Source organism: Malania oleifera, chromosome 13 (assembly GCF_029873635.1).
Source record: "Malania oleifera isolate guangnan ecotype guangnan chromosome 13, ASM2987363v1, whole genome shotgun sequence".
Taxonomy (NCBI): Eukaryota; Viridiplantae; Streptophyta; class Magnoliopsida; order Santalales; family Ximeniaceae; genus Malania; species Malania oleifera.
Genome location: NC_080429.1, coordinates 6,833,110 through 6,905,198, shown reverse-complemented (window position 1 = coordinate 6,905,198; position 72,089 = coordinate 6,833,110). Strand labels below are relative to the sequence as shown.

At 37.8% G+C, this 72,089-nt stretch overlaps 1 protein-coding gene across 6 annotated transcripts; it reads left to right on the top strand.

Annotated features, from left to right (window-relative positions):
- The first annotated feature begins 33,127 nt into the window (after positions 1-33,127).
- LOC131145971 (S-type anion channel SLAH2-like) lies at positions 33,128-54,292 on the top strand. Of its 6 annotated transcripts, none has more exons than XM_058095172.1 (7): positions 33,128-33,621; positions 33,706-33,771; positions 36,205-36,397; positions 38,192-38,701; positions 39,350-40,120; positions 53,515-53,546; positions 53,644-54,292. In XM_058095172.1, exons 3-7 carry the CDS (start codon positions 36,221-36,223, stop codon positions 54,017-54,019), a joined length of 1,866 nt encoding a protein of 621 aa, XP_057951155.1. In that variant the 5' UTR covers positions 33,128-33,621; positions 33,706-33,771; positions 36,205-36,220; the 3' UTR covers positions 54,020-54,292. The 6 variants fall into 6 exon arrangements, with proteins under 6 accessions (XP_057951155.1, XP_057951153.1, XP_057951152.1 ...); XM_058095171.1 differs by having other exon boundaries at positions 33,468-33,568; XM_058095170.1 differs by lacking the exon at positions 33,706-33,771 and having other exon boundaries at positions 33,146-33,568; positions 38,222-38,701.
- The last annotated feature ends 17,797 nt before the right edge of the window (positions 54,293-72,089 follow it).

Below are 72,089 nucleotides of genomic sequence, written 5' to 3'. Positions count from 1 at the left end.
TTTTAGTTTAGTTTGGTTGATTTTTGGGTCTTCTTATCCAACCCTACTTAGGTCCAATTAAGCAACTAAAGAGCCCAGATTGGCACTGGGCTTTATATAAATCATGGGCCAGGAGCTCCTACTGGGCTTCACACAAATCATGGCCTAGCAGGTGGTACTGGGCTGTGTGAAAAACCCATAGCCTAGCAGCTGGTACTGGGCTTTATAAAAATCACGGCCTAGCAGCTGGTACTGGGCTTTACATAAATCGTGGCCTAGCAACTGGTATTGGGCTTGACCTTGAATTAAGATACTTGGTTTGTTTATTATGTTTCTTTCTTTCTTTCTTTATTTATTCTTGTGGATATGCCATTTTCAACCTGACTAATCTAGTAATTTGGAAACTATAGGATAATAACAATGGACGCACGTTAAGGGAGTGTTTGGTTCACGACATTTTTCAAGATTTATGTAAACATGATGCCCATATATGGTTTCTCATTTCACTTTGTATAATTAGTTCTTAGGAATCAAATATTTTTGCAAACATGAATATTTTATTTTCATCTTTCCTTATAGGCAAGTTTCGTGTCAATCATATTCTCATGAAAATCTCTCTTTTTAGATCAAATAATCCTTCTATTTTGATGTGTTGGACAATAATACCTCTTTATAATTATCAATAAAATAAAAATAATTAATATTATTATTATGCTATACTAATATAGTTTAATTAGTAATATTTTGACAACATATTGTCCTAAAACGATTGAATTATTTAACAATTAATTTTTAAAATATATGACTCTTTAAGAATTTTGTGACATGGATAATTTTTGTGCTTTTTGAAATGCCTATTAAGATTTCATGTTCAACCAAATGTGGGTTTTTTTAAGCTCCTATTTCCTTTGGTGGGCTTTCATTTTAGTAATTGTTGAAGAGACTATATTTAAGAAGCTCCATTTGAGCATGTGAGCTTTATTGTTTTTTTTTTTCATAAAATAAAAATTATGAGACAAAGTGGAATCTCCATAGTATTTTTTAGAATAGCATATTAAAAATCGTAAGTATAATATTACTTAAATTTTGTTGTTTAGAATTTACAGGTCAGACATTTATTTTAAATTTGTGAATTTCAACCAATATAATATTTGAGTTTCATTTAAATTTACTCAAGTTTAAATTTAGTATTAGAAATCCATAATCTAAACATGACTTTTATTAATGAACTTAAAATTTTTAAACCTTGAATTTACAAAAAAGAATTAGGTCCTCCCGAAGAACCAACAGTCTTTGCGTCAATCTTTTTCATCAAATGAAACATACCAAATAATGAATGTCATGTGGTAGGACTTACACATGATTTGGTGAAACCTATGCTTAGTGTATTTTCATTAGACGAGAGGACTTGATGGCAAGATCACGTATGTTAGTTCTTCGAGAGGTCATAATTTTTTTTTTAATTCTGAATTCATAGTTTATGTGAAAAAAAATAATAAAAAAATAGTAGGCTTTCCTAAAATGGTCTTCGGAAAGCATCGAAACACATACAAATCTGCAATGCTTTCAAAAGACTAATTTTGAATAGGCTATCAAAATCTTTAATTATATACGTATATTTGGAAAAACTCAATATAAAATTTTTAAAAATATTTTATAAATTATAATAAAATATTTTATCTAAAACTATATAATCCAAATCTAAGATTTAGGGTAGTAAAAGCCAAAACACAATTTTAAGTGCAATTATATAATTTTATGATATAATTTATTAAAATTCATACAAATTTAAATCTTATTTGTGCATGCAGATGAACTCATGCCTAATTGCTAATCAAGTTGAGGGTGAGTGGTGGATGAATATTCATTGCCATGTGTCAATATCTACAGCTCTCTCTCTCTCATTTTTAACTCTTGCTAAAGCTCAATTCAAAATCCAAAGTCAAAACTCAAGAATTCCAATTTAATTAACAACTGTCAAATCACCGATCAAGCCCATTTAATTTGAATGGTCCATGCATTACATATGCCGGGCATGCAGAAGCTGCTGCTGTTCCTCTTTCGCCCACGGCGGACGGCGGCCCGCCACCCGTCCCATCACATCCCCACACGCACCGCACCCTCCACATACTGTGCATTAGGGTCCACCATCCTCCTCCTCCTCCGCCACTACACACACATCCATATCGAGTTTTTTCCCAAATTATCTTTTTTTTTTTAAATATATTAAATAATACCTCTTTCTGAGAAATATTTCCTAAAATGACACTGACGTAATCTCGCTACTCCAAGTAGCGAGATTTACTTTTGACGGAAGGGCTCGTGCTGACGTTTGGTAAATCTCGCTACTTAGAGTAATGAGATTTTCTTGAGATACTTATTGCTCTGTCAACCGCCTTTTGACGCGTGGTAAATCTCGCTACTCCAAGTAGCGAGATTTTTTTCGGATAATTAATGCTCTGCCAACCGCTTTTTGACGCGTGGTAAATCTCGCTACTCCAAGTAGCGAGATTTATTTTGGATTTGAAATGACCATCCACCCGACTATCGATGCGTGGCAAATTTCGCTACTTGGAGTAGCGAGATTTGCTTCAGAATAACCTCGCCCGTTCTTCCTCCTTTCTTGCGCGAACAAATAGTACCTTTGATGTAGAGCCAAGCGCAGGTTACCGTTGAAGGAGACTCCGGAGCACTCAGGTGACCGTTGCGGGCTTCAAATCGAGAGTTATATAAGAACGAGATGGGGTAAGTTATGTTTTCCATGTTCGGTGCATAGATTTTTAAATTATTTTTATTTCATCCAAAGCTTTGGTAAGCGGAGAGACAGAGATTGTAATTTGTGTTGAAAGATTCATGGATAAACACTTTTCTTAAGGTTTGTATTTCATTTTTTTGGTATTTGAATTTGATTTTTTGCCGAGAATATTTAATTTTTGCCATTCAAACTGTTGTTCAATATTTTTTTTTTGGATTGTTGTTTCATTGTAAAATGCATTATCTTTCCTGCCCTAAAATTTGTTGAAGTTTCCTCCACTCACTAAATTTGTTGAATTTCCTTTTACTCTTTTTAATATAATTGTGCAATTATAATTAGATCATATGATTTACCTTCAAAAGATCGATGGAAAATTTTGTTATTCAATCCTTGAATTTCCTTCTGCTGTTTTTAATATAATTGGGCACATCCACTAAAGTTTTTCAAAAACATGTAAATTGTATGGTTTTAATTGATGTTTTGAGTTAATGTGAGTGCACATTGTAATTATAAATTGTATTATCATTTGTCGTATTACGTTCATATAATTTTCTATGAGTTAATGAATTTTAGAATTTTAATATTCACTTATTTTATTTCCTATACAAACTTTAATAATTTTAGCTCATTTAAGAATGTAATGTCTATGATAGATTTCATAGATAACGCATAGAGTATATATATATACGTGCCTTTGATGTTTCCTCTATTTAATTTCAAACTTTAGTTTTTCATGAATTTTAATTTCAATTCCTAATGAATCAAGCTCATACCTTGAACCAACTATGTAATAAAGTTCAAGTTGAGCCGAATGTTTGAAATATTTGGAATAGATTAGAATAAAACTTTATAATTATAATATAAAGAGTCTCATTTGTGAAATTTTTATTCTCAAATAAGAGGTCCTAGTGACGTGATTAAGTCCCCTCTCCCTCTCTTATGATTACTAGAATACAATAATTAATAGGATAAAAGATATTCATTTTTTTTTAAGTTTGCTTAAAAGACAAATATCTTTCCTGAAATTTTAAAAATGTCACAAACATCTCCTAAAGTATCAAAAATGTTAAAAACCTCATTTGATGTTTGTCAAAAGAAAATGAACTTTCTCTTAAAAAAAAAAATTGTCTTTTTAAAGTGAGATTTATGTATTTTTAACAAATTTCAAGAGAGATCCTTGAAATTCTTGAAATGTCAGCGGACGTCCTACAAATTCTTAAAACCCTTGGGGAGATATTTAAAATTCTTGAAACCTTAGAAAATGTGATTGTCTTTTTATCAAATTTTTGGGAAGATTAGTGTCTTTGTCTAAATTAATATACTTTATTAAAATTACCTAATAATTTAGTTCACCAATCACACTAAAAAACTTAAACTTGCAAAAATTATATTTAAAATAAATAAAAATATTCAAAGGAAGTAAGAGCAGAAGGTGGGGAATTCATCATGAGACAAGCCCCATATGTATAAGATCCTAGGGTGGGGGGTGCCTAAGGAGGCCACAGTCCATAGAGCACCATTAAAGATCCAATGGTACGAGGGCGAAGCCAACCTCGACTAGTCACCGTCGATGACGCTGACTGGGAACACCATAGAGATGATAGCTAAAAGGTCACATTATTAGAGGAGAGTAGTAATGAGTTTTCTCCTCCCCGAATTTATGTATTTTTCACCAATATATCGATATAAATGTAGTGTTCATATTTTAAAGCACTTGCCATAAGACGATCCTATTCCCATTTCATGAATCGAGATGTTATGCGTCCTAAGTAACATTTTTCCAAAAGATCCCTTCAACTCCTTTGAGTATGGCTGTTTGGATCAGCAATGAATCCTCAAAAGGCTACTGAACAAAATTGAACTTCAAATTAAGTGACAACCCAACCCATAATGAGGCAGAGTACGAAGTACCATTTTGGAAAAATTACTCTTAAGAGCACCATTTTATAGTTCTTTGGATTCTAAGTTGAATTACCATTTTGGGAAAATCCGAAGTATATGTCATATAGGGAAAATTAATACATATTCATGTTTTAACAGTTTATTTTATTACACTTTTCAATTAATATATTTGCTTTGTTGGTGGAAATTGAACTTAGCTCCAAACTCTAGAGTTTTTTTATTCATATACGTTGAATTCATCTATTTATTTTATTGGTGGGAAAATTAGGTCCAAACTCTAAGTTCATTCATTCATTAGAATTTGTATACATCTATTTGGTTTATAATTATTAGTTATTTCGTCTCATTTACACATATCACTTATACATACAATTTTGTCTTGCGTAGGTTTTTTTTATTTCCCGATCGCCGATCTAAATGGCATGAAGCTCAAGCAGTGATCCGGTGACGGTATTTTATATATAGGGGGGAACATTATAGCCGCATTAGATGGTATTAGGTGTAGTAGTCGGCCAGTTCGACTTATTCGAATTGGCCGTAGGTGTAAATTAAGTAAATTATATACGAAGATATATAAATATTTGCATATTGATCCATATCAATATGCATTGCGGGTGACCGCAAGATACCCTACACGAGAGTTAAATAATACAGCCTTCTACGAGGCTGTTCCCATATTAGATGATTATGGGCTGCGTATTATATTGGACGCACACTGTGTCGGTGAGACATATTTAACCATACAATTGTATGTCGAGACCATTCCTCAAGTGGGTGTAATAGCGGTTAGGCAGCTAGACGCGCCTGCGGAGCAATTGGATGAAGTCGGTGAAGACACCGAACAAACACATCAGGTCAATGTTGGTCGGGAGGTTCGTGCTATGTCCACGGTCAATTTTAACGAATATCCGGGATCGTCATTCCAGCTGTCGAAGTACGAAGCACCTGTTCCTCACACGTTTTCGCTGGGAGGTTGCGAAGACGTCCTGAGTGCGAGACTAGCATCGTTGTTCGCCATTGCGAACGACGCATTGGACGAGGGCATGAACATTATGAACGATGTTCATATTGAAGACGAACACATGCATGAGCAGGAAATGGGTGAAGGGTTAAATGATGTCCCCGATGATGTGAACTTATCTCACCATGACACGGACGACGCAACGTTTGACGCACAATTCATGGGCGAGCTTCCGATGTACGGTCATATTGACCTAGCTGCTGCAGATTTAACTGCGGTCGATGAGCTTCCAATACACGTCACTCATTGGGAAGAATCCTCTGAGTTGAGTAAGGGGATGTTCTTCGGATCGATGGATCAGCTGATCGCCACAGTGCGAATATATCACGCTCGCACCCACCATGACTTCCACGTGGTGCGATCTACTCTTGAGTTGTGGGTTGCTAGGTGTAAGGACCACGATTGCGCGTGGAGATTGCGTGCCATGTATCGGATGATACACCATTTTTTCGAAATCACCCAATATGGTGGTCCGCATACGTGTCTGAATGAACTTATATCGCAAGACCATAACCAAATCACGTCGTCCCTCATTGCTGGGAAGATAGTGAATATGATCAGGGGAGATGCGTCGACGTCGATCGCTACATTGAAGGAGTTCATTGATCGTTGATTCGGGTATTCAATCTCTTATAAGAAGGTTTGGTTGGGCAAATAGAAGGCAATAGCCCAAGTCTTCGATGATTGGGAGAAATCGTATGAAACGTTACCAAAGTGGATGGAAGTGATCCGCGCGTACAATCCTGGGACTATAGTCAGGTGGAGGTCAACTCCTGTTCCAGGTAGCACTAACAGCGCAACCTTCGTATCTATATTTTGGTCATTTGCAGCATCTATTCAGGGTTTTCGTCACGGCTCTCCCGTTATTTATGTGGACGGGACACACTTGTACGGTAAGTATAAGGGCAAACTCCTTATTGCGACGTGCCTCGATGCAAATAGGCAAATATTTCCCCTTGCATTTGCTATTGTGCAAGAGGAAAGCCTCGACACATGGAATTGGTTTCTGTGTTTTATGCGTTTGATTACCGACAGGGACTACATTTGCCTCATATCAGATCGGCATCCAGGGATTATCGCTGCGGTGCAGCACAATCTTGATTGGCAACCACCACGTGCGCACCACCGATTCTGCCTTCGACATGTGGTGAGCAACTTTAATACGAAAGTGCGGAGTGTCAATATGAAGCGAATGGTTGAGCGAGCGGGAAGGGAGCATCAGGTGAGAAAATTTGACACGTGGATGGAGAGGATATTCGATGAGGGTGGAGAGCCAGCCAAGTCATTCTTCGATCAGATCCCTCCTCATATGTGGATTCAGTGCCACGACGGTGGAAAGAGGTATGAAAACATGACCACCAATTTGGTCGAATGTTTCAACGCCGTCCTAAAAGGCGCACGTAGCCTTCCCATAACGACTCTCGTGCAACTAACATTTTATCGCATTGCACATTACTTTAATAGTCGACGGGAGGCTGCTCGTAACGCAATATCTGGAGGAAGCTGAAGGCGACCGAACAACGAGTCACGACGTTCAACCAGTCTAGGGGTACTTTTAGCATCATGACCGCGCAGCGGGGACCCCATAAAGGAAACAATGTCCAAACTTTGAGCATTTAGAGGCGCGAATGCTCCTGTGGGAAGTGGCAATCTTTACACTATCCCTGCTCTCACCTTCTTGTAACCTGTGCCGAGACATAGTTAAATGCGAGCCAGTATGTTGAGCCATATTGGAGCACTGCCAAACACTATGCAACATATGCTACCGAATTTTATCCAATCATGCATGAGGCATATTGGCCAACTTGCTCATTGCCGAAATTGCAGGCAAATCCTGCATACGCTTGACATAAAGGTCGGCCTAGGAGCTCACGTATACAGAACGAGATGGATGCTCGGGAAGGTCGAAAACATACTACGTGTAGCATATGTCGTCAAGAAGGACATAACCGCACAAGATGTCCGAGAAGGACACAACTTGGGGATACAGCTGGACCTTCGCACTGACCTATAACTTATAGGTTAAGGCGATTTGCGTACTCGTACTCCTCGCATCACGACAAGTTTTCAGCTGCCATTCTACTCCCTCCTTCTGAACAAGGCGTAGTAAATAAGTTAGCCGCATCCATCTACGTGAAGATTCATGAACTTGGGCATGGGTCAAGAGAGCCTTTTTCCTATATTCCAAATGTAAGATCCTCAGGCCGCTTTTATTTTTCAGTGAACACGCGAATGCTCCATGCTTAATTTGGCTATGAGCAATTGAGTCACTGTGTTCATCAATCAAGAATAGTGCATCTTTAGATGAAAACTTGGTGAGATATTTTCATTTGTACACATATAGGATAAACCCTAAGATTTTTGTTCGGTTCCACCATACAAAGCACCCGTGACAGATACTCAATTATGATGATTTCTATGTTTATGCTTTCAATATGTTGGCTTGTTTGCAGGATCGATCTAGGGCCGTCCGATACTAGTGTAGTGAGTATGGGCGATCGGCACCAGTCTAGTCGGGCGTGGACCGATTCGCATGCTGACGTGTTATATTGCCGAGGGGGCAATCAGAGCGTATAGGATAGGATAGGTGCAGACCCTCGCATTATTGATTGGATACGTGACGCGGGTTTTTATGGGATATATCAGATTGGTCATATCCAGTTGGATTGACATCTTATAACCGCGTTAGTGGAGCGATGGAGACCAGAGACACACACTTTCCACTTGCCGCATAGGGAGGCGACTATCACATTACAGGATGTATAGTCGCGGTGTTGTTCAGGCTACCGATTGATGGGTTTCCCGTCACTGGTCGTACAGCTGGACCAGTACAGGATGGAGGCACCAGTCAGGGGGGAGGACTTCGCCGCATGTGCGAGAGATTGTTAGGAGTGGTGCCTCCAGATGGTGAGCTTGTTGGTGCCCGCATTCGCATGTGGTTTCTAGAGGGGGAGATGTTTCGCCAGCTTCCGGCTGATGTCGATGATCACACTATAGCGTGTCACGCACGTACCCACATGCTGCGATTGATATATGGGACGCTGTTCTGCGACCTATCGGGGAGTTACGCACACTTGATGTTCCTTCCACTGCTCGTGGAGTGAGCAGAGATACGCCGTTATAGTTGGGGCTCTGCGACGTTAGCCTAACTGTACCGGGAGATGTGCCGCGCCGCTGACGTTTCACACTCACAGATCGGAGGAGCACTCCGCTTATTACAGGTTTGGGCGTGGGAGAGATTCACGTCGTTAGCTCCTACGTGCCGCGGTCTCCGATGTCTTATTCAGAGGGACGAGGATGGACGGCCAATTGACCCAGCTCCACTTGCATGGAGGTTAGTAACTCCATTTACAATCATTTCCTTCAGTTGTACTACGTACTGGTGGTTACACCTTGTTAACTTACATTTCATTGTGTACAGGTGGAGGGATCAGTTGTTGGCGCCTAATGTTGCGCAACACACGCTGCCCTAGTACAGATTCGAGTTGGACATGCACCGGGAGCATGAGGTAATCTCGGTTATGTGTATTGACAGTATTTTTCAATATTTGCATATATTCCCGTCCCACCTCTTACATTTACTATATGTATATGCGCAGTTCGTATAGGCGCCCTACACTGATGACATTGTTGCTGACCTACCGACTGGCTATGCAGTTGGGTCGAACCTCTAGGTTGCCCGAGTGCCACTCATATGTTTTCATATTGTCGAGTGTCATCTCCCAGATCGAGTGATGCGTCAGTTTGGCTTTCGACAGGGCATCCCTAGTCGCTTCTGTACTTCGGGGGTTGATGTACATAGGGAGGACTTGCACGAGATTGATGGTCGCGGTCGGGGGAACACAGATTAGGCTGCGGAGCATGCGATGTACGTGAGTATGTGGGGAAATAGGCGGGAGTACATCGTGAAAGGAGTGCAGGCAGATGGCCCGATGCGTTTGGAGGATCCGTATTACACGTGGTACAGGTCAATCACACGTCACTTCGTAGATAGGACTGCGGTGGTCTACACGAGCCTCGTACGCTTACTCAAATGTATACCTAATTTGTTACCATTTACATTAGCAGTTCAATGTTGTAAGCACTATTTTCGTATACTGCAAGCTGACGTATTACACTAGGTCGACTCGCTATCATTAGACCCCGTTGTGAGCGATTTAGGGAGAGCTGGTTTGGATATTGTCTACGAGGACGGGCGACGGATCCCTACCCCACACCGGCCCCCGGCCCCATGAGATGGTCGAGTAGCTCCAGTACGAGGGGGTCGAGCAGCTACCTCCAGCCGTCCATCGAGTTCGGCCTTCTCACCGCCCATTGTACATAAGGAGTATGTGTTTGGGCCGTCTGCACCGTATGCCCCATCGACAGCTGCTGATTTTGCGGGACCCTCCAGTAGACCGGCGGATTATCGATCTGACTCTACTGCAACGCCGTCGATGTCGTACTTACTAGACGACCCTCTCGATGCGGAGGAGGTGGACGCACCCAAGTTGCCAGCTCGGACTCGTCCAGAGACTACATACGACATAGCTCCCCGTCTGCTTCACCTAGAGATAGATTATCCAGTACGTATAGGCAAAGACGACAGACATGTAGCCCCTCGACGTGACCGGACGCTAGACACGGACGAGCAGCCAGGTGAGGGCAGACGCAGATGGCAGCCACCCCGACACCGGAGACGACCTCCATGCGGTACCGAGTAGGCGATATATGTATTTGTTAATTAGTTCATACTTTCATTTGTACATCAGATATATGTTTACAACTTCATTTGTACATAATGTATTTATTCATTATTCATTTGGGCATAATGTATTTATTCATGACTTCATTTGTACAGCATCTATTTGTATAGAATATATCATTTGTACATAATGTATTTGTTTGGAGTATCATTTGTACATAATGTAATTGTTTGGAGTATCATTTGTACATAATGTAATTTTCTTAATTCTGAATCTATAAAGCAGCACTAGGTAAAGTGCCAAGCAGGTATCACTTAGTGTAGTAATTTGATATGTTGAATGTATACAAATCTTATGAATGTAAAGTTGTGAACATACTGGTATCAATTTTATTTGAAGAATGTTTTCTTTGCACAGGTGCGTGGATGGATATGGTCAATTTGTAAACAGGACTCTGCCGAAATTAGTATAGTATTTTGATAGGTTCAATGTATACAAATCTTGTGAATGTAACGTTGTGAACATACTGGTATCAATTGTATTTGAATAATGTTTTCTTTGCACAAATGCGTCGATGGATATGCTCAATTTGTAAACAAGACTCTGCCGAAATTAGTATAGTAATTTGATAGGTTGAATGTATACGAATCTCATGAATGTAACGTTGTAAACATACTGGTATCAATTGTATTTGAATAATGTTTTATTTGCACAGGTGCATGGATGGATATGGTCAATTTGTAAGCAGGACTCTGCTGAAATTAGTATAGTATTTTGATAGGTTCAATGTATACGAATCTCGTGTAACGTTATGAATATACTGATATCAATTGTATTTGAATAATGTTTTCTTTGCACAGGTACGTGGATGAATATGCTCAATTTGTAAACAGTACTCTGCCGAAATTAGTATAGTGTTTTGATAGGTTGAATGTATACGAATCTCATGAATGTAACGTTGTGAAATATAATTTAGTCTCTCTATTTATGCTTCTTAGGTTTTATTTCTACTTTTATTTTCACAATATAGAAAGTAACACCAAACGGGCCCCCGAGGAAAAGGGAAAGAATTCAATTAGGTGCAATTCAACTTGAATAGGGTTGAAATGTATACTCAATAAAAGAGCTGTGTGATATGATGATTTATCTTTAGAACTATCCAAAAAAAAATAAAATCCTAAAAAGTGTATACCGAGCCATTTGTATTTCTACAACATTTGGTTTGTGGCATCATTGTATCCTTCCACTTTCGGATGCTTCAGAATTGTGTTACTCAAGATACAAAATTTTCATGAACATAAGAATTTTAATGTTTTGACCACAAACATATTGCTAATAGATTCTTTGGCATGGAGCATTAATCTTTTGTTCATAATAAGATTGATATGGAAAGGAGGATATGTTTTATTTTTTTAAATATAAATTAAGATTTTTTGTTAATTAATACCAAGTTGCGAATTTAGATATGAATGAACAACTTCAATGAAAAATCTTTATTCTCAATAATGGAATTCGAACTAAACGAGGGAAAACATTGGAATACTTTGGAATCATTGAATGCACAAACCAAATGCCAAGCAAAGGCACAATAGAACCAATCATTAAATCAGAAATATAATGACAATCCAAAATGTAGAAAGCTAAACATGAGCCAGACGGAAATAATAACCTATGATCTGTAAAGGAGGAAGTTCTATTAACTCCTTTCAATAATGGATACATATATGATGAAGAAGTCAAAGTTAAAAAACATTAAATGCAGGACAGTGTTGTCCCAACTCTATATGCTAGAACATGTTAATAACATAGAAGAAGGAAATAATTTACAAATCTCTAAATTTTGTAGGATTCACGAAGGGTGAAACCATTTAACATTCGGAAATGTAAAGACAATGCAAAGGGGGATTGTCTTCTGAAGGAGAAGTAGAATCAGAATTCAACTTCTCTCAACTACTCGCTGCCTTCTCTTCATTACCACCTACCCTGCCGAACACTGAACTACTCTTCTTCTCTGGTGAAATCCATGGATTCTCTGCAGGCTTCAAAATGTCCATCAGCAACTTCTAGCCTACTAGCTGAGGTTGCTGCTTATTATCTTGTCCTCTTTTCTTTCATGCAGCTGTTGCTGCCGATTTGGCATTTGTTGCTGCTTGTTTTCTTCTACCTCCATTCTTTCCAAATTCTGGGCCAGCAGCTACCACATCCGCCTTAAAATCTTCATCGTTGAAATCATCGTTTTCATCTTCCCCATCAGAAATCTCTATAACAGTTAACGACTTTTCTGTGCTGCAGCCTTTGATACTTTCTTCCTCGCTGGTACTTGGGGAATTTCATGTTAATTCCCAACATCAAGAACAATAAGTTTTGAAATGAGCAGAAGACTCGATAAGTATAATTGTAGTAGTCATTGGAGGAGTAATGACTAGTCTATCTGATTTGAGATCATCAGGGTGTTCCCTTACTTGGACAAATGGTACGGTTTTGAGCAAATTGGCCAGGGTGATTGCTAATCAGAGATGGATTCTGGGGGATCTGAGGGCTAAGGTTGAATTCCTTTTCCCTAGGATTCTCTCTAATCACTCGTTGTGCCTAATTTCCCTATTTGAAGAGGGGTGTCTGGGAAGACGATCTTTAAAAATTTTCAACATGTGGACTCTAAACCATAACTTTCTCGACATTATCAGACAAGGTTGGGATGCGCAGGTCCAGGGCTTTGAGCAATTCAAATTAGTGAGGAGACTTCAGGGCCTAAAAAAACCTGTAAAGGCTCTTAATGCATCCCATTTCTCCCAACAAAAACTGCACGACAATCCCTCGGATGGTGACCTGCAACTACTACTGAATGAAAGGAGAGGGATTGTGAAATGATAGATGGGAAAGGAGAGGGAATGTGAAATGATAGGTGGTCTGGGTGTGCTGGATCTGAAAGCCTGGAATCTTTCCTTGCTCACAAAAACACTCTGGAATATCCACTCTAAAAAAGACTTTGTCTGGTCCAAATGCGTCAATCAAATCTACCTGAAAGGTTCAAGTCTGTGGGAGGCCAGGATAACAAATGATGAATTCTCACTATACAAAAACCTCATTGGAATTAAGAATCAGATTATGTGAAGATGTACGAACCACCTGGATGCATTGCTTCAGCTTTTTGAGGAATAGGATCTCGATCATTCTAGCTCTTTCATTTGCTATAACTTCTGGATAACTAAAGGAACTACGGTTCCTTGGTCCATGGTGGTTTAGAAGAGTGGAAGTACCCCTATACATGCTTTCACTCTTTTGCTGGGAATTATAAGGAAACTACCTACTTGTGATAGGCTTATTGGGTTTGAAGGAAACTTGTATTGTTCCTTTTGGTTGGTAAGAGAGTTGGTCTGGCCTCTACTGTTTATCTCATATGGAGTTGGTCTGGCCTCTACTATTTATCTCATATGGAATTCCAGAAATAGAAAAAGGTTTAAAGGAAAATTCATATCCCCAATGGAGTTGATTGTGACCATTCAGAAACATATATACACAGTACTAGGCCAAAAGGTCCCTAGATTTGCTCAGGTTCTCTTAAGATCCTGAGTGTTAACTTTATTACTTGTAATTTTGATGGGGCTCATTTCCCCCCCCCCTATATCTGCCCAGTGTTCTATGTAAATACTCATTTTGATCAATATATTTACTTTTCGATCAAAAAAATAGTATGATAAATTGATGGATCATCGACTCTCTTTGTGCTACAATAGCGGTAATAAATGGAAAATAACATTTAAATATTTCCTACTCAATAATAAAATATATAAATATTTTCCTATTCAATTAAATATAATTAATGTATATTTATAGTATATGATTGTTATATATTACATTTTAACTAAATCACAAAATTGTAAATTAAGCAAATCTCGCTACTCAAAGTAGCGATATTTAAAGGCGAGACCCTATTCTTGTGGAGATACGTGGCAACGAAATTTATAATTTGTAATTTACAATTCCCAGCCTTAATACACGTTGCAAAATCTCACTACTTGGAGTAGTGAGATTTGTTTAAATCTCGCTACTTGGAGTAGCAAGATTACATCAGAGTAATTTTAAAAAATATTTTCTAAAAAAAAGTATTATTTAATATATTTAAAAAAAAATAATCAGAGAACAAAACTCCATCTATATCACCATTTTCCTCTTTTTCACTAGTCAACCTTTTTATTCACTCTTTCATTTTATTTAGAAGTGCAAGTTGGGAGAGGTACTCTATAGTACGGAGTTGCACCAGAGAGCCAAAAAGAGAAGCATCCTTCCCCCACCACCACTCATTCATATAAGTAATTTAAAATAAATAAGAAAAGTAGAGTGAATTGGGACCGTTCATTATGCCTTTATTTTTCAAAAAAATTATTAATAGGCTACGGCAATGGAAGCTGACGCTTTGTGGCTGTGAATGCTCTGAGTGGATGGATATGGATAGTCGCTGGATGGTTAGGATTCATTCCTTTTTCCCCCCATGTGCAATTTAATTTATGTTGATATGAAATGAGAAGTATATATATATTTTTGATAATTCAAAGATTCCAACAACAATTGCGTCACTTTACATATTATGATATGGTATTAAGTTCTGAAATGAAAATCGTTCGTCCATTAATAAAATAAAAATATTATAATTTATCTATTAATGTATTTTTGATAATTCATTCGATAAATTATAAATAAAGAATCAAATTTGAGATTTAAGGTCCCTGTCAACACCCCAATTTTAATCAGACCTCTCCAAGAAGACCCGGTACAATAAAAGTTGACTTCGTGTTCCGAAAATTGGAGGACCCTTTTGAGAAACCCGACCGAGTCACGGTAGTTTTACTAAGTCCTAGTTTGTCTTTACCGAGTCCCGATGTCTATACCAAGTTCAGACTTATTTTCAGTGAGTCCCGGTTTATTTACCGAGTCCTGTTTTATCTTCAATGAGTCTCAGAGTTTCAATTGAGTCCCGGTGTCTGTACCGAGTTCCGATCTATTTTCATTGAGTCCCGTTGTTTTAAACCGAGTCCCGTTATTTTTAATCGAGTCATGGTGTTTTAAATCGAGTCCTAGTATTTTTAATTGAGTCCTAGTATTTTTATTTGAGTACCGATGTTTTTACTGAGTCTCGGTTTGTGTTAAATTGAGTCTCGATATTTTTAATTAAGTCCTGAGTTTTCAAACAGAGTCTTATTTTATTTTAAATTGGAGTCCTGTTTTAAGATCGAGTTCCGGTATTTTCAAAAATAAGTCTCTTTCGATTTTTAAAATTGAATCTTTCAATTTGAGCATTTTTAATTTTTAAATTGAGTTTTTCCAAATTTACAAATTTTTTGGAGTCAAGTCGATTAATTTTTAAAATGAACTTTTTTTTTGAACATTTTTATTGAGTCGTTTTTATTAACCGAGTCCGGGTCCTTCCAATTTTCGGAAATCAAGTGTTATTAAATTGGGTTTCTCGTTTTTGGAAAATAAAAGGGGGCAACAAAAAATAATAAAAATGAAAATAAATGACAAAAGGGTAGATTTAGGGTTGCATTTTTTTTGGGTAGGCGGCCCATAAAGGCTCGCTATAGGAGTGTGTCGCAGAGGTTTTGCAAGAGGAGAACTCCATTTTTTTTTTTTCTTCTCTCCAAATTTCGCCCACTCTCTGAGGGCCTTGATTCTTTTCACTGTTCACAGAACACACTCACCATCTCTCCATCCTCTCGCTCAACCTCACTCGAACCACCAGCCAACCTCACAATCCGTAAGAACCCGAACCGTGATATATGAGTAATTGTGTAAAAGAAGGGTAAGAAAATGGAATTTCACATATTTCGTCGATGAGGCCAAAATTCGTTGACGAAGGGTGAAGGTTTCTCGTCGACGAAATTCAGAAGCTCGTTGATGAGAAGATGCCGAGGGGTTCAGGAAAAAGTTGAAATATCTGGCTCGTCGATTAGGCTGCCGATTCGTCGACGAGGCTAGTGAAGAATTCGTCGACGAATCTACTCGAGTCAAAGGTGCTATAAAAGATATTTTGGGTTGCTTTGGGGCTAAGTTTCTCCAAACACACTCTCTCTGTCTAGAACTCTTCCTACACTCTCTCTCTCTCTAGTTTTGTTTGCCGATCGTTGGCCGGTTCGTAAATCCAACGATATTGTGAGGATCAGTGAAGGATTCTCTACGTTTCTAGTAGATCAAAATCTTGTTTCGGAGGATTTCAGATTTCAGGTTAAAATCGAGGTAAGGCTCGGTTTTCCTTTCTGATTCAGTATATGTGTAGTAGTACAGATTATAAGTATGTATTGTACTGTGGTTTGTAGGATTTGGAGTCTCAGGTCGTAGTTTTGAGGACCGTAGAGTTCGTAGTTGGAATTCGGGTTAAAGTAAGGGGATTCTGTTTATATCAATTCATTTTCAAAATCAGGATTGGTAAGCCTGTAGGCTACGATCGTATGTATGTTTTGGCTACTTATTTGGAAAAATCTATCGGGTAAAAATACGGGGTTTTCGGGTTACAGTTTTTGGGAAAATTTGGGATTTCGGGTATCATCTCTACTTTGTTTGGGAAATTGTTGGTTGTATTAAAACTGTATTATTGAGGTGACCGTAATCCATATTTTCATAAACTGTATACTTGAATTTGTAAACGATATGATTTGCCGTAAACCAAATAAGTGTGGTATGTATAGTTGTATGTATTTGTTCCAGGTATTTGTAAAACAGTTATGTGGTGGCTTATTACCGTACGCTGAAATGTATAGGAACGCGAGTTCCAAAATGATTCCAGGGATTTGTAAAATAGCTATGTATCAGTTAACTACCGTGGGCGAGAGTGGCCGACTCTATATCCGGAGTGTGAAATATCACCGGTATGTTCCGACTGGTCACCGAAGGGTGTGCTCTACACCGTATGTAGCAATGTAATCACTATTGGGCCTGAGCTGTCGCATTGTAGTTGGGTATATAGCAATGTAATCGATGTGAGACTAGGTGACCTTGTGTAGTTGCGTATGGAGCAATGTAATCACTGTGGGCCTGGATCGTCGCAGCGTAGTTGCGTGTGTAGCAATGTAATCACTGTGAGATGAGGTGACCTTGTGTAGTTGCGTACTAGTATGACGACACTGACTGTATGTATATATGTTTTGGGTATCATATGAATTGGAATGGTTTTTGTGAAAATACTGGAACTGTATGGAACTGTATGAAACTATACGAATTGTTTCAAACTGTATCGTATTTTATAGTGTTATGAAGTATGTAAAATAACACTGGTATGTTACATACTGATATAACCTGTTTTTTCCCTTACTGAGAGGTGTCTCACCCCGAATTTATATAAATGTTTTCAGGTCCTTCGGGTAGCCAAAACTAGCATCCTAGCGTCCGGAAGCGAGGGGTGTTGTTTAGCTACTATTAGTGCTTGATAGGTACGAGTTTGTTTGTAATCAGGTTGTCGTGATGGTTTTTGTAGACGCCCGTAGTATGTATGGTATTCATAGGGATGTATATCCTTGTATGGTATAGACTCTGGTATGGTACAATTTATGTATAGAAAGACCGTATTTCGCTGCGTATTTTAGATGAGTATGGAAGGTTGTGTGTATGTATGTGGGCATCCATTCACCCCACGGGGTCAAACCCTCCATTTGTATTGTATCATGTATGTTTTAAATTGATACAGAGATAGGTTTGGTTACGAAATTCACACCTGGGACCAACCTGCGGGTTCGGGGCGTGACACCATCTCTCTATCCTCTCCCTCAACCTCACATGACCACCATCCTCCCTCATCCTTCCGAACCACCTGCAAGCATCACCGCCCCTCCAAAACACCCACTGTTCGCACACTAACAACCCAACTCCCAACCTAGCCATTCTCCTATCTTCTCTTCAATCATCATCCTCCTTTCTTCCCTGCAAAAAGCCATCTCACCATCTCACGACCATCATCCACAGCTCTCCATCCTCCACTTGCAGCTTCCATCACCTCCCCCTCTCAGTTCTGCTCTAGATCCTTGCTCAACATTTCCATGTCCGGCAGCGACGCACCATCCTCCTAATCTCATCCTCCCCTGTTTTTCTTCTTTTTTCATCTCAACCAGCGTCCTCACCGTCGCAGCATCTCCATTTACACCACCTCACTTCCCCACCAGCTCTTCACGGCCACCTTACCCCCACAGTAGTTGTGATACCCATAGATGAAAGACTTAAAAGATTAGATGTTACTACCCATATCAACAATGTGCACCTTTCTTTTCAGGAGCTTTCACATAAGAACTCCATAGTTAAGCGTGCTTGACTTGGAGCAATCTTGGGATGGGTGACCACTTGGGAAGTTTTCTTAAGAAGTGTGTGAATGAGGACAAAACACACTTAAAAGGACACATGTTGGTTTGTGGGGCCAGTCATTAGTCTGATAAAGCCTGCCCCTTATTGTCTGGTCCAGGTGGAGGAGGAGAGACGTAGTGCTCCCTGGCAGACCTAGGTTAGGGCGTTACAAAATGGTATCAGAGTCAACACCCAGCCGGAAGTGTGATGAGATTCACATCGCCTAGGTTTGGAAATGTGGGTTCGCAACGACGACGTTGCATTCTATAAGTGGGGGAGAATGTGATACCCCATGGATGAAAGACTTAAAAGATTAGATGTTACTAATCATATCAACAAGGTGCACCTTTCTTTTTGAGAGCTTTCCCATAAGAACTCCATAGTTAAGCATGCTTGGCTTGGAGCAATCTTAGGATGGGTGATCACCTGGGAAGTTTTCTCAGGAAGTGTGTGAGTGAGGATAAAACACACTTAAAAGGACACATGTTGGTTTGTGGGGCCAGTCATTAGTCTGATAAGGCCCGCCCCTTGTTGTCTGGTCCAAGTGAAGGAGGAGAGACGTAGTGCTCCCTGGCAGACCCAGGTTGGGGCGTTACAGTAGTCGTTCCGAGCTCCTAACCGCCATAACAACTTCCATAACCCCCTTTGGTCACCGCCTCCCTTGCAACATACTTACCATAAATCACTATCATCCTCCTGCTCCATCAACTCTCCATCATCCTCGCGACAACCACCAGACTCGAAGGTCTTTCCTTACACCACGTCCACGCCATCATCACCCTATACTCTCTCACAATCCTTCTCCGTCGAAGTCGTCTCTCTCTGTTTCATCGCCCGTTTTCTCCAGCTTATCTCACTTCGTCACCTCTCGCATCTCAGTCTTAGGCAGCAACAACGGTCATCAACTCTGGCAACTATAGCAGCCCTCCTCACCTCTCTCTGCAGACGCACTGCTGCAGAGAAGAAAGCCGCAGCAAAGATGTCGCCGCCACTATCAACACTGCCGTTGTCACCACTTCGGCAACCACCACCATCATCGTCAATGTCGTTGTCGTCGCCATCTTCTGAAACCATCCTCATAACCGCCGAAGAACCCACGCCCCTCTATCATCTTCGCCATTGGTGACCTCCACGGTCAGCTACCCCTTCACGGCCATGGTCCTCTCGCTCCCCCAGCAATGAGCTTCTCGGCCATCCACACACACACAGTATGTGCACCCAGTACACACACACAATATGCACATTGCACACACAACACTTTTAACATACATATGCACACACTTTAACACCCACACCAATACCACCATCACCGCAGCACCACCCTCACGGCGAGACCCTCAACCCCCACGCACTGGTTTTAGGACCACCCACTCTCAGTGCCAAGGCCTTGCCCACATCTTCAATTTTACTTCTTTTTGAAAATTCTCCAACTAGGTAAGCTCTGTTTTGTTGACATCGGAGCGAGAATTGACTCTCTGATTATTGAACTTATCATATCTGTGTTTTTGTGATACCCCATGGATGAAAAGACTTAAAAAGATTAGATGTTGCTACCCATATAAAAAAGGTGCACATTTCTTTTCGGGAGTTTTCCCATAAGAACTCCATAGTTAAGCGTGCTTGACTTGGAGCAATCTTGGGATGGGTGACCACCGGGGAAGTTTTCTCAAGAAGTGTGTGAGTGAGGACAAAACACATTGAAAATGACACTTATTGGTTTGTGGGGCCAGTCATTAGTCTGATAAGGTTCGCCCTCTATTGTCTGGTCCAGGTGGAGGAAGAGAGATGCAGTGCTCCCTGGCAAACCTAGGTTGGGGCGTTACAAATGGTATCGGAGCCAACACCCAGCCGGAAGTGTGATGAGATTCACATCGCCTGGGTTTGGAAATGTGGGTTCGCAATGAAGACGTTACGTTTTATAAGTGGGAGAGAATGTGATACCCCATGGATGAAAAAACTTAAAAAGATTAGATGTTACTACCCATATCAACAAGGTGCATCTTTCTTTTCGGGAGTTTTCCCATAAGAACTCCATAGTTAAGCGTGCTTGGCTTAGAGCCCCTGTTGTCTGGTCCAGGTGAAGGAGGAGAGATGCAGTGCTCCCTGACAGACCCAGGTTGGGGCGTTACAAATGGTATTAGAGCCAACACCTAACCCGAAGTGTGATGAGATTCACATCGCCTGGGTTTGGAAATGTAGGTTCGCAACGAGGACGTTGCATTTTATATGTGAGAGAGAATGTGATGCCCCATGGATGAAAATACTTAAAAAGATTAGATGTTACTACCCATATCAACAAGGTGCACATTTCTTTTCGGAAGTTTTCCCATAAGAACTCCATAGTTAAGCATGCTTGGCTTGGAACAATCTTGGGATGGGTAACCACCTGGGAAGTTTTCTTAGGAAGTGTGTGAGTGAGGATAAAACACATTGAAAAAGACATGTGTTGGTTTATGGGGCTAGTCATTAGTCTGATAAGGCCCGCCCCCTGTTGTCTGGTCTAGGTGGAGGAGGAGAGACGCAGTGTTCCCTGGCAGACCCAGGTTGAGGCGTTACAGTTTTGTTGAATTGGTGTGGATAATGGGTATCTATCGTGTGCTTAATTAATAGATGGTATTTCAAAATCTTAGTTTCTTCATACATGTGCTTCGATTATACATCCCTACCACATGTTTGATAAAATGCTCAAACCAGACTTGATTAATTTTGTTTCTTGGATTTCCATGGTGTTTGGCATTTTTGGTATTTGTCCTTGTTCGGGTTTGTTAGAATCGCTACATCAAGTTTTTCTTTTTTAATATGCAGGTTTTGATTGGTTTGGGGATGTGTAGAGTTCACAATGCCTTGTTAGCGCTTTCAAAAAAATGTGTTGATAATATGGGAATTCGTCCGATGCATGCAAACTGTTTGATGAAATGCCAACGAAAAATTTTGAGTTGTGGAGTTTGAGTTTGACACCACCCACACACACCCATGCACTCTAGTCTTTACACATATTCATGCATACATTAACACTCATAGCCATGCACACTTTGACATACCCACATGCATATATATATTCATGCATGCACACTTAGAACATCACCCATGACATTACCCATCCATGCATATGCATACCCTACCACACGTCATGCATGCGTGCATGCTCATTCTTGTCCATGCATACATACATTTATGCATTACCCATGACTTTGTTCGTTTATGCATACATGCACGTGCATGTCCATTCATATGTCATACATGCACGTGCATGTCCATTCATATGTTATACATGCACGCATGTCCATCCTTATCCATGCATACACATGGTCATGCATTTATGCTTATACATGCATCATGCATCATTCATGCACTCTAACATACAGCTGAACACACACAGCCCATGCGTAAAACAATGCGTGTTGACTAATGGTCTTGACCAATACCTTAAACTAGTTTTCCCCCCGAACCGGTCAGTGCTTAACCGGCTCTTTCCCCGAACTTACATCGGTTTTTTCCATTTCACTTGTTTATTATTATATCCAGAAAATTCACAGAAAATCCATAAAAATTCAAAAAAAAAAAAAAAAAAAAACTTAGAAAAATTTTGACTTACCTTCATGGTTTTTGTTTTAACTTTATTTGTGCTATTTTGAAGTTTGAGAAAATATTAAAAAATCACAAAAAAATGTTTTCACACTTAGAAAAATCACAAAAATATTTTTAGGCCTAGAAAATCATTTTTATCCCAAACAAATTCTAAAAAACCTCCCGGAATATTATTTTTCCTACTTAGAAAAATCCTATGAGATTTCAAAATCTAGGAAAGTATTTGGTACCTTATTTTCTCGATTTTCCATCCCGATGATTGCAACAAAGGGAATGGACTCTTCAGAGTATAGGATTGCCCCGGTTATGAGAGGATCCCTATATAGTATTTTCATTCTTTCGATTTTTGAAAGAGAGTAATTTTGAAAGACTTATTAGATTACTTTTGGGATAATTTTTTATTAATCTGGTACCGTTCGTAAGAACGGGGGCGTAGGGGGTGCTAATACCTTCCCCTTACGTAACCGTACTCCCGAACTCAACTCTAGTGACACAGACCGATTCTACCCCTAATGAGGTAGCAATTAAGTGTTCTAATCACACTCCAAAAGGTTAGTGACGACTCAATCACAAATTATTTTTTCACGAAAAATATTTTTCAAAATCACACATTCATTTTTTCCAGTTCACAACCTCACTCATTTGCCAGAGTGGTCTCTGGCCTGGTCTGGGACGTTGCAATAGTCCCAAAAGCCTAACTTTATTATAAGTTGTTTAATTTCTTAAAGTGGAATTGGAAGTGCCAATATTTTTTTAATTCATTGGTGACATGATGAGTAATTTTGATTATTCCCTTGGGACTTATAAAATAATTAATTAATATTCCCATGAAATTTTGGGCTCTCAATATTCACACCAAGTAGGCGCCATACACAATGTCCAACACTCCCAACTCACTCTACAACTAATATCTCCCCACCACCACTCCCCTCACTCTCCCTCTCTCATCACAAAATTTTCGGTAGTGTTCGTGATATTTTGAGAATGGTTGGACCTTTTCCGTCTTAATAAAGTACAATGGATTAAAAAAATTCTTGTCATGATTTTGTTGTTTTGACAAATAAAAATTTTATGCTCATTTGGAATTATGAAAATATTAGAGAAAAGAAAGAAAAATAAGATGGGGTAAAATCTAACAATATCCCTTGACTTTTCAAAATATGACACTCCATTTCCTGAGTCAAAATTCCCTAAGATTTCATTTTATTGACAAGATAAATCTTTTATTAGTTGATCGTTAGTCAACCATTAAATTTAATAAAAAAATAAATTTTATTCTTAATGAAATAATAATGTTACTCTTTTATTCAATTTTAATAAGATAAATTAAGAAAAGTACATTAATTTTATAAATTAAGTTAGAAAATTGATTAATTAATTGCAATATATTTTGAAAATTAACATCTAGTGCCTAGGTAAGGTCAATTAGCATGACATCATTACCACGTGACAGAACATGATTTGTTTTAGTGATTTGACGTAGATCTCTGATGTGGCAGTGATTCAGCTGTCTGTGGAAAATACACATTGGACAAACAGGATTGCTCCAAGTCGCTTTCCGAATATGTAACCCTGATTGTGCCACATGTCACCTTCCGTACGGTACCATGTGTCCCACTGGTATGTATATTGTAGACACCCCAATTTTATCCAGGCAACTCCTAAGAAGACTCGGTATTATGAGAGTTGATTTTGAGTCTCGGACAAAATCCCATTTTCAAAACTAAGACCTCAAATTCCCTTCAAATAATTCAAGTCTCATTGATGTTGGAGATTGTTATTTGTGGTTCTTATACTTCTATTTTGATAACCAATGAAGGAAGAAGGAAAAAGGAAAAAGGAAAAACATGAAGGGGGCAGCACAGTAGGCCTCGTCGATGAAAACCCTGTGTTCGTCGATGAGGGGATAGTAGAGGTTCGTCGACGAAGGCTCTGAAGTTCATCGACGAATAATTACCAAGAGTAGAAAATTTTAGACTTCTCGCATCATTGACAAAAGTCTTGTATTCGTCGACGAAGGTTCTCTTGGTCTCGTTGGCGAAACCCTGTGTTCGTCAACGAGAGGTACTTAGACCGCGACAGTTTCTTCAGAAATTTGAATTTTTAAACGTTGAGTGGTTAGGCAAACAGGGAGAAACCTCCGAGGAACCTCTATATATGTCATTTGGGCATATTTTGAGATGTAGGGTTACTATTTGAGAAGTGTATTGTATACATTTTGATTTTCATAGTGAAATTTGTGTGTCATTACTTCCGTGGATGTAGGCTTTGTCGAATCACGTAAATCTTCGTATTGATCTTGTTCTGGTTATGTGTGTTATTTACATTTACTTGTTGTTTATTCTACTATGCATCTTCATTATTTGATCCATATTACAACACTTACCTATCTGATTGGGAGGCTTGCCCCCAATTCAACCCTCACGCCCTCGGCGTACCAACCTCAAAATCCTATAATTATATATAAATTCCCCAGTAAAACACTGAATTTCCCAAAAAATCATCACATTCATATTTTCTGAACCTGCTTATTTGCAATTTCCTAAACTATAATTTACTTGAGTTCCTGGAAAAATAACCATTGAGGTTCTCAACCCATGCCTGCAGGGTCCCAAAAACACCCTAACCTTGAAATTAAAACACCCCAATTTTACTCCACAAAACACTAGTATATTCTCATATAACACAAAATCTAGACTTAGATAAACCTGTCAATATTGGAAATACCTAAATAATATACTTACCTTGAAATTGGGATGGTGCCCAAACTTCTTAAATCAACATTTTGCTTTGGTTAGGTTGTAGAGAATCTCCCCAAGATCACCATGGTAGCTTTTGATCATTGAACCAGACAGAAACGAAGCTGAAAATCTAGAGAGAAGGTGGAGGGTTCGTTTTCTAGAGAGAGAAAGTGAAATAGGACAAAATTTTTCGCTGAAAAATGAATTTTTGGCTATATATAGATGGCTGGCCACGTGGCTTTATTGACGAGCCACGTCACCTCCTCGATGAGGCCAAGAAGGTAGCTCGTCAACGAACCCATGACTTTCATCGACGAATTTCAGGCCCCAAAATCACTCCTCTTGATATATTCTCGTTGACGAGACACGTGTCCTCGTTGACGTTTCTAAGAAGGTTGTTCGTCGATGAGACCTTGCTGAGTCCCCCTTTGAAATTTCCTTCTCTCTCATTCCCTTTATTATTTAATTACTATAATTTCCTGGGTCTCTACAGTCACATGTTGCTTAACTCGTAGCCTCGTCGCTCGCAGCACAAAAGCACCCTCCCAACCATTTCCCACCTCTCTTCGATCCTCACTGACCTGACTCTTACTCACATCAGAACCATCACTGTCTCTCTTCACCGGCATCAAGCCGAACCAATAACTTCAGTTCTCTCCGATCCCAAATCCCTGTGAGCATAGATCCCACCACGAGGCGGTGGAACTAATGTTGATGATGCTCTTGCCGTTGACGTTGATGTTGCAATTGAGTTTGAAGAAGAAGACGAGCGTTATCTTGACATGGTATGCGAGGTCGCCAAGGAGGGAGAACGGAAGGAGACAAGAGATCGGGGTTGAGTGCAGAAAGGAGAAAGCTCGCGGAGGAGTTAGAGTTTTTTGAGGTTTAGGGTTCACAGAGAGGGAGATGAGAAGGGGAGAAGAAAGAAAGAAGGAAAAATTGCTGCAAGAAAGGAGACGTGAAAATGAGAAAAATGGATTTTTTGGGTTTAAATATGCCTGACTCCAGAGCCATCAGATCATTGACACGTGGTGTGATCGCACAGTTCTGCGTGCCTATGCGGTTGTCGTCCGATATATGTTTTCTGTGGGCGATGAGGATTTCTCCACGTTGTCAATCCGAGTGTGGTGACTTCCCTATTGTCGAATCTCCATCCCCTTACAACGATTTTGATCCAAGCCACATCACCAATCCCTACGCACACACATCCCCCCACGTACCACAGGACACGTGGCACTATGGTCTTGACCAAGACCTTAAACTAGGTTTGTAACGACTTGCTTAATTAACTGATTTTTTTTTTTATACTAATATTCTACATGCTCTGATACCATACTGGGATAACCCAATCATAAACCTAAGCAGCGAGAAGCATAATCACATAGACATAACCATATGAAAATATATACAATACAAAACCAATACCATAGTGCCACATGTTTCCCAAAATATACACATATCACTGTTTCCTTCCTCAAAATACCCTCAACTAGCTAGTGCAACACAAAACACTCTCAAAATACTCACTTCACTGACAGGGCACTACAGTAGCTCTTCTATCTGCGAGTCTGGTCTGCTCGCCTACCTGGTTCACCTAAAAAATGATTCAACACTGGGATGAGCCAACGCTCAGTAAGACGATATATGTTATTACTAGTGTGTGGCAAATGAGTTATCATATCATAAAAATATGTTTCCATATAATCATTTATATCTAGATCTATAAATACAGTACAAATCATAATATTCATTACCATTTTCATGTCATTTAACACGTCTGTATTTTTAAGTTACTATTCAGAATACTTCTAACATACATAAGTAAATTCCTTGTCTCTGTAAAATTTGTATATACATAATAATAACTGTAAACTTTCCCTTATAGATAACTGTATGTCATGATTTAACCCCTCATGACAGGGTTGTGCGGCTCGTAGGCTGGATCTACACTGGCTGGCCGACCAGGTAAATCACTATACTCCCTCGTTGTAATCTGACCTCCTCCACCATATCTAATGGGGAGCTTGTCCACGTCAGGGCACTATACGATCAACCTACTGCCTATTATCTGAATAGGCAGTTGCATTCTATAAACTGTAAACTGTATGTAGTTATGGTACCGTGCTCTGTAAACTGTATGGTCCAACAGGATCTGATACTATATACATATTCATATATACTCTTTCACTGTTTTCATCATGTTTTCAAAATTACCATAACACTATCTTTTTGTACTGTAAACACTGTAACTGTAGCATCTCGATGCTATCTCTGTATAACTGTCTCTATATATTCTGTAAATGCTCTGTCTATATACTCTATGTGTTATGGTAATAGAAAACGTGGCATACTATAAACTCTGTAAATCATAAAACTGGAACTGCATAATCATAATATCGCAACCGTAATTCGTATAATCATAATACTAAAATTCGTAAAATCATGGTACTGAAATTCACATAATCATAGCACTGAAATGCGTAAAATCATGAAACTACAATTCATAAAACATACTCCCGTACTACATACATATTCTCAAGCCACACCATACTTTAATACATAATTTTCATAAATAAATAAACCGTGTAGTATTTTGAAACTTTCTAGCATAGCATATATCCCTTACTTTAACTTTGAAAAGCCCCTATGATAAACTGACATAACACGCGCAGGATCTCCTACACAACACCCTGAAACCAACATATGTCAGAACATAATATCAATATTTTTCTGCCTACATTATTTCCTATAACTTTTGTAAGGCCAAAAAGGGACTAAAAGGCCTTACCCTGAATTTGGGATGAAATCCAACTCTGTTTCCTGGATGATCTGCTCCAGTAGATTTGCAGAGAACTCCTCCACGAGCGTCGTGGTAGCTTCGGATCGTCGATCCGACGACTGGTGGGGCCGGAATCGAAGAATGAAGGGAGAGAGTGGCGTAGAGAAAGAGAGAGAGAGAGAGAGAGAGAGCTTGGTGAAAAATGATAAAAATCTCGGGTTTCCACTATTTATAGGGCCAGATTCGTCGATGAGACACGTTACTTCGTCGACAAATCCTTCAATAAATTCGTCGACGAAATTCAGAGAAGCCCGAACCCTCTCTTGGTATTTTCTCGTCGACGAAGCCCTGTATTTGTCAACGAAATTCTTTAAACCTTCGTCGACGAAACCTAGTAATTTTCTAAAATTATTTTATTCTCCAAAATGCAATGTCGTCGACAAACGTGGTCCGCGTTCGTCGATGAAACCTATGACCTCCTTCTGTTTCTATATCTATTTTCTCTCCCTTTTATTATTAAAATACTATTATTCTTCGAGTCACTACAAGGTTTCTCCTAGACCGGTCGAAGTTTGACCGGTCCACCCCCTTAAACCGGTTTACTCCGGTTTTCTTTTCCTTTTTATTTTTAAAAACTTCAATAATTCATTTAAAATTCATAAAAATACATTAAAATAAACTTGGAAATATTACCAAAAATCTAGAAAATTAGGGAAAATTTCTAAAAAATATATTAAGTCAGTTTTCATTGCTTAAAATAATTCTTGTGTTAAAAATCACATAAAATACCAAAAATTCACAAAAATATTTTTGCAACCCAAAAATTGTTTTTCTTTTACACTTAGAAAAATCACAAAAAAATTCAGAAAATTCAGGATAAAAAAACCTAAAAATAATTTTGACTCGATTCTTATTATTTTTGCTTAATTGAATTTTTTTTATTTTAATTAAAATTAAAAAAGTCATAAATAATATTTTGGAAATCAAAATTTCTTTCTTATTTGGAAAAATTACATAAAAATTCAAAAAAATTATAGGAAAATTGTAATGACCCGAAGAATAATGATATTTAAATAATAAAAAGAAAGGAAAATGGAAACAGAAACAGAAGGAGGCAGTCGACAAACACAGGGGACTCGTCGACGAGGGTATAAGAGGAGCTCATTGACGAGGACGGGATTCGTCGATGAGAAGATACCAAAAGAGGATTTATGAAAACTTGAAATTCGTCGACGATGGTTTAAATTCGTCGACGAACTTTCTACAGGGCTCGTCGACGAGGTGACGTTGCTCGTCAACGAATCCCGCAATGGAATTCAATGGCACGGAGTATAAGCTAATCAATCCTAGTTTCCCCAAGCATATACCCGAACCCTAAGGTGAATCCTCCCCTTCCTCCCTACTTCCAATTTTCCTTTTTCTACTTCAGTTTGATTTTTCCTTGGGAAATTTCTTGGATTTTCTAAGGAACCAAACACGTTTAGGAGGGCTTGAGTTAGGGTTAGGTTTGGTTAGGGTGTTTGGCTAAGGTCAAAGGTCAATGGACCCAGGTCAGAGTTTGACCTAGGTCTTGGGTCTTCGAGTTAGCTGAATAGGATCCGGGTCAAGTCGGCCTGGGTTATTGGATCCCGATATGGGTATGAATATTTTGGATCAAATGTTTGGGTTTTGTTTGGAATATTCTAGGAAATTTTCTGAATTTATGGATTTCAATTTTGTTCGAACTTAAACTCAAATTACATTATTTTTAGTTTAACATTCAATATGCTAGAAACTTAAACAAGACTAATATAGAATCTAAAGATACCAACCTTTGTTCCTGAATTGTCAAATTTGTAACTTTTCTTTCCTTTGCTCGAGTCTTCTTGAACTCTTCCATTGTTGCTTTTTCACCACTTCCACAATTCATTCAAACCTTTGAATCATTTATCTTTCTTCTCTTTCTCAATTCCAAATCTTCAGACTTCTCTTTTTACCTCTCACAATTCTTTCTCAAAACAGTTTTAATGAATAATTTACTCTCTGTCTCAACCATTGTGTCTCCCTTTGTGTGTCAGAAGTCCACTATTTATGGGGGATTACTCCATTTAACATTGATTAGACCAATCAACACTCAATTTAATCAATCTAATTTATTTAAATTGACTCACATGTTTTAATTCACAATTCCTACATGCCTATTTTTATAATTTCCTTTTGTGCTCGTAGATTTGAAGCTGAAGATGCTTTTATTTTATTTTTTTCTATTTTTTAAAATTTTCAATATAAAAACTTTAATTTTTCACTTTTTTTTTTTTATGTTCTTGTATTTTCTCACTTTATTATATTAATAAATTTACCCAATGTTGTGTTATATAAGCCTTGAACAAAATGGGGTATCCAGTCGGATAAAATAAATTGAAAATTAAATTTTATATGATGAATATATAAAAATATAAAAATCAATTTACCACAAGAAAAAAGTTTGTAACAATGGAAAAACTTTTTATTAATAAGCATACTTTTGTCATTAAAAAATTATAATGACCAAATAAAATCTCATCATTCCCCGTCGTTATTGCTTATAACATAGAATTAACTAAAATTGTTGCTACAAATTAATAATAATGAAAGTGAATAATATTGTTAATGCACTCAATAGTGATCATTATTATATTTTAACAATAATTTTTGTTATCATAGTCAATAAAAAACTATACCCTTAGTTTGGAAGTATAAATTTTTACGTTTGAATTTGAATTTATGTGGATTCGGATAAAATAAAATCTAAAATTATGTTAATTTTTTAAAATCTATATAAATTTAAATCTCAACTCCAAAATTCATACTCCAATCACTGTAATAATGAATATCAAAGACCAATATTTTATTTTTTTTATTTTCATATAAATAACTATAACAATAAAATCAAGTCTTAAGTCCCACTAGGTGGAATCGATTATATGCATCATTTTCTGCCAATTTAGGTGATTATGCACAAATAAGAAATAAATCTAAACATGCCTATTAGGGATAGCATTAGGGTTAGGGTGGTGCACTGTACAAACTTAATACGCATTTATGAGTACCAATTTGATCTAAAATCTTCATATCTTCATATTATTATATTAACTTACAACTATAATTTTATAATTTTTTTTTACAAAAAGTAATTTATTCATCAAGAGAGGCTGGCTATGGGAATTGAGATGAATTTATTTTCTTTTTTAAACTTTTGGGGTGGTATGTGAATGATTTATGAAAATTTTTTATTGAATATTCAATTTTAATAAGCTCTTAGATCAAGTGAGCAAATTTTGTATGGGAAAATTTAAAAAAAATTGCTTAAATCATTGGTTAATAAAAGTTTAATTAACTTGTTATATAAAAAAAAATAGTCCCTCTTTAATTAACTCATCAAGACATAATTTTCTTTGTTAGTAATATAAATAAAGTAATTAACAATTGATAAATTCTTGAAATCTATATTTTAATTTGGTCTTTATTAATGGAAAGCAAAAGGAAAAGAAAGCATATGAAGGACCACCGCTAAAACCACAAATATAATCATAGACCATAGGGATAGCCTTAGGGGTTAGGGGTGGTACATATGCACACAATGATGCACCCACCAAGTGTGGCTCCGGTCGCTTGGCTTTGTCGTGGCCTCTCATATCCAAAGAAAAGCAAATAGGCACTACTCCAAAGCTTCAAAAAAAGTCTTATTCTTTTTTTTTTTTTTGGGTATATGTGAGAAATCAAGCCATCGACGAACCTTTTGAACCCCCCGATGTGGCACCAAATCCACGGGACGGCAGCCCTTCCCCCCTAGTTCGCCCTCCTAGTTAATCCGAATGTAGTCACAATCTACTCACAATTAGGTTAGACGTACGATCAACCCAAGCCCCCGGACTTAGGCTAGCATTATAGAACTCCATGTCACAAAATTAGATTATCAAATAAATAAAACTTAGCCATTTGTTCATTCTAGCATAGGAGAGGATTTACTTCCTTTAGAACCTTGCAATTAAAAAGTATTTGAAAAATACGTTTTAAAAATCACATGCATTAATATGTATTAATACATTTATTTAAAAATATTTTTAAAAATCACATCTATTAATATGCATTAATAGATGTATTAATAATTACTCATATATGTGTTTAAATGATATGTACTTGTATTCGATTTTGAATTTGAAATCGACTTCAAATTGTCAACATTTAAAATTTTTTTACAAATAGATTTGATAGATATTAATGAATATTAATTTGACCTAAAATTTTATTTATTTTTATATCATTATTTTAGGATGAAAGATACTAACTTTTCTTGAGATTTATAAAAAGACATTCACAGATTTCAGATGGTTTTTAGATATATCAAAAATTCTAAGAGCTTCTTTTAACATTTATTTTTTGTGACATTTATATTATTTAAAAGTTTTATTTTTATGTAAAATATTAGAGAAGATTTGTATTTTTTTTAACAGATTTTTGGAAGGGACACCTCTCTCTCTTGAACTTACATATATTATAGTAAAAGTAAGGTGACTTATTTTTGTAATTATTTAAAAAAATTTAAAACTATTTGCACAAACAAATAGAATGAAAACTATTTTTTTTCTATTTCTTATAAATACTGTAAAAATGAAAAAATTAACTCATCTTTTGTAATTTCTTTTCAACCATTTTTACAATTTTTTCTAATTTTTCTATTTATTAATAAATCCAAAAACAAATAAAGATTGAAAAAAAAATTAAACAAAAAATTTAAGAAAAATGGAAAAGATGAAAACATAAATTGGAAACATGTTACATGCATGGAAAAGACATAATAACCAACTTTTGAAAAATTAGTTTTTCTAAAATCTATGCAAATTTATATTAATTAGAATAAATGCGGCATAACCGACTTTTGTTGAACCACGGATCAATAGGAATAGACCCCCTTCTCTCTCTCTTTCTTAACTTTCATATATATATATATATATATATATATATATATATATATATATATATAAAATTAAAAGAAAGGTTTCATTTTTTTGTAATTATTTGAAAAAATTAAATATATTTGTACAAACAAATAATGCAAAAACTATTTATTTTAATTTTACTATTTCCTATAAATATTGTATAATAATAATAATAACAAAACCAAACCTTAAGTCTAGATAGTCCTATAAATATTGTAAGGATAAAAAATTAATTCAATTTTTGTAATTTCCTTTTAACATTTTTACAATTTTTTTATTAATAAATAACAACTACGACGAAATTTAGTTGATTTATGTAAATATTAGTCCATCAACCGTACAATTAATTTTGTTCCATTTTAAATTAAATATTTTCGTAAAAAACTCTCGCACGGTGAGCTGCCTCGACCTCCGAGCCTCCGACCACCATTGTCGTCGTCGTCTTCTTCTTTAATTCGCCTTAATGAGTTGATGTACAACACATTAATTCCAGCTGGTTAGGTCCAGAGCGTTTGCATTTCCTCGACATTTTGCTGCAATGGCGAGTCTTCACCACAAATACACGCTAGATCCTCACAGATTTACAGCTTGGGAACGGGACCCCATCGTCTCCTCCCCTCCCCCAAAAAGAGCCGTCCTGGACCATCGCTCTGATCAGCCATTACCTGTTCACCACATCTTTTCTTCAACTGATTCTTTTTTGCAATTATTATTTTCTAATGGAGGGGTTGCTGTATCCCGGACATCAAGCGCAGCAAATTCAGAGCCCTAAAAGATTTCATATAGAATTAAATTCAGAATATATTAATTGGCAACTCGCTCCAGAGCTCTTGAATATGTGAGGATTATTATTATTATTATTGTTGAGCTTTTGCTGAATGTGGGGCTGCTGTGAGTATGATGTTTACACAAATGCATTGCATTTTTAACTTTTAATTGTTTTTGTTCTTGATGGGTTTCTTTATGATTTTCTAGCCGGCCCTCACTTGGCGATGCATGAATCGTTTCCTTTCTCAGTGGATTACGTCCATTGATTTCTGGGTAATCACTCTTAAGATAGTTTAAAATTTGGATTCCTAATACATATCTTTTTGTTTTTGTCCTTTTCATCTTTGTGATCTCTTGTAAGATAGTTTAGAAAATGAATTTCTAATAATTTTTTAAAAAAATATTTTGTCATTTTCATCTCCACTTACTTAGAATTTGAATTTCTAGTTTAAAAATATTATGTCATTTTCATCTCCACGTACTTTTTAAATTGGTCTTGCATTAGATATGTTTTAGGTGCTATGCTTAAATATTGATCTGCTACAACTGTGTTCACATATATTTGTTGAACTACCAACAAATATCTACAAAAGGCTGCCAAGCTATTTTCTAATGGAAAACATGAAAGTTTTTTTTTTTTTTAAAATGAAAAATAATCTTTCTATAAATTTCTTTATTTGTTTTGAGAAATATCTTTCAGGAAGTTATTTTCTACTCTTAGATAGAATACATCTTCTCTTAAAATATTTTTTTTCCCTTTGATGCATTGCCCCGCCCCAATTAAGGAAGATGGAAAAATTATTTCCAAACAAACATTTTTCTCCTAACCAAACTAGGCCCTACACCCCACATTTTCCCTTTCATTAATAACAAATTAATAGACTGACTAAGTAATTTCAGGGTATTTTTTAAATTTGTGGTTCGATTATGGTCATTTTTCTTGAAATTAAAGGCAGAAATGGTAGTCCATGAGGGTTTGTAATTAATATTGACGTGGGCATGTGTGAAATAAGACAACTTTTTTAAGGAATGTAAGATGAATATTTGCCGTGAGTTTTGTTCCAATTATGGAAAGAGCTTTTCCTCTATTTATTTTACTTTTTTGATTCCTTTCGTATATAGAACCTTATTTTCTATTTTGTGGTATATTTCATTTAAAAAAATGGGCCATGGTACATAAGTGACCTAATTTTTTAGTCATATTTCAATGGAGTTTGTAATGGAAAGGTTTTTATGAACTTGATATTTTGATTCCACATTAGTTAATTGTAATATACTGCTTAATAGTTTATGAAATTGAGGGCTGACATCTGGATGTGTTTCAGCTTATATAGCCACGTGGTGTGTTCTAGACAAACCTAGTTTGTTGAGTAAAAATATAACATAGTTTTGTGAAATTGATGACAGATTATTCAAGCCTGTATTTGCCTTGCTAACCCAGCTTCCTAACATCTTCCAATTAAATTGCAAAAGACTTTTTGCTTTCTTTTTCTCTGTCTGCTGACTGCATGAGTCACTCTCACAAAGCAGCTGTATTTGTCACATATCATGTGTATTTGACTTGATAGTTGCAAAAATGTGCCCCCTGCTTTGATCCTTGAATTATATATTCTGGCTTTAGATGCCAAGAACTGTGCGTTAGCCAGATTACAAATTCCAGTTTGTTTTCTGCACTCCCTGGTTTTTCCTCAATTTTGGTTCTGTGACTCTTGTTCTGAGTTTTCTTGAGAAGAGAAAGGCTTTTGATGCTTTAGATGAATTTGGATCTTTCATCAACAAGATTTCCTGGACTATTTGTATGGAGGATTGCCATAAGCATTGAAGATCCAGATTGTTTCAAAAGTTATTTGTGAGGTGTTGTAAGTTTTGGGAAGAACTTGTGATCTTTCACTTTAACTGGGTTTGTTAACTCATTTTCTGCATCTCTGCAGAATCTTAGAACTAGTTTTTGACATGAATAATTAATAGCTTTTGGGAATTACATGTGTGTGATACTATGGTCGCCTTTTCTTTTAGTATATGCATGTGGTCTTATGAATTAGTTCATTTGTTCTTCATCACAGCAGATTAGTTAGCATTTTTTTAATGTTTTTTTCCTCTATATTTTTCTGATAATTCATTAAAGTCTAGCACTCTAGCTAGGAACCACCTCAAAGGTCCGCAAATTACTACCATGTACTATCTTCTGAAAGTGGCGTATGTTTCCTGTTAATTTTTGCCTTCTAGAACCCTAAATAAGATTATTAACTATTTTTATTTTAAAGGTTTAACATTAAGTGACTTAAGATTGGCTATCAGCAGCTTATCTGATGGAAACAGAAGTATTGGTGATTGAATGATCATTGATATGATCTGTAACATGAATAACACGTGGTCATCATGAAGTTCACCGGCACTACCCCTTATTAAATATACTGTGAAACAAACTTAGTGAAGATGAAGTAAGATATTTGTGTGCGCACATTTGCGTTTATATATCCTGTTAAGGGCCACCAATAGTTAAACATGCGATTTCTTGTTTAGTTTAAAACATTACAAATGCTAGCATGGCTGTCTCTGTTAATGTTCAAGAATATTTAACATTTAAAAGGTATGTCAATTTCTTAATTTGTTTATAGCTGCTTTTTGTAAGCATATTCTCCTCTATATATTTTATTTGCTGCTTGCAAGATCCCTGTAAAGTAGAACCGTTTTTACCTCTTTCAGGTATAGTTGTTTTGTCATGGAAAACAGAAGAATTATGGGTTCAGCAAAGCAGGATTCTCCTAACATAATCCCCCCACTCCTCCAATTCATATCATCAAAGCAGGTCTCTGGTTTTGATAGCATTGAAATGAATGGTAGCTTGAGCAATCAGCATCAAGCAACTGACTTTCAATCTCTTAGCTCGTCTGCTAAAGTAAGTTGTCAATCCATGATCCAACTGTTAAACTGGCATCCCCTAGCATAACCTATTCTATACATGCCAATATGATGATCAGTTTTATCTCTAAATAAGAATTGTTAAAGCTTGATAGGGATTCTTGGCCCAATACATAACAGCATAAACTTTGCACCGTTGCTTAACATGGTATCAGACATATGGTTATCAAGAGGTCATAGGTTCTATTCATGTTGCCCGTATTTATCATCAATTTGTTAAAAGTATTGCATTTTCCCACATTTGGGTATTATTTATCTTTTGTTTACCTCTCCATGTGCAATTGTGTTGCATGTGCAGGGGAGTGTTACGGCATGATATACATTGTTGGCCCACTACCTAACAGGCTACAGCTTAAGATTTTAGGTTAAATGATTGCTTGACCTATCAGAAAATCTCATATGAAAAAGAAAAAATGAAGAAGAAAAATTGGAAGATCTTGACAGTTCTTGATTTCTTTCATGTTTACCCTATATGAGGCTTCCTATGTGAGAGCTGGCAAGCAGTAATCTGAAGGGTTTATTGTATACCACCTCAATTCATTGTTGGACATGACTTGTCATGGAACAAGATTTAGCTTGGTTAAATATTTTGTGAACTTGGTAGTGAAGGTCATCTAGTTAACTGTGTTTGAGCTGAGTGTTGATTTAGGATTAAATTGGTAATATGTGCATGTTTCAAAGTGTTTTAAAACAATAAATTGGTATAGTATGATACTAAGTTATATTTTCAGTTCCTCAACTTAAAGAGAATCCATAAAACACCAGCCTACTTTTGCATATGACTTACTCTCTTCGATTGTCATGTGTTTTTGTTTAGGAATGCATTTTTTTAAACATAGAGGCATAGGCTGTTTTACTGTTGAATAGCATATGTTAGGGATCAGGATCAGTGATGAAGATCACTGCTGGAGAACACCATAAAATTCAAGCTTGAAAACCAGCAGACATGTCGTTGCTCTGGTTATGCCTTACAATGGTTTTGCCGGAGATAATGAAACTCCACAAACAAAACAAAAGGATAGTGTTTGGGAGCATGGATTTCGAGTTTTGGGTTTGAATTTATATGGATTTGAAGAAATGCAATAGAATTTTGTATTGAGTTTTGTTCAAATCCAAACAAATCCAAATCGAAATCTCAAAATCTATGCTCCCAGATGGAGGGAAAAAGAATTTCAATTCAAATTCTGTATAATACTTCAAATAGTTTTGGTATCAGTTCCTCAACGTCAAGAGAAACTATAGGACATCATTCTATGCTGGAGATTTTTCAATTCAATGTCTTCATTTTATTAAGTATTAATAACTTGCTGTGCTAATAGTAACTGTGGTATTACTGGTAGTAACATAATAGCTAACGTAGACCTGGAATTGGTACCTGTATGAAGTTTTTCATCATAAATCATATTGGTTTGTGCTCGAACGAAAAATTACTGCAGTTATATATTTTTGGTAAATGTAAATTTATTACAAGCTGCACGAGCAATGAGAATTATACTTGCTCTATTTATTCAGTATAATTAAAGCCTACTGTTGGTATTCTTTCCTTTTTTTTGTTTTAAAGTTTTTTTTTTTTAATTGTTTACTTGGTAAAGATTTCCCAGATGGTTATTGTTCTTATTATTATGTGCAGAAGCTGGAAAACTTCTGCAGTCTCACATAGGTGGGACTGGTTGTACATTATTCTCTTGATTTTGATGCTAGGACAGGAACTGTAGGAAATAGGAACCATACAGTAGCTTAGATGTTATTTTTCTCTATGCATTTACACCAGGAAACTAAAGCCACTGTTGTTGAGATCCAGGACGAGACATCCCAACTCATCAAGTCCCAAAGGTCGCACTCTGTTTCTATCAGTATGCCATCTTCTCCTATGAATACCAAAATGATTGTTTTAAGTGGTACTGGTGAAGCAGTTTCTGAGAATGAAATTTCAAGCCCTTCTGTCATGTCTAAAACTGCTGACACTGAACAGCCAAGACACGCAAAGTTTTATTCTCAGCCAATACCAACAGGCTTCTCAAATGTGGAGAGAGCCAACAGAAATTTTCGCTATCATGAAAAGCTGCAATTCAGGAATCCAAGGATTTATGAGCTGAAGGATAATACATTTAATTCTTTTAAAACATGGTCTGGGAAATTAGAGAAGCAGTTAACTCACTTGCGTGGAAAGTGCCAAGAAAGTGAAGCAGAGGCTAGCATTTCACAAAATGCAGAGATTGATAATTTACCTGTGGACCGATACTTTGATGCCTTGGAAGGGCCTGAGTTAGATACACTCAAGGTATGCATACTTTATTTTATTTTATTACTTTATTTCCTTACTACCCTTCCATGTTATTTGCTTTCTCCACCTTGAACTGTGGCTACCTAAAATTGGGCCATTTTACATATTTATTTGTATCTGAATGGAAAACCTTCAATTTGTAGTAGAGAGACCTTTCTCACGGACTTTACTGTAGTTGACATGTGTATGGCACATTCTAACCCTTCACTGTAGACTATTGTATATGTTCCTCTTTGCCAACCTTTTTTGTCTTTACAAACAATGAAATGTACGTGTTTATAATGTCAATATGCATGGATGGGTTCTACCCAAAAGAGAAAAATAAAATGCATGGACAGGCTACTGGTGGTGTTTGACTAATGGTTTTCCAACTTTTTTTCTGTATTAACAAAACTTGAAAGTCCTACTTTTATGCCGTTGGTTCTAAGGAAGTCTTTCTGTTTAATTGATGCATTTTATCATTTTGGATGCTCTCTTTAGCTTCCAATATACTGTCCATGTTTATTTATCTACAGATGATTGTTAGATCTCCTTTTGTATTCCCTTCATAACACCTTTGACATTGTTGAAGATTTTAAAATTATTATATATATATTTCCCTATTGTTGATGTATCGTGACTAATTACCTCTATTTTATTTGACAGGCTTCAGAAGTATCAGTGCTTCCAGAAGACAGGAAATGGCCATTTCTACTTCGGTATCCTGTCTCGTCCTTTGGTATCTGCCTTGGAACTAGCAGCCAAGCCATAATGTGGAAAACCCTGGCCACCTCTTCTTCCACAAATTTTCTTCATGTAAGCTTGACCGTAAACTTGATTCTGTGGTGCATATCTGTTGCTCTCTTAGCCATTGTCTCATTCATCTACTCTCTGAAAGTGATTTTCTACTTTGAAGCTGTTCGTCGTGAGTATTATCACCCAGTCCGTGTGAACTTTTTCTTTGCTCCATGGATAGCCATTTTGTTCTTAGCTATTGGGGTTCCACCCTCTGTTGCTCATAATCTTCATGCGGCCATGTGGTATGTTCTCATGACCCCAATCTTCTGTCTTGAGCTTAAGATCTATGGACAGTGGATGTCAGGAGGTCAACGGAGGCTTTCAAAGGTAGCCAATCCTTCAAATCATCTCTCCATTGTCGGAAATTTTGTGGGAGCTTTGTTGGGTGCATCAATGGGGCTAAAAGAAGGACCTATATTCTTTTTTGCTGTTGGATTGGCTCACTATGCAGTTTTATTTGTAACTCTTTACCAGAGACTTCCTACAAATGAGACACTTCCGAAGGACCTTCATCCAGTTTTCTTTCTGTTTGTAGCAGCACCCAGCGTTGCTTCCATGGCATGGGCAAGGATTCAAGGTTCCTTTGATTATGGATCACGGATTCCCTACTTCATTGCCTTATTCCTTTATTTCTCACTGGTTAGTTTCTCTGCCACTCATGCATAGACACATGTGTACACACACATATTCTCAGTCATATCATCCTAATATCTTTGGTCTGGCACATTATGATCTCATAGAGGGATATGATTAGCCCACAATTTGGTGAATCCTATTGTGGGAGGCTTCTTTGGCAGCATATGTTTGAGGGGACAGTTTCCATGCCAATGATGGAAGGGTAAACACCTTCAGAGAATGTTTATTAGTTGATTGGGATAACATATTCCTGGATGGATTGTTTATTAGTTAATTTAGATAACATATTCCTGGATGGTGTTAAAAATCTAGAAAATCTTTGACCAAACTACTTTTCTGAAACCGATGTTTGAAAAGGCTTAATTGAGGTTCGCCTCGAGGAAAGTCATGCCTAAAATGCCTTGAGGCTCAATCTGAAATGCCAAATCCCAAAAAGGCTAAATCATTACACACTAATGCTTACGCATTTGTACAAAAGGCACACATTTTGTGCCTTTTTAGTTGAAGCTTGCACATTTTGGGTGTGTGATTCTCAAGTTAGATTTGGCTAGAAAATTTTGACTCCACATTTATATAAGAGGAATGTCATAGATTCTAAAACTCTTGAACCTCAACCTTTCCAATTGAAGAGTTGGATCTTAGATTTTTCAAATAATTTAAACTTTGTAATGTTGTAGCTTATCCCTTGTCATGATTTACATAATGAATTCAAGTTAGCAATTTTTGAGTGGCCAACAAGTAGTTTGCTAATTATGTTGATTTTTTAACATTATATTTGTGATTTTCTTAATTTTTATTTATTTTTAAAATATTTGTAACTACTAACTTATTTTTATCTAAAAAAAAAAAATTCTCAAAAGGGCAGCCCGGATCCCCTCTTCTCGAGAATCTATACATCCCTTATCAGTATATGGGCAGCTATCTCTCGAGAATAGGTTTAGGTTCGGCCTTAATGAAAAAATCAAATGGAGCACCTAACAACGCATCTTCACAGACCAAGAACTATGAGATCACCCCAAAATGAAAGGTATGACGAAGGGATCGTACCATTCGAGCCTTTTTTTTTTTCATGCTTTTCTCGGAGGTCTGGAGAAAGCTGCAAGATTTGTCCAAGTCACTTCGTTTCTTTTTGTCCAAGTCACTTCTTTTTTTTTCCAAGTTGATTATCTTCTTGTCTAACTCTCTTCCTTTTTTTTTGTGAGTTTCGGGAATATCCCCATTCATAGGTCCAAGAACCTTAAGGCTTGCGCCTTGTTGGATATTTAAAAAACCAAAGACTAAGGATAATGAGAGAAGCTGATTTAGAGACTGCAGAAGGCTAATTTTTATTGAGCAACAAACTATCCATTTATACAACATATTGACAACTAAATTGCAAAAAAATCTGCTACATGTTGAGCATAACAGCTAAGAGCCTAAAAATCAGCATGAAGAAATGGTTATTATCCTAAAAATTAGCAACAAATAAAACTTATTTAGCTCCTAAAGAATAGCAACAAATAAAACTTATTCAGCTCCTAAAGAACAGCAACAAATAAAACTGATTCAGCTTCATAAGTCACACCAGTCAACACTCCCCCTTGACTCTAGAGCTGCATACACCAAGCTTCTGCCTCAAGAATTCATATCTAATCTTCGGAAGTGCCTTTGTTAGGATGTCAGCACTTTGACTTTCTATTTTGCAGTAGATTAGCTGCACTTCTCCTTCCCTTTGTACCTCTCTTAGAAGATAAAATTTTATTTTGAAGTGTTTTGTTTTGTGTGTCTTCTTGTTGTTCCATATGCAAATTTGTCATAAGTTTCCTAATCCAAAGGGCTCGATTCACAGCAGCAACAACAGCTACATATTCTGCTTCTGCTGTGGATTGAGCTATGACTTCTTGCTTCTTAGAACACCATGAAAAAATTCCAGAACCAAAGCTAAAACAGTAACCTGAGGTGCTTTTCATATCATCATCACAGCCAGCCGAATCACTATCAGAATAACCATGGAGACTAAAGTTTTTAACTTGACTGAATCTTATTCCTTAATCAATTGTGCCCTTAACATAGCTAAGAATTCTTTTTGCTACTTGAAAATGAATTTCACTAGCACAGTGCATATACCTTGATAGCAAACTCACTGCATGTATGATATCTGGCCTGGTTGCGGTTAAATACATTAGACAGCCTATTAGGCTCCTGTACAGCCTTTCATCCACCTTTTCAGCTCCATCTTCTTTGCAAAACTTTTCCTTTTGATTCATTGGAGTTGTAGTCGGCTTGCACTCTTCCATGTTGAATTTCTTGAGGTCTTCCTTTGCATATTTATGCTAGCATAGAAATATTTCATTTTGCTTTTGACGTACCTGCATACCAAGGAAGAATGTCATCCTCCCAAGGTTTGTCATTTCAAAGACATCTTTCATTTGTTTTTTAAATCCTTGCTACTTCCTGTAACGAGTAGATCATCAACATACAGAGATACCATAAGTATTTCATCACCAGTCTTCTTGATATATAAAGTAGATTCACCCAGAATTTTTTCAAAGCCTAAGTTCACTAAGTTTGCATCAATCATGCTATACTAGGACCTTGGTACTTGTTTTAAACCATACAAGGCTTTTTTTAGTCGATATACCTTCTCCTCGTGTCCTTGAAAAACAAACCCTTGAGGTTGCTCCACAAAAGTTTCTTCCTCCAAGTATCCATTCAAAAAGGCTGACTTGAAGTCGTCAAGTTAGAGAGAGAAGCTCTCACCTCTCTCTAGAGAGAGGCGCTTGACCGCGGAAGGATGCTCATCCTGGACTGAACCTCTTTGTTGATTTTTGGATTCCGATTGGTCTTGGGGAGCTTTTTCCTCCCGCAATGCCATGATGATTATCATTCAGCAATTTCCATTGATGGATGTTGGAGCTGCCCAAGATTTTGTATCTCTTTGGGTCATGATTTGTCCACTGTAGATTCTCGCGGAGGCTGTGTGGATCTCATTTGAGGCAAAGTGTAAAAGGGATGGTGTTGTTTGTGTTGGATTTGTCTTTCCCAGTAGGAAATTATTCCTTGATGGCGTGGAGGTCCATCTTGGTGATGATGGTGATTTCCTTACTCCGAAGGATTTTCGACTCAACATTGATGCCATCCATATCACTGAAACTGATTCCCATCGAGTTGTGGTTTTGGAAACCTGGCGTGTTGTCCGGTTTAGGAAGTTTAATATCAGCAATTTAGATTTGCAGATGAGAAGTCACAGAGTCTGGGTTTGAAGGTGTTTCGTGCGTCTTCTGATTCTCTTTGTCTGATTGGAGGTTACTTTGGTTTTTCTTTTTTGTTTGTTTTTTTCTGTTCTGTGTTACGGTTCTTGTCTGTTCCTTTCTCAGTCTTTGAGTTCGCCTTTGTCACTTTGGTTCTTCTGTTTTTCTGTTCTTTGGTTTCTGCTTTGAATTTTTTTTGGTTGTTCTGTTGTTCTTTTGCTCGGCAGTTCGTTCCCTTGTTCTTGTTTGGCGAATTCTATTCGTCTCTTCTTTCGGTTCATTGTTCCGGTTCCTGCTTTGTTCTTTTCTCAGTTCAAGTGTTCTTAGTCATTCTCGTAGTTCTGTTCGAATCTTTATTTTGTGTTTTTCTGTTCGGCAATTCGGTCCTTGTTCTTGTTGGGAGGTTTCTGGTGTTCATTTTGCTTGGTGTCCGTGTTCTTTGATTCCACTGTTCATCCATTTTGTGTCCGCGTGTCACTCCTTTTGCTGCCCCACATGACTTTCGAAGGGCAAATTCAAATTTCAAATTCCTTCCTTGCTCACTATTCCACTTTGGCGCTTCCATGCCCGCCTGCAGTTGTCAGCGTGCATTCATTCCTGCCAGTCATTGGGGTTGCGGATTCCGACAGTGGCCACGTGATCTAGCTTGCCTTCTCTTGTGTTGTTCTTTGTTTTAAAAGTTCCTCCAATCAGTTTGACTCTAAATTTTTGAATTTCCTACGTGTCCCACAGTAGGAGTTTGATTGAAGTTGGGTGGAAGAATTGTTTTCATTTTCTCCTTCATGAGTTGTACCTGCGGGAATGCAGTGTCATTTGTGTATTTGAGTGATGGTCAACGGTTCTTCTACACGGGTGGTTGACAATTTTCAGATATACTCGCTTTTGGAAAATTCAGAAGCTGTTTCAATGTCTGCTACAGTGGATTCGTGTGATGTCCTCTCGGGCATGGCACAGCAGAAGCTCCAGGCATGCATGCTGCCTATGAATTGGATGATTGGAACTTGGGTTCTTGGATTCCTTGAGCTCAATTCCTTTTGTGTATTGGGTACGCCCAGTTATGATTGTACTTGCCTTGTGCCCTGGGTATGCCCAGGTTTGATTGTACTTGTTGCTAGGTTTTTCCTAGTTTTGTGTTCTGGGTACGCCCAGTTATGATTGTACTTGCCTTGTGCCCTGGGTATGCCCAGGTTTGATTGTACTTGTTGCTAGATTTTTTCCTAGTTTTGATGTTGTTTGTTTGTGATTGGGAGCTTTGGCCTCCCTTCTTGGTGTATGTTTTAGTCTTTTCTGTACATATTCCTTTGATCAATATACATTTACCCTTTGATCAAAAAAAAAAAAAAGGCTGACTTGACATTTATTTGGTGTATAACCCAGCCTTTTTATGCAGCAAGAGCCAGCAACATCCTTATGGTATCCAACCTAGCAACTAGGGCAAAAGTTTCAGAAATATCTACCCTAAACATTTGGGCATATCCCTTGACAACAGGTCTTGCCTTGTACTTGTTTACAGAACCATCAGGATTGAGCTTGGTCCTGTAAACCCACTTGACTCCTATAGCTTTCTTGTGTTTAGGTCTGTCTGCCAACTCCCATGTCTGGTTCTTTTCAATCATCTTTAGCTCCTCTTTCATTGCAGCTATCCACTTCTAATCAGTTGCAGCTTCTTCATACCTTGCAGACTCCATTACAGCAACATTACACCTCTGATAAATGTCAGAGAGTGATCTGGTTCCTCTAATAGGTTCATCATCCATATCATCATTCTCCTCCTGAACCTCAAGCTTCTTGTCATTCTCCCAACTCCAGTTGTCCAACTCAAGGAATTGAACATCCCTGCTGACAATTACTTTGTTGCTTTGTGGTATATAGATTCTGTAGGCCTTTGAAATTGAGCTATAGCATACAAAGATCATAGATTCTGCTTTTTTGTCCAATTTGTCTCCCTTAACTTGAGGGATGTAAGAGAAACATAGGCAACCAAATGTCTTCAGATTAAGCAACTTTGGTTTATAGTCATACCATGCTTCAAATGGAGTCTTCTTCAGCAAAGCTTTTGTTGACAATTTGTTTAGTAGAAAAACTGCTGTATTTACAGCCTCGGCCCAAAATTTGTTTGGCAGCCCTTTGTCATGAAGCAAGCACCTTGTCATCTCCATAATTGTCCACTTTTTCCTCTCCACAACACCATTCTGTTGAGGAGTGTAAGATGCCGTCGGCTGATGTTCGATACCTACATCTCCACAAAACTTGTTAAATTTTTCAGCGGTATATTCAGTTCCATTATCAGACCTAATTACCTGCATTTTGCATCCGCTTTGAGTTTCAACCCTAGCTTTAAACTTCCCGAAGATGTCTGCAACCTCATATTTAAGCTTCATAAAATAAATCCAGCACATTCTAGAGTAATCATCAATGAAAGCAATATAATACTTACTGCCATTCAATGATGGTGTTTTCATTAGTCCTCCAACATCTGTGTGTATTAATTGCAGCCTCTGTGTAGCCCTCCAAGCCTTGTTTTGTTGAAAAGGAAGCCTGGTTTGCTTCCCATACTGACAAGCAACACATTTAGGAGACTCTTCCTCTAATTCAGGCAGGCCTTTCACCAGATTGTTCTTCTTCATGAAAAGTAGAGCAGCATGATGGAAATGCCCCGATCTCTTGTGCCAAAGCACTATATTGCTATCTTCTTTGTGTACAATAGCCTGCTCCTCTTTCATCAAATCCAAGGCAAAGTTTTTGCCTTTCATTTGAACTTCGAACACCTCTATGCCATTTGTATCTTTAATCACACAGTTTTTGTCTTCAAACAGTACCTTATAGCCATTTTCCAACAACTAAGTAACACTCAAAAGATTTTGATTAATTTCAGGAACATACAGAACATCACAAATTAATTTCAGATCTGTGTGACCTTCAATCGCTACTGTTCCTTTGCCTTTTGTTGCAATGTGTGCTCCATTCCCAATTCTGACTTTAGAAATAGCAACCTTGTCAAGCTCGCTGAAGAGCTCTCGATCATAAGTCACATAGTTTGTACAACCACTATCTATAAGCCAACTTTTTGTGGAGCTGTTGGTGGCAAAGCATGATATCACAAACAACTGCTCCTCTTGAGGTTGATCCTCAACAGCTTTGGCTTCTCCTTGTTGCTGTTGAGTCTTGCATATCCTTTCCATGTGCCCTAACTGACCACACTTGTGACATCTTACATCTGGCCTCCACCAACACTTATTCTGTGGATGATTGGCTTTTTTGTAGTAGGAGTAAGGTGGAAAGAATTGAGTGTTGTTGCTTGCATAACCTTCAAGCTAGTTGTTTTGGTTATGTTTTTTTTTTTTTTTTGTTTTTGCCACCATTGTTGTTCTGTGATTTGGCTTGAAAAGCACCCACAGATCCTTCTTGCCTCATAAGCCTCCTTTGTTCTTGTGCCTGCAGTGCATTCAACAATTCTGCCAAGGTAATGCTTAATAGATCTTTTGAGTTTTCAAAAGATGAAATTGTAGCCTCAAACTTTTCAAGAATTGTGACTAGGACCTTTTGAACAATTCTAGAATCAGAAAAATCAATACCAAGGAGTCTTACCTTGTTGACAATGCCAAGAAGTCTGTCAGAATATTCCTTGATTGTTCATGATTCTTTCATCTTTTGCATCTCAAATTCTCGGATCAAATTCAGCACTTGCATCCCCTTTGATCCTTTCATTTCCTTTGTATTCTTGCTTCAAAAAATCCCAAATTTCCTTGGCTGTTTTTAGTGTCGTTATTCTGGTAAAAATGGTGAAGAGACTGCAGCAAACAAGGTTGCTCTTGCTTTTTGATTTTCTTTGCATCATCTCCTTTTGACTTTTGATTTGTGCAAGAGTTGGATTGTTTGGCAGGGCTAGAACTTCATATACTTGTTCAGCAGCTTCTCATAGATCATTAGCATCAAGATAGGCCTCCATTCTAATAGCCCACATTTGATAATTTGTTCCATCAAACGCTGGAGGTGCAATTGTAGTGAATGAATTTTATGAATTCATTATGAATAGGTTGTTGTGTTTGAGCTCTCTCAATCTCACAGGTCCCTCAAGACTATAGCTCTGATACCAATTTGTTGGATATTTCAAAAAACCAAAGACTAACGATAATGAGAGAAGCTGATTTAGAGACTGCAGAAGGCTAATTTTTATTGAGCAACAAACTATCTATTTATACAGCATGTTGACAACTGAATTGCAGAAAAATCTGCTACATGTTAAGCATAACAGCTAAGAGCCTAAAAATTAGCATGAAGAAATGGTTATAATCCTAAAGAATAGCAATAAATAAAACTTATTCAACTTATAAAGAATAACAACAAATAAAACCGATTTAGTTCCTAAAGAATAGTAACAAATAAAATTGATTCAGCTCCTAAAGAATAGCAACAAATAAAACTGATTCAGCTTCATGAGTCACACCAGTCAACACGCCTTGCCTCTTAAGGGTTAAAATGCCTCACTTTACGCCTTTGCCTTTTAAAACATTTTGTGAGACTCCTACCCCAATCCTTCTCTCTCTCTCTCTCTCTCTCCCCCCCACCCCCTATGATGTAGGGAATTAACACGAAATTCCCAGATCCTGTGAGAAACAAAAATAGAGAAATAATTCATGTCAAAAAAAAAATAATCACACGCACAAGACAATATTTACGTGGTTCGGCAATTTTGCCTACGTCCACGGAGTTGTAGGGATTTCACTATGATCAGGAAGAAAAACAGAGAGTGCGGCTATACAATGTTTTCTCTCCCTCGCTCTAAAAATGACGGCCAAAGCTAATCACCAAAAAACAATAGTTTTATATGCTGCGCACAAGGTTCCCAATGGGCTACAAAACGGGTCCAAAAATTTTTCCGGCCCAAGCCTTCGCTCTATGGACTAAGTCTTAGGATAGAAAACTCCCATTAAAAAACCACGCAACATTAATTTGAGTCGAGTCATCATCCAGATCAAACTCAACCAGGCTCCACAAAGCCCAACAAATCTCCCACTTGGAGACTAGTTCAATCACCAACATCAACCACAATCCCTCATCCCTACAACTCATTCTTCTATCCTCAAGCTGAAAGACAACTGAAGCTGCACACAGCTTCGGCTTCTCAATAGTGACACCCTTAGTCAACATGCCTGCCGGGTTCTTAGATCCACAGATCTTCTCAAGTATTACTAGCTTATCTTCAACAAGGTAATGGATAAAGTGATATTTTGTCTGTATATGCTTCGACTTTGAATGAAAAGTTGATTTTTTAGCAAGAAAAATTGCACTCTGACTATCATTGTGTTGAATGTCCATCGTCTGCTTCTTATCCAATTTGTAGAAGAAACCATGTAGCCAAATCATCTCCTTTCCAGCTTCAGTTGCTGCAACATACTCAGTTTCTGTAGTATACAAAGTAACAATCTTTTGTAGATTTGAAGCCCAAGATATCGTTGTACTACCCAGAGTAAATACAAACCCGTAGTACTCTTTCTACTATCATTATCACCAACAAAATCAGCGTCAACATAATCCTGCAGTTTCAAACTTGCTCCTGTGAAGCAAAGACATGTATCTGATAAACCCCTCAGATATCTCAGAATGCACTTGGCTGCCTCCCAATGCTGCTTTCCTGGCCTACTCATGAATCTGCTCACAACTCCCACTACATGTGCAATGTCTGGCCTTGTACACACCATTACATACATCAAGCTGCCAATAGCAGGGCACCTTGCTCGTATGGTCCCTTTCTTCTTTTGTCTTCGGTAACTGTTCTTTGCTTAGTTTGAAATGACTACCCAAGGGTGAGCTCATTGGTTTGGCTTCATTCATGTTGAACCTGCTAAGAATTTTCTTCACGTACTTTGACTATGAAAGTTTCAATGTACCATTAGCCTTGTCTCTAATGATTCTCATACCAAGGATTTGCTTTGCAGCTCCCAAATCCTTCATTGCAAATTGTTTTGACAATTGCTTCTTCAAATTGTTAATCTCCTCAATGCTAGACCCTGCAATGAGCATATCATCTACTTACAGCAGTAGAATGATGTAAGAATTGCCAAAGAATTTAGCATAGCAACAATGATCAACTTCACATCTCTTGAACCCAATTCTATGCATAAAAATGTCAAATTTCTTGTACCACTATCTTAGAGCTTGTTTTAGGCCATACAAGCTCTTTCTCAGTTTGCAAACTAGATTCTCTTGTCCCTGGACAATGAACCCTTATGACTAAATCATGTAAATGTCTTTCTCCAAGTCACCATGAAGGAATGCCGTCTTCACATCTAACTGCTCAAGATGTAGGTTTTCTGCAGCCACCATTCACAGTATCAGTCTAATCGTTGACATCTTCACAACTGGAGAAAATATTTCTATGAAGTTAATGCCCTCCTTCTACTGGAATCCTTTTACAACTAATCTGGCCTTGTACCACTTGCTACCATCATACTCATTCTTTATTTTGTATACCCACTTGTTGTGCAAAGCCTTCTTCTCTACTTGCAATTCAGTTAATTCCCATGTCTGGTTTCCCAACAAGGAATCCATCTCATCTTTCATGGCTAACTCCCACTTGCATGAATTTTCATCCTGCAAGGCTTCAGCATAATACTCTGGCTCACCACCATCAGTCAACAGAAGATAATTTAGAGCGGGTGAATAACACTGTGGATCTAATGGTCCTAGAAGATCTACGAACCACAACTACAGGTGTACTTTGATCCACCTATGATTTTATATTCTCCTTATCTTCTTCACCCCTTTCCTAGACAGTACTTTCAGTCAACTCATCTAAGTTAACAAATTCAGATTTCTTCTTATCTATCTTTGTGATATCTGGCACTGCAGTTGACCTGTCCTTGTACATAACCTGTTCATTAAATATCACATTTCTACTTCTAATGATTTTCCTGTTTTGTTCATCCCAAAACTGATAGCCAAGTTTCTCATCACCATAGCCAATGAAGAAACAGATTTTGGATTTTGCATCAAGTTTACTACGGGCATCAGAATCAATAGGAACATAAGAAACACAATCAAAAACTTTTAAATGAGAAAACTTGACCTCTTTATCGCTCCAAACCTCTTCAGGAAGTCTGAACTTCATGGGAACTGAAGGTCCTCAGTTTATTAGGTAAGCTGTAGTACTAACAACATCAGCTCAGAAAGTTTTTGGTAGTTCAACGTGCAATCTCATACTCCTAGCATGCTCATTGAGAGTTTTGTTCATGCGCTCAGCCACACCATTTTGCTGTGGTGTCCCAGGAATGGTCTTCTCCATCCTAATTCCATGTGCAGTGCAATACTCATTGAACCCTCCATCTATGTACTCTCTTTCATTGTCTGACCTCAAATATTTTACTTTCAAACCTGTCTCTATCTCAATCAATAGCCTTCCACTTCTTAAAAGTTTCAAATACATCAGATTTATTTTTCAGAAAATAAACTCATACCTTTTTGGTTGAGGCATCAATGAAAGTAATGTAATACCTTAAACCTCCAAGGGAGGCAACTGGAGAAGGCTCCCACAAATCAGTGTGCACTAACTCCAATTTTCCAGCCTTCAGTGTCCTGCCAGTTTTCAAGAAACTCACTCTTTTCTGCTTTCCTAAGATGCAACTTTCACACAAGTCAAAATCAACGTACTTTAATTTTGGTAGTTTCCCTTTTGACAGCAACATCTTCGTTCCTTTCTCAATCATGTGACCAAGTCTGCGGTGCCATAAGCTCATATCAGTACTTGCTTCAGCAATTGCAATTGTGTCTCTTGGACTTGAGGTTATGTATAGAGTACTAGACTTCTTTCCACGAGCCAATACTCTAGCTCCCTTTGTGACCTTCCAAGTGCCACTAGCAAACAACATTGCATGCCCCCTTCATCATCAAGTTATCCGACAAAAATCAGATTCCTTCTCATGTCAGGAATATGTCGTACCTTCTCCAGTAACCAGACCCATTGGGCAACGACATCCGGACGTTTCCCATACCTACAACATCCAAGGTTATACCATCAGCCAAATACACTTTACCAAAATCACCTACTACATAGTTCTGTATGATTTCATGGTATGAAGTGGTATGAAATGAAGCTCCCGAGTCCAAAACTCAATCATCAAGTGGACTGTCTACTGCAAGAAGTAATGCATTTTGTAACTCTTCTATTACTGCGTTAGCAAAATCATCCTCATTCTTCTTAAGACTTTTGCATTGCCTCCTAAAATGACTCGTTTTCCCACAGTTCCAGCATTGTCCTTTTTGGCTAGATCTAGATTTGCTTTAGTTCCGATCATAATTGCTGGATTTTGATCTGTCCTGATATGAATTTCGTTCATTACCTCTGCCTCTTGTCTCAAGGTTTAGGGCAGAACCATATCTTGAGGTTTCACCTGCATCTCTTCTACGAATCTCCTCAGCCAAAATTAAATCTCGTATGTCATTGTACTTCAGTTTTTCTTTTCCCGTAGAGTTGCTTACTGCCATCCTTATTGCCTCCCAATTGTTTGGCAACGAAGCCAAAATAATTAGTGCACCAATCTCATCATCAAAATCAATTTCTACAGATGACAATTAATTTGTGATAGTGTTAAACTCGCTCAGATGTTGTGCTACTTATGCATTCTCTGCCATCTTCAAATTAAACAATTTCTTCATCAGATGTACCTTGTTATTTGCTGACGGCTTTTCATACATACCAGAAAAAGCTTTCATCAGATCTAGTGTGGTCTTCTCCTTTACAACATTGTGTGCAATAGACCTAGATAGAGTTAATCTGATAACTCCCAGTACCTGTCTGTCAAGGAGAGTTCATTCCTTGTTCCTCATAGTAGTAGGTTTTTCTCCTAGAAGCGGCAGATGGAACTTCTTCCCATAGAGATAATCCTCGATTTGCATCCTCCATAATCCAAAGTTTGTGCCATCGAAGTTTTCTATTACAGAGTCTTTCCTGCTTCCTCTGCCATTGCTCCCACTCGAACCTAACCCTATGCTCTGATACCAGTTGTAGGGAATTAACACGAAATTTCCAGATCTTGTGAGAAACAAAAATAGAGAAACAGTCCATGTCAAAGAAAAATAATCACACACACAAAACAATATTTACGTGGTTCAGCAATTTTGCCTACATCCACAGAGTTGCAGAGATTTCACTATGATTAGGAAGAAAGACAGAGAGTGCGGCTATACAATGTTTTCTCTCTTGCTCTCAAAATGACGGCCAAACCTAATCACCAAAAAAACAATAGTTTTATATGCTGCACACAGGGTCCCAATGGGCTACAAAACGGGTCCAAAATTTTTTCCGGCCCAAGCCTTCGCTCTATAGACTAAGCCTTAGGATAGAAAACTCTCATTAAAAAACCACGCGGCATTAATTCGAGTAGGGTCATCATCCGGATCAAACGCAACCAGGCTCCACAAAGCCCAACATATGAATCACACACCATGACACCACACACCCACCAATTATTGAGAAAGCATTATGGTTTCCTTATCGTAGCAACATGATTCTTGATTGGCCCTTCCCCATTTTAAATAACTTCCTGTGGAACAAACTTGGCCTACAAAAACAAAGTCAGGATTGCAGTTGGCGATCACTAGGAATGCAAGCAGGATTGGTGACAAATAAGAAGTCCCAATTTTGTTTGGGATATTTGGTTTGGTTCTATCAAGACCTTTGGTCAGGTCTTGGATCAGAAGTTGTAGAACCCAGGTAAGGTCGGTTCAAATCTGGCTGCTCTGGGATGGCAGCCATTAACTCATTTATACCAACTAACTTCAATATCCAACGGATAGTTTACTTGTAATGAGGTTTTACCAGCCTTCTGTATGCTTTTAGTACCTGTTTGCTGCTTTTATGAACGTTCATTTTGTGAGTGACGTTTTAATTTATTATCTGGTAATTAGTATGGAACTTCTCAACTTCAAAACATGTGTAGCATTAGTTAGCAATGCCTAGTGAAGCAATACAATGCTAGTTAGGGAGTGAGTATCTACTGTCTTGCAAGCAGTAAGACCAACAGTGGCATGACTTATCTTGTTAATATTTCAAATACTTCTGATTCTAAGTATTTTATTAATCATCCTGAGTCACCTGGATGAATGCAAGCTGTCTCTCTCTCTAGGTTATGGTAAGTTCTCTGAACTGCTTTCCCCTTGTTTTTCCAGGCAGTTCGGGTCAATTTTTTCCGAGGGTTCAGGTATGATATAACTTAAACTTTAGCCCCCTGAAACTTCTGTTTTATCCTTTCCATGGTTCAATTTTGATTTTGTTTCTTCTTGCTTTCGAATGTATAGGTTCTCATTGGCATGGTGGGCCTACACTTTTCCAATGACTGGTGCTTCTATTGCAACCATCAAGTATTCAAATGAAATAACAAATATAGTAACCCAATCTCTGTCCATCCTACTCTCTGCCATTTCAACAGTCACGGTGACAGCTTTGCTTATTTCAACTATTGTCCACGCCTTTGTGCTTGGGGACCTCTTCCCCAATGACATTGCCATTGCCATTAGTGAGAGAAGACCAAAAACAAGCAAGAAGTGGTTCCACCAGAGACAGGGAACCTCAGATACCAATGATATTGAGAATTACCTAAAATTTTCAATGCCAGATGGCCAAGATATTGAAGCTTCGATAAAACATCCCAGCTCTGATACCAAAGGCAATTAAGCTTACTAGGCTCATTGTGTTTGAACATCCTGAGGAGGAGGTCCTTGCCATTTTATAAGCACTGTACCAGCCAGATGAATAGTTTTCAGCAATCAGATAAGCAATGGACATGGTTTGGGAATTTCGGCAGCTGCCATGAACACCCGTTTAGAGAGAATGTTAAAATTTGTTTAGGGGAAGAGCCATGTACAAAGCCTTTCGTGAGTTGTAAAATGTAACATGTGAGCGTCGGTAATATTTTTGTTAATAAAATTCCCATCTCTCATTGCAAAAGGAGTGACGACTTTTTTATAGATCTCTTATTGATTTTCAATTAGGGACTCTGGCCGGGCGGCGATTTTCCAGGGGCTTCTGTACTTGATAATATGCAATACAATTTAAAACCCTATAAACCCTGCAGCCCGTTGCATTATACGATTTAGCTTCCCATTGAAATTTTAATCCAATGGCTTATAGTCGGTGTGTCACGCACCCACCTTAAGGTGTGTATCGTAGAATTTTCCAATTCGTAACAAACTAAAGTTTGGATGAACATGTAAAGCATATTTGAGTTTTTTTCCTTGACGAATTATGGGTTGCTTCTTGGCTTAGCAAATCCTGTAGTTTGCATATCATTTGTTGTCCTGTTGCCCAATCCACTCATTTGAGTGAAGGACTAATGTGTTAGAATTACCTAAGGAAGTAAAATTGCAAGTGCATGCATTAAAAAAAGAAACTTACAAAAGGTCAGCAAATGCTCCGCAACCAACTTATAAAGTCATGTCTTGATAAATCATTTTATGACGAGTAGGTATGTTCTTCATAAGCTGACTTTTTAAGTCGATTCTTCTCGTTCCATCGACTTTTAAAAAGTCTATTATGCTCTAACATATTTCCATATGTATTTGGCCTACTCTCGTACAATTGAAATTTTTAAATAAAAAATTAATATTTCTATAAAAAAAAAAATTGAAATTAACTCATTACCTTTTGATGATATATCTTTGTCGTCATCAATTTCAAACCAGTCCATGGAAAGAGCATCCTATGTTGGGTGACATTTTTCTCATATGTCGAGGAGAACTTGCTTATCTTTCATATAGTCCATTTTAATGCATGTCCTAATGCAAAGTGAATGATTGACCTTATTTTAGTGGTAGTTGACTAATTGAAAGTTCATACAAGGAGATTTAGATCAATGCATTATTTTAGTTTCATAGAGATGTCATTTTTGGGGATGTAGGTTTTGGGAAAGAGAAGTGTTAGATTATTGTCATTGCTACTATATTTCTTGAAAACAACTAGAAAAAGATTGAGATAAGGTTTGTTGAAAAATTTTGAGACAACAAATCTAGCTAAGCAATAGCCTTGGTCTTGGCTTTTGAATAATAATTTCTTTTTTGATTGAGCTAAATTTGTAACAATACGCTTGTGACTCGTCGCTTTCCATTTTAGACCATATGATTGAGATTTATAACTTTCTAAAATAGCTTTACATTATTGTGATAGTAGACTCTATTTTGATAAGACCTTTCGATATTTGCTTGATTGTTTGATTCCACCTTGTAAAGATTTATGCTAGGAATTGGGAATATATTGTTGTTGATAATTGTAATTATTGTCTTCCTCCATCTTTGACTAGCAATTTTTTTTTTGTTTGTAATTTGATCATTTGATATAGTGAAAAATTAACCCAAACTACTAAATTGTGACAAATTTGTATATAACTTCAATATTTTAAAGGACAAAAGACACTAACCTCTTTTGAGATTTTATAAAAAGATAGAGCCGATAATGATAAGGAGAGGCTTCTTCACATCCTTTCAATATTCAAATTCATTATTTTTAACATAGAAGTCTTACTCTACAATCATTAGAATTTACCACCATAAGTGAGATTTTCTAATAAAGTTAGGAGGTACCGTCCTATTTTTTCATAAAAAAAAAAGAAAAAGAAGTAATCATTAGAATTTAGAATGACCCATATTTTGAGAACTCCTTATTTGTAGAGTTGAAATGTAGTTGAGTGTCATCAAGTTTTAATATATTCAGATTTGACCCACTTAAAAAAAGGAGTTTTAAAAAATTTATGATCCCATTAGTTATGGACATCAAGGTTAATCTTGTTTATATTTTGCTCGTTTACTAAACGACCCAAAATAGGTTAAATTTAATCTTGTTTGAATCTTTGTCATTTTTAATGTGTTTAAAAATAATACTTGAACTTATCCATTAATTTAAATAAATAACCTAGTTCATTTGCAGCCTAGGTTTAATATTTTGATTTCTATTTTATTATCTAATATTATGAAAAAAATAAAAGATAAATAAAATTCGTGATTAGTAATAGCCTAAGTTAAAATATTTTTTTCAATATATATATATATGTAAAATAACATAAATTTTAAAATGAGTTCTAATCTAAAGTTATAAATGAGTGACTTAAAAGAGCTAACAAATAAGTCAAATTTTAAACCTACTATTGAAAAAAAATCTATTATCAAGCTTATAAACAAATTAACTTGCGAGCTACTTAAAAAAGGTGGCTCAAAAGTAAAGTATGATTTAATTCAAATTTGACTCATTTAATTTGGAGTCTTCAAATTTTAGCTTCAAAATTAATTAATTTTTTTAATTGTAATAAACTTGTCTAAATGAGCCACTAATATATATTGTGTTGAGTTTGAACCTAAATTTTAGTATGTGACAATATTAGACCTAAGCAAGTTAAATGTATAGGCTGATATGTTAGTTGGGGAGAATAGATGGTGAGAACTATTGAGGACTTCGAGGCCTTTTAAGGTGAATGATGATTTTAATTTTTTACATCAAATAACCTACTAAAGCCCAAAAAATTTTCATTATAAAAAACAAAAATTACATTTTCCGTGTTTTTCTTTAGAATCCTCAGTCCAATAAAATCATTTTAAATAATAGATCTTATATGGTTTCTATATGATAGAGTTTACATATAATTCGATTTTGTAGTTGTTACTACGTCTCGAAGAAGAGCTCGGAATAATGAGAAATAATAATATTAAAAGTTCGATAAAATCGCTACTAACCTATTATTTTCCTAGGTGCGGTTAGTTCATATAATTATTACTTGTTGATTAGTCTCTAGACTAATCTTAGGGTTAAGGAACTAGTAGTCTCGATCTATATTTACCAGAATTAGGATCGGGAGTTTAGTTATGCGAGAGGATGTACTAGCACCCCATCTATACTCATACTACGAATGATACCTAATTAACTATGAATTATCCCTTAATTAAATCTAATGGTCTTAGTTTAACTTCTTCAAAAGAAAATAAATATTAAAATTATAAAACAAAATGTGAAATAAACTGCGATTTAAGAATTTCTAATAAAACCTCCGAAGGAGAGGATCTTATTAGATAAACCTCCATAAGAATTAATATAGGTGAGATTTGAAATATCTCTTTACCCTTTGTTTAATCATTGGAATGCACACACATAAAAATAGAATATATATATATATATATATATATATATATATATATATATATATATATATAATCAAACAAACTCAAAAAAATTGATAAAAAAAAAAGTCTTTAAAACATTCCTAAATTTTTCCAATCTTTTTTAGAACATTTTGAAAAAAATTTCAACATTTTTTTGCAATTTTCTAGGATTTGTAAAACTTTTTTTTCCTTCATTTTTAGTAGTTTTATGTTTTCATTTTTTTTATCTGAGTCAAAATAACTCAAATAATATTTATTTATGTTATCTGATTTTTAAAATATTTGTTTATACTTTTTACTATTTTTCCAAATTTTTAAAAATTAAAAATCACATTTTAAATTAAAAGAAAAAGAACTAGCAGTTTGGGACGAGTCAAATTAGTTCAACTAATTTGAATCAGGTCAACGGGTCAACTCAGGTTGACCCGAGTCAAACCAATTTGATCCGGTTGGGATAGGGTGGCCACGTGTCAACCAGTAATTACAACACATGCACTATTTTTTTTATTTTAGTATTTATTATTAATTTTTAAATTTACTGTTGTAAAGTGACATCAACACGACATCAATTGATACATGGCAGGTCCTGGTTGATTATAGGTGTGGTAACCGGGAAAAAAAAAATAATAATAAAATTTAATTTAAAAAAAATATAATAATAATAAAATAATAAAATAAAATTAATTAATTAAATTAACAAGTAAAATGAATAGTATGATAAGGAAAATATATATATATATTGAAGCATGTATATATATGTGTGTGTGTGTGTATATATATATATATAAATATATATATATAAGTAAGTTATTATGATATGTATTTAATATAAAGGTTAAAGGTATATATATATATATAGAAAGTGGAAAGCTTCTTCAAGAAGCTTACTTGGATATTTTTTGGAAGTGCTCTCTCTCTCTCTCTTTCTCTTCTTTCTCTCTCCTATGACTCTCTCTCTTCTATTTCGGGCTAGTTTTATGCCGGATCGACAAACCGAAGCCACCACGACGCTCCTGGCGAAGTTCTCTACAAGTTTGCCGGAGCGGATCGTCAGGGAAACGAAGTTGGATTTCATCCCAAATCCAAGATAAGACTTTATATTCAATATTTGGATTTTTGATAGTTGAAGAAAATGATATATGCGTAAAAATACTAAACTTTAATACTGGAAATTTTCAGTTCCGAGGTGTTGATTAGGAACGTTGGGAATCATCCCTAAGTTGAGGTAAGACTTTTTAAGTCGAATTTGACTTAGTGGTAGTTATAGAAAATGTTATACGTACGAAAATACTAAACTTTAATTCTGCGAGTTTTCATTTTCAGGGTGTTGAGTTGAGAACCTTGTGGGTACGGGGAAGATTTTCTTAGGGGTTTTTCAGAAATCAGGTAAGGGGATAAACTAAACTAGTTTTGTTTTGAGAAAATGTATGTATATATATATAGCATCTGGTTTCAGGAAAAATAAATATATTTATATATATGATTTATATTTGGAAAATACTGTTTAAATGATGATATGTTGAAAACGTAGAAAATTTGTTTAGTGTGGCATGAGTATAAAAATGTTGTGAAATACTGTTTTTTTTTTGGAATGGGGACGATATGGATTTCTATGATGGAAAACCGGCGTACGGGCCGAGATATTTTTATATGTATATGTGATTTGCGGGCGTATGGGCCGTGCTATGTGGATGAGATTTGCCGGCGTATGGGCCGTGCTATGTGATTTGCCAGCGTACGGGCTGTGCTATGTGATTTGCCGGCGTACGGGCCGTGCTATGTGGTTTGCCAGCGTACGAGCTGTGCTATGTGATTTGCCGGCGTACGGGCCGTGCTATGTTAAAATGTGTAATACCGGCGTACGAGCCGATGATTTTCATGATACACGTATATATGTGAAATGATATGATTGATGTGAAAATAAATGATATGAGATATTTATGTATCACGGTTTTAGTATATGTATATAATATCAGAACCTGGTTGGCTTGGTCTAGGCTAGCACTTGCACGGTACCGTTGCTATGTGTCCATGGTCCTCGTGATCATGATATCCGTGTTAACGCCGCTGTACGGAGTGGTGTGAGATTGGATGGTCGATGTGGTTATTTTCAAGAAGTGTGCTGTTATCGCCCCTGGTGTACGGACCAGTCTGGGTAGACCCATCGGACCTACAGACTACTGTTTGACTTGGCAGTGGTCGGCCAACCATTGTCAGGTCCCGCCTTCGAGCCACACAACCTAGTCATGTGGGGGTAATACATGACAACAGCCAGCTAAGCTACCAGGATTATTTTATGTTATTATTAGTGTATGAGATGAGATATGTTTATGAAAATGCAGTATATTCTGCTATGTGTTGATATGCATATGTTTTCCCATATTTGATAAACAGTATTGAATATATTATGTATGGTATATGTAGAACACAGAATACTCATGTTGCCACACACTGATATTAGTTTATTTCCCTTACTGAGAGGTGTCTCACCCTTAAATCTTATTAACTTTTCAGGAGCCCCTAATAGGGGAGCGGGAAAAGCCCCGCTGATCTAGATTAGTTGTTTGCCCTCTTTGGAAGGGTAAGTTTTTGGTAGGGACAGTTAGGTTTTGTGGGGATTGTCCATAGATTTCATTTTTGAGATGTATATAATGTGAGATAGTAATTGTAGTGACTCTGGTATGTGTTATGCACATTATGATGAGATGTATATGATTTTATACTTTCTGCTGCGTAGGCTTCTGCTGTATGTTTTGTTATATCCCTGGTGCCCACGTGCCCAGGTAGATTGTGACCTGCTGAGTTGGAATGTATGATGTGATGATAATTTATTTATATAAAAAAATATATATATGTGAAAAAGGAGCAAGTCGTTACAGTTGGTATCAGAGCCTAGGTGGCTAGGTTCTGTAGACTTTAGAGTGCAGCAGGAACAATACCAGAGTTTAGGAAATGATTTGAGGTTTTGTTCTACAGTCTAGAGGCAGGACTTCCGTGGTAGTTTCTGTTTTTTTCCTGGGGTGACGATTTCAGGAAAACTATAGTAAGCTATTGTCGGGTTGTGTTCCTAGAATGTATGACTGGGGATTAACAATGAGTTAGAAATGTTGAGATGAGTGGTGAGGATAGGTGGGTAAATTATGAGGATAGGATTACTGAATTGCAACTGCTATTTTCTAGGATGGATCCAGAAGGAAATAGTGCCCATGCGAGTGGCAGTGATGGAGCAGGACCATCAGGTACAGTTAGGACCGACTTTGATGCAGTATTACGTAACGTGGCTCAGCAGGTTATGGTTGAGATTGCTAGGAGCTCGAGGGAGCAGAGTGGTCCATCTACAGGCCATGGGTGCACTATAGAGAAATTTACAAAGATGAATCCTCCGGTGTTCTCAGGTGGAGTTGATCCTGTAGCCGCTGAGAACTGGATGCAGAAGATTGAGAAAATCTTGACTGTGCTGCAATGTACTGAGGAATAGAGGGTCCTCTTTGCCACCTATAAATTGATAGGAGAGGCTGAGAGGTGGTGGACTGCGGTGAGACTATTAGAGCAGCAGAGGGTGACTCCAATAGCTATGACATGGGACTGGTTTAAAGATCTGTTCTTTGACAAATATTTTCCAGCTACTGTGAGGGAGGCTAAGGTAGAAGAGTTCCTGAGTCTGAAGTAGGGACAGCTATCCGTTCAGCAGTATACAGCACGTTTTATCGAGCTCTCTCGATTCGCCCCATACATTGTTCCTGATGAGGTGAAGAAGGCAAGACAGTTTGAGAGAGGCTTGAGGCGGAGTATATTTAGGCAGGTGGTGGTGCTGCGGATCCAGGATTTCGCTGAGTTGGTCGACAAGGCGGCCTTGGCAAAGATTGGTGAGCGTCTTGATGCGGATGAGCAGGGACAAAGGAAGAGATCTGCATCTACGAGCTACCAGCAGGGTCACAGGCCGGGTCAGTGGAGGAGAGGTAATCATGGTAGAGGGCGGAGACAGGAGATGGGAGGACGCTAGGTGCAGACAGGGCAGGGTCCTCCAGTTTGTCAGACTTATGGTAGGAGGCACTGGGGAGAGTGTCGAGCTGATGGTGTAGTATGCTACCGCTGCGGTAGATCGGGACATATAGTGCGAGATTGTCCTACCCCGCCAGATGCAGCTCCGATGTGCTATCGCTGCGGTAGATCGGGGCACATGGTACGAGACTGCCCTACTCCACCAGATGCAGTTCCAGCTCCTAGACCATACCGGGGAGGTTATCAGGCACCACGGGGGGGCCAGCAGAGGAATACGGCTCCAGCTAGGGTGTTTACTCTGACACCGGGTGAGGCTGAGGTGTCAGGTGACGTGGTGACAGGTATGGTCATTATGCTTTCTTTTAAAGTTATTACATTATTTGATTCAGGAGCTACACACTCGTTTGTGTCCTTAGGGTGTATTAAATTATGTGAGGCTGAAACACAATCATTAGATGTTGAACTGTTGGTATCTACACCAACTGGGTCGATAGTGAGGTGTGGTAGGGTACTCCGCGACTGCCCAGTAGAGATTTAGGGGAAAACATTGTCTGCTCATTTGATAGTGTTAGACATGCATGGGTTTGACGTTATATTTGGCATGGATTGGCTAGCAGCTAATTTTGCCAGCATAGATTGTCGTGCACGAGAGGTGATATTTAGACCCCCGGGGGAAGCAGAATTCAAGTTTGTAGGGTCGCATGTACAATCCTCGCCTCAGCTAGTTTCAGCTATTCAGGCCAGGAGACTACTGCTGAGTGGTTGTCAGGGGTTTGTGGCGGTTGTGAAAGAGATGTCAGAGAATGAGTCGAAACTTGCTAGCACGCTTGTAGTGAAGGAGTTTGTGGATGTTTTTCCAGATGAGTTACCAGGCTTGCCACCCGACCGTGAGGTGGATTTTTCTTTTGATCTACCTCCCGGTACAGCGCCGATTTCTAAAGTACCTTATCGAATGGCGCTAGTGGAGTTAGTAGAATTGAAGAATCAGTTGCAAGATCTGCTAGATAAGGGTTTCATATGGCCCAGTGTATCTCCGTGGGGAGCTCCAGTTTTATTTGTGAAAAAGAAAGACGGGACTATGAGGATGTGTATAGACTATAGGGAGATAAATAAAGTGACAATCAAGAATAGGTATCCTCTACCCCGTATCGATGATTTGTTTAACTAGCTCCAGGGTACACGGGTGTATTCGAAGATTGACCTCAGATCTGGCTACCATCAGGTGAAGGTGAAAGCAGAAGACGTCTCAAAGACGGCCTTCAGGACTAGGTATGGGCATTACGAGTTTCTAGTGATGCCGTTTGGTTTGACGAATGCTCCTGCGGTATTTATGGACTTGATGAATAGAGTCTTCCACCAATACCTAGACCAATTTGTTGTTGTTTTTATTGATGATGTACTGGTCTATTCTAGGAACTATGAGGAGCATGAGACGCACTTGAGACAGGTTTTGCAGACACTTCGGGAAAAGAAGTTGTACACCAAGTTCAGTAAATGTGAATTTTGGCTGGAGAAGGTCGTGTTCTTGAGGTATGTTGTATCTGGAGGCGGTATTTCTGTGGATCCTAGCAAGATTGAGGCTGTAGTGAATTGGGCTAGACCGAGAAATGTCCAGGAGATCAGGAGTTTCTTGGGGCTAGCAGGCTATTACCGTCATTTTGTTGAGGGATTCTCAGCTTTGTCAGGGCCCTTGACACGACTGACAAGGAAGAATGTTAGATTTGAGTGGGACGATAGTTGTGAGCAGAGTTTTCAGGAGCCGAAGCAGAGACTAGTCACAGCACCAGTGTTGATCATCCTATGTGGGGGTGAAGGGTATACCATTTACAGTGATGCGTCCTTGAAGGGACTTGGCTGTGTATTAATGCAGCATGGCAGGATAGTGGCGTATGCATCCAGGCAGTTGAAAGAATATGAGAAGAACTACCCTACCCATGATCTTGAGTTGGCTGCAGTGGTACACGCACTGAAGATTTGGAGGCATTACCTGTACGGTGAGTAGTGTGAGATCTTCTCCGACCATAAAAGTTTGAAGTATTTCTTTACGCAGAAAGAACTGAATATGAGGCAGAGAAGGTGGTTGGAGCTGATTAAGGATTTTGATTGTACCATCAGTTATCACCCAGGGAAAGCAAACGTGGTAGCTGATGCGTTGAGTAGGAAATCCAAGCAGCCAGTGTTGGCGGCTATTGGGATCCAGCATCCAATCAGAATGGATCTGGAGAGACTCGGCATAGAGTTGGTGGAGAGTGATCTCCCAGTATGTATTGCCAGCCTAGTGGTACTGCCTACCCTGCAGGAGAGAATTAAAGCTGCCCAGAAGGAAGATCCAGAGCTCGTGGAGGTGATAGACAAAGTACAGAGTGGGCAGGGGGAGGAGTTCAGTATCGCAGATGATGGAGCTTTGCGGTTCCATTCCAGATTATGTGTTCCTGCCGATACTGAGATCAGGAAGACTATTCTAGAGGAGGCTCACAGATCTTTGTATACAGTTCATCCCGGTAGTACGAAGATGTACAGAGATCTGCGAGAGTCATACTGGTGGAGTGGTATGAAGAAAAAGATTGCCGAGTATGTAGCGCAGTGTTTGACGTGCCAGCAGGTAAAGGCTGAGCACCAGAGACCGGCAGGGCAGTTGCAGCCGTTATTCATCCCGGAGTGGAAGTGGGATCATATATCGATGGATTTCGTGTCAGGAATGCCGACGACGTTACATGGTCATAATGCCATCTGGGTGATTGTTGATCGATTGACGAAGACCGCCCACTTTATTCCCATCAAGATCAGCTACTCCCTCAGCCGTTTAGCGGAGATTTACATTCAGGAGATAGTACGTTCTCATGGGGTGCCTGTATCTATTGTATCGGATCGAGACCCACGATTCACATCACGATTTTGGAATAGTTTGCAGGAGGCTCTGGGGTCTCAGTTATTGTTTAGTACGACATTCCATCCTCAGTCAGACGGGCAGACTGAGAGGACGATACAGATATTAGAGGACATGCTCAGAGCATGTGTAGACTTTGGGGGTAGTTGGACTCAGTTCATGCCATTAGTAGAATTTGCGTATAATAACAGTTATCAGTCTAGCATTGGCATGGCACCATTTGAGGCTCTGTACGGTAGGAGATGTCGTTCTCCTTTGTTTTGAGATGAAGTGGGTGAGCGGCGAGTAGTGGGACCAGAGCTGGTTCAGTAGGCGTGTGATAAAGTTCGTCTTATTAGGGATAGGATCAGTGCAGCTCAGAGCCGACAGAAGAGTTATGCCGACCATCGCCGCAGGAATTTAGAGTTTGATGTAGGTGATCACCTATTTTTGAAGATAGCTCCGATGAAATGGGTTATGCGATTTGGGAGGAAGGGTAAACTTAGTCCTAGGTTTATCGGTCCATTTGAGATTCTAGATAAAGTGGGACCGGTAGCCTACAGGCTAGCTTTGCCACCTGTATTGTCCAGGATTCACAACATATTTCATGTTGCTATGTTGAGGAAATACGTCCCAGATCCTTCTCATGTCATCAATTATGATGAGTTGGAGCTTAGTGATTCACTGGGATATGAGGAGGTACCAGTACAGATTCTGGATACGAAAGTGCAAGAGCTACGTAACAGGACGATTCCTTAAGTAAAAGTCTTGTGGAGGAATCATGCAGTAGAAGAGGCTTCTTGGGAGTCTGAGGAGCAGATGAAGCAGAGGTATCCACATTTATTTCAAGAAGTCTGAGTGAATAAATATAAATAGTTAAGTAGTTTTTTGTTGCAGGTACATGTAATGGTTGAATAGTGTAGTACTTTAGTTTTGGGAGAATGGTTTTCTTTTGTATATGTAATCTTCCAAGACTCGAGATATAACCACAGTATTCCTTCGCCATAAGTGAGGGTAGGTAATAAAATGAGTAGACCCTTTTTCCTGATTAAAGGACGGCGAGTTACGGAAACAGTAAATTTCGAGGACGAAATTCTTTTAAGGGGGGAGGAATGTAGTAACCGGGAAAATAATAATAATAATAATAAAATTTAATTTAAAAAATATATAATAATAATAATAAAATAATAAAATAAAATTAATTAATTAAATTAACAAGTAAAATGAATAGTATGATAAGGAAAATATATATATATATATATATTGAAGCATGTATATATATATATATATGTGTGTGTGTGTGTGTGTGTGTATATATATATATATAAGTAAGTTATTATGATATGTATTTAATATAAAGGTTAAAGGTATATATATATATATATAGAAAGTGGAAAGCTTCTTCAAGAAGCTTACTTGGATATTTTTTGGAAGTGCTCTCTCTCTCTCTCTCTCTCTCTCTCTCTCTCTTTCTCTCTCTCTCTCTATTCTCTCTCTCTCCTATGACTCTCTCTCTTCGATTCCGGGCTAGTTTTACGCCGGATCGACAAACCGAAGCCACCATGACGCTCCTGGCGAAATTCTCTACAAGTCTGCCGGAGCGGATCGTCAGGGAAACGAAGTTGGATTTCATGCCAAATCTAAGGTAAGACTTTATATTTAATATTTGGATTTTTGACAGTTGAAGAAAATGATATACGCGTAAAAATACTGAACTTTAATACTGAAAATTTTCAGTTCCGAGGTGTTGATTAGGAACGTTGGGAATCATCCCTAAGTTGAGGTAAGACTTTTTAAGTCGAATTTGACTTAGTGGTAGTTATAGAAAATGTTATACGTACGAAAATACTAAACTTTAATTCTGCGAGTTTTCATTTTCAGGGTGTTGAGTTGAGAACCTTGTGGGTACGGGGAAGATTTTCTTAGGGGTTTTTCAGAAATCAGGTAAGGGGATAAACTAAGCTAGTTTTATTTTGAGAAAATGTATGTATATATATATAGCATCTGGTTTCAGGAAAAATAAATATATTTATATATATGATTTATATTTGGAAAATACTGTTTAAATGATGATATGTTGAATACGTAGAAAATTTGTTTAGTGTGGCATGAGTATAAAAATGTTGTGAAATATTATTTTTTTTTGGAATGGGGACGATATGGATTTCTATGATGGAAAACCGGCGTACGGGCCGAGATATTTTTATATGTATATGTGATTTGCCGGCGTATGGGCCGTGCTATGTGGATGAGATTTTCCGGCGTATGGGCCGTGCTATGTGATTTGCCAGCGTACGGGCTGTGCTATGTGATTTGCCGGCGTACGGGCTGTGCTATGTGGTTTGCCAGCGTACGAGCTGTGCTATGTGATTTGCCGGTGTACGGGCCATGCTATGTTAAAATGTGTAATACCGGCGTACGGGCCGATGATTTTCATGATACACGTATATATGTGAAATGATATGATTGATGTGAAAATAAATGATATGAGATATTTATGTATCACGGTTTTAGTATATGTATATGATATCAGAACCTGGTTGGCTTGGTCTAAGCTAGCGCTTGCACGGTACCGTTGCTATGTGTCCATGGTCCTCATGATCATGATATCCGTGTTAACGCCGCTGTACGGAGTGGTGTGAGATTGGATGGTCGATGTGGTTATTTTCAAGAAGTGTGCTGTTATCGCCCCTGGTGTACGGACCAGTCTGGGTAGACCCATCGGACCTACAGACTACTGTTTGACTTGGCAGTGGTCGGCCAACCATTGTCAGGTCCCGCCTTCGAGCCACACAACCTAGTCATGTGGGGGTAATACATGACAACAGCCAGCTAAGCTACCAGGATTATTTTATGTTATTATTAGTGTATGAGATGAGATATGTTTATGAAAATGCAGTATATTCTGCTATGTGTTGATATGCATATGTTTTCCCATATTTGATAAACAGTATTGAATATATTATGTATGGTATATGTAGAACACAGAATACTCATGTTGTCACACACTGGTATTAGTTTATTTCCCTTACTGAGAGGTGTCTCACCCCTAAATCTTATTAACTTTTCAGGAGCCCCAAATAGGGGAGCGGGAAAAGCCCCACTGATCTAGATTAGTTGTTTGCCCTCTTTGGAAGGGTAAGTTTTTGGTAGGGACAGTTAGATTTTGTGGGGATTGTCCCTAGATTTCATTTTTGAGATGTATATAATGTGAGATAGTAATTGTAGTGACTCTGGTATGTGTTATGCACATTATGATGAGATGTATATGATTTTATACTTTCTGCTGCGTAGGCTTCTGCTGTATGTTTTGTTATATCCCTGGTGCCCACAGGCCCAGGTAGATTGTGACCTGCTGAGTTGGAATGTATGATGTGATGATAATTTATTTATATAAAATATATATATATATATATGTGAAAAAGGAGCAGGTCGTTACAATAGGGATTTGACACGAATCACCGACGTGGCAGTAGTCCAACCGTCGAGAGAAAACATACATTGGACGGCCAGGATCGCACCACATCACTCTCCAAATGCGTTGTCCTAATTGTGCCACGTTTCATCGCCTAACACATGTCCCACTAGTATATATAAAAACTTTTTTTTTTCTCTCGCTCATCATTTCTCTCTATTCGCTTCTATTCTTTCTTTCTTTTTATCTCTTCTCTCCACTTCTATTCTTTTTCTCTCGTACAAATCTCTGTGTCTCCCACTCTTTCTTTATCTTCTCCGTATTATCTTTCTCTCCTTTGATTTTTCTTTCTTTATTTTCTCTTTCTTTCTCCTTCGATTTTTCTCTCTTCTTTTTGTTTTCTCTTTCAATGTTTTCCTCTTTTTTCTTTCTTTCTTTCTTGTTTCTTTCAACTTCTTGTAACTCTCCTCTTTCTTCCCCCTTTGATCTATCTTAGCTCTCTCCTCTCTCATTTCTCTCTTAGATATCTTTTTCTAGCCCTTTCTTTCTCCATTTTTGTAGATTTAGCGAACCCTACGAAGAGTAGAGAATAAGAGCTCTCTGCCACCTGGAGTCTCCAAACCACTGGATCCACAAGCAGATTTAGAGGATCCCTTAGGTAATAATGTAACGACTTGCTTAATAAACTGGGTTTTTTTTTTTTTTTTTTTACACTATGATAATCTACATGCTCTGACACCATACTGGAGGTAAACCCAATCATTAACCTAAGCAGCAGGTGTTAGGACCGGAGGAGCCCATGGGTGGGCTTGATACACATGGGTGAACACCAATTTGACCCAGAAGCTCAAGCTAATTGGGTCTTGGGTCCATCCATGTATATAAGCATCCATTATCCACTTTAATTTTTAAATGTGGGACAAGCTCACAAGTGGAATTCTCAACAATCTCCCCCTCACTTGTGAGTTCCTACTCCCCCTTGAACGGAAACCGTCTCCCTTCTGAGACAATTCTCCAACAGTTGCTCAAGTGAGGCTTACCATTGGCGTCTTACGTGCCTCAGATTGCATTCCACGTGCCTCCAAACCAATCCTACCTCCTATGTCTTGACCCTATTCGGATCCATCCGCAGCCTAGATGATCCTTATTGGCCTCAACCATACACTTGGTCCTCCAACTGTTAGCACGTCAGGAGAATTAGCTTCCCGTCTCGACTTTTACGATGTCGCTCACCCAGAATTACGAACAATCGGCTCTGATACCACTTGTTAGGACCAGAGGAGCCCATGGGTGGGCTTGATACACAGGGGTGAACACCAATTTGACCTAAAAGTTCAAGCTAAATAGGTCTTGGGTCCATCCATGTATATAAGCACCCATTATCCACTTTAATTTTCTAATGTGGGACAAGCTCACAAGTGGAATTCTCAACAGCAGGAAGCAGAAATCAAATAAACATATCCATATGTACATATATACAATACCATACAATACCAGAGTACTAACATGTTTCCCCAAAATATACACATATATCTGTTTCCCCAAAATACCCTCAACTATACTGGGATATACAAAAATCCTCAACAATACTCACTTCACTGACAGGGCACTACCGAAGCCCCTCTATCTGCAAGCTTGGTCTACTCGCCTTCCTGGATCACCTGAAACATGATTCAACATTGGGATGAGCCAACGCTCACTAAGACGAAATATGCTATTACTAGTGTGTGGCCAATGAGCTACAACATAAAGAAAATTCGTTTTCATATAAACATGTATAACTGAATATATAAGTACAGTATAAGTAATAAGATTCACCCCCTTGTCATGTTGCTTTACATAACAGTATCGTAGGCTACTATTCAAAATACTTCTATTATACATAAGTATATTCCCTGTTTCTGTAAATCTATACATACGTAATAGTAATTGAAAATGTTCCCTGTGGATAACTGTGTGTCATGATTTAACTCCTCATGACAGGGTTGTGCAGGCCGTAGGCGGGAATTATTCTGGTTGGCCAACCAGGAATAAATCATTATACTCCATCGGTCTGATCTGCCCACCTCAACCCATATCTGATGGGGAGCTTGTCCACATCAAGGGTCTAAGTGATCGACCTACTACCACGTATTATCTAAATAGGTAGTTGCACTCATAACATAACGTAATATTTGTAGCAACGGTACCGTGCTCTGTAACTGCATAGTCCAACAGGGTCTGATACTATATAATATATCTCTATAAACAACTATCTGATTTACCATGATTCTGAAATAATCGTAATAATCATGATGCTGCATAAACTGTACTGTAATTCATACGTCGTAATACTGAGAACTGTATAATCGTAACTCTGAAACTGCATAATCATAATCTTGAGATTTGTATAATCATGGTATTGAAATATCGTAAAACATATCTCCGTACTATATTCATATTCACAAGTCACATCATACTTTAATACATAATTTTCATAATTTAATAAACTGTATAATATTTTAAAAAATACCTAGCATAACATATTTCCCTTACTTGACTATTGGAAAGCCCCTATGGGATACTAGCTTAACACCCGCAGGGCGTCCTACATAACACCCTGAAAACAACATTTTTCAGAACCAAATATCAGTATTTTTTTGCCTACATCATTTCCTATAACTATTATAAGACCAAAAATGGATTAAAAGACCTTACCCTAAATTTGGAATGAAATCCAATTCCGTTTTACCAACGATCCGCTCTGACAGACTTGTAGAAAACTTCATCAGTAGCATCGTGGTGGCTTCAGATAGTCGATTTGACAACTGGTGGGGCCGAAATCGAAGAGAGAAGTGAGAGGGGACGTAGGAGAGTGAGAGGAGAGAGAGAGAGAGAGAGACGCTGAAATGTGATAAAAATATGATTTTTCTCTACTATAGGGCTAGATTCGTCGACGAGACACGTTACCTCATCGATGAGTCCTTCATTAAATTCGTCTACGAAACCCTGTATTCGTCGACGAAATTCAGAGCAGCCCATTCTTCGCTCGGTATTTTCTCGTCGACGAAATCTTGCCTTTGTCGATGAGGCCCTGAAGACATTCGTCGACGAAACCCTGTATTTGTCGACGAATTTTCTTATGCACTCGTCGACGAACCCCTGTATTCGTCGACGAAGTCTACGACCTCCTTCTGTTCCTGTTTCCATTTTCCTCCCTCTTTATTATTAAAATAATATTATCCTTCGGGTTACTACAAATAACTTCTCTTCTCAATCTCCTTCATTTTTCTATTCTTTCATATTTTCTTTAGATTTTTTTTGAGAATTTTCTTGGTATATTTTCTTGGATTTTCCTAGGATCCAAACAGGGATTGAGTATTGATTGACCTAGGTTCTAACCCAGGTTAGATTTAGGTTTAGGCTTGAATTAAGGTTAGGGTTTGATGAAAGTTAGGGTTAGGTTGGGTCAGTTGGGTTAGGTCAATTAGGTTTGGGCTTGGTCATAGTAAATTTAAGTTGGGGTTGACCCAATTGGGTTAGGATAGGTTTCGGGTTTATTTGGGTCAAGTTTGGTTGGGCTAGAGCTAGGGCAAGCTAGGTTTAGGCTTTTAGTTGTTGGGAAGTTGGGGAATGGGTTTGGTTTAATGGTTGGCTTTAGGTTGGACCAGACCCAATTGGGTATGGGTTAAATTGAAGCTAAGTTGGATCAAGCTTATTTGGGCTGCAAGCTAGTTGGGGAATGACTTTTAGAATGGTTTAAATTGAAATCAAGCCCATTTGGGCCATGAGAGAAAAGAAATGGGCTGATTAGGTTAAGTTGACCCATGTTGGGTATTTGGATCAATTGACTTGGACTCAAGTCAAGTTGACTCGAGTTTTTGGGTTGGATCTGGATAATCAGATATGGGTATTTGGATCCAAATCTGGATCTTCCCTCTCGGGTCCGAGTCAAACATCCCAACCTATTCAGATAATTCAGTAATATTTTATGAAATTGATTTGGTTGAAAATTGACTTCTGTTCAAATATTGTTCAAATTTAAACTCAAATTACAGAATTCTATTTTTAAATATGCCTGAAATTAAACTAAATAACATAGAATTTTAAGGAACCAACCTCTTATTTTAGAATGTTGTCTACTTCCTTCTTTGCCCAAACTTTGCCTGAATCCCCTTTTACCAATTTCCCACTGCTTCTCCAATTCAAACTTCTTAATCTCCTATTTTCCTTCACCTCATCAATTCCAAACACTTATTCTCTCAGCAATTCTTTCTCAATTTTGCAATAAGCAATTCTTTTCCTTTTTTTTGTATTTGTGTGTGTTCGTCTTCCATCAGA

Bases quoted from the DNA above. Each gene is read 5' to 3' on its own strand.
- LOC131145971 (XM_058095169.1), top strand. From the start codon at position 33,450: ATGGAGGGGTTGCTGTATCCCGGACATCAAGCGCAGCAAATTCAGAGC. The intron at 36,398-38,191 runs GTAAGTTGTCAA...CATTTACACCAG, and splicing joins CTCTTAGCTCGTCTGCTAAA to GAAACTAAAGCCACTGTTGT. The intron at 53,547-53,643 runs GTATGATATAAC...TCGAATGTATAG, and splicing joins AATTTTTTCCGAGGGTTCAG to GTTCTCATTGGCATGGTGGG.